The sequence below is a fragment of the Miscanthus floridulus genome, chromosome 10, assembly GCF_019320115.1.
Source record: "Miscanthus floridulus cultivar M001 chromosome 10, ASM1932011v1, whole genome shotgun sequence".
In the NCBI taxonomy this organism is placed as follows: Eukaryota; Viridiplantae; Streptophyta; class Magnoliopsida; order Poales; family Poaceae; genus Miscanthus; species Miscanthus floridulus.
The window spans coordinates 59,827,797-59,899,885 of record NC_089589.1 but is presented as its reverse complement, the minus strand read 5'-3'; the positions used below and the strand labels follow the sequence as shown (position 1 = coordinate 59,899,885).

General features: G+C 44.0%; 1 long non-coding RNA gene, 1 other non-coding gene and 2 pseudogenes across 3 annotated transcripts; 1 reads left to right on the top strand and 3 right to left on the bottom strand.

Annotated features, from left to right (window-relative positions):
* Window positions 1-29,476: 29,476 nt before the first annotated feature.
* On the bottom strand, window positions 29,477-33,563 carry LOC136484755 (uncharacterized). Of its 2 annotated transcripts, XR_010766195.1 has the most exons (5): window positions 33,264-33,563; window positions 32,978-33,110; window positions 32,856-32,906; window positions 32,239-32,319; window positions 29,477-29,689 (listed from the first exon to the last, which is right to left on the bottom strand). It is a non-coding gene; the product is annotated as an uncharacterized lncRNA (long non-coding RNA). The 2 variants fall into 2 exon arrangements; XR_010766196.1 differs by lacking the exons at window positions 32,856-32,906; window positions 32,978-33,110.
* Window positions 33,564-35,977: 2,414 nt separating this feature from the next.
* On the bottom strand, window positions 35,978-36,676 carry LOC136488725 (uncharacterized; annotated as a pseudogene).
* A 1,090-nt stretch (window positions 36,677-37,766) lies between these two features.
* LOC136488724 (protein FAR1-RELATED SEQUENCE 5-like) lies at window positions 37,767-46,591 on the bottom strand (annotated as a pseudogene).
* Window positions 46,323-46,429, top strand: LOC136490388 (small nucleolar RNA R71). Its single transcript, XR_010767680.1, has one exon. It is a non-coding gene; the product is annotated as a small nucleolar RNA R71 (small nucleolar RNA).
* Window positions 46,592-72,089: the final 25,498 nt, after the last annotated feature.

Sequence of the window (72,089 nt, the reverse complement as noted above, 5' to 3'; positions counted from 1 at the left end):
CATGGATGTCATCGACTTCGTACTGGCGTGGAGAAGTCTCCTGCGTGGCTTCCTTGCGCTTCTGAGCCGCTCTATTTAGCCTTGGCCGTCGCCGTTTGCCCCGCTCCCTGGCTCTGTTTTTCCAGTCGCCGACGCCATAGCTCCGGCGAGCTCACATCGCCTGCCTAGCGCCATTGTTGTCTCGGTAAAGGCCATCCCAGTCCTATCTCTTCCTTGCGAATCCAGCTAGCTAACCTTGGTCGCCTGAAATTGCCGAGAATCCGCTGTCCACGTCTTTCTTCCTCGCGGCCGGCAACCTCACCGCCGCGGGCGTGTCATCGTGGCCAGAGCCCTTCGGTGAGCCGTTGCCCGTGATCAGTGTACCTACGGCATCGTCTTGATGCTGTAGTACATAATCCATTGTTGCTTGGTCATTTTGCCCACTGCAGTCGCCGGTTCGCCACCGTCAACGATCTCTGCTTCGCCGTGACTACCGTGAACGTCGACCCGCCTCTTTATTGTTCCTCCGTCTTGTCCATCACCTTCAACGTGACCGCGGTGAGCTCCTGGTTCTTCCTGTGCCTTTTGTTTCACCATTTTCGGTTTCGTTTCGCCGGCGTAGCATCGCCGAGCCGCCGTGTCCGCCATGGCCGGTGTCGTGCTCATCTTGTGCCGCAATCGATGCAACTAAGGACGTTAGTTGATGCGCATAGTCGTGGGGAGCATTTTGGTGCAGTTGCCTTCGCCGTTGGTCTCACCGACAGCGAGGAATCGCCGGTCAGCGCGCGTGTCGCCGGAGTCAAAGCCTGAGGTTGAAGATGACATGTGGGATCGGGTTGTCAGTGACTGTGTAGTTCATAAATGGATTTTTCTATTTTCAGGAATGAATGAATAGTGTCTGTTTTTGTTATTTTTGTGTAGATTTATTTAGAGCTCCCAAAATTATGGAAATTTTTGTGTGACTTCTCTGTGATGTATATTATTTAAAAAAATATGAAATGTTATTTTCAGCACTTTTTGAATGTGATAAACATTGCTCAATTTATTAATAAATGGATTTCCATGCTTTTTCTAGGCTTAGTTAATTGTCCAAAAATTATGAAATTTGTTTTGCCACTTACTTATCATGTGATAAATATTTACAAAAATTTTGAGATCAATTGGAACAAGTTTATTTATTTCATAATTATTAATTAAATAATTAATTCATAAAAGCAAATGGTAACCTTTAGTGATTTAGGTTTTGTTTGAATTTTTGACTGAGTGATGTCCTTGGGTCATTAGTTGATATGATCCTTGGCAATTGAATTAGGTGTTACGAAAAGGTTTAGTTAGTTTAACTTGTAACTGTACCACGAAGGAAAGTTGTATTCTAGTTGTTAACTTTTGCATCCATCATCAAGCATCATGTTTCGTATTCCGCATCATGTTAAACATGGCATTGTTACTACGTGTAGTGAACGAAGGTGAAAACATGGTAGTTAATCAAGTTGTGGAGGAGGTTAATCCGTCTGTTGAGGTCGGATCGAATACTTATGGAACGTTGCAGGAACTAGACTTTTCCGTCAACGAAGGCAAGCCCCGGATGCATACAATCATATCTTGTGTTTTATAAATTAATTTCGCTTTTGCTTTCCTATACTGCATTAAGTGATTAGAAGTCAAGTGGAAACCTAATTGGTGCATTATCAGCCTTGCTTTTCCATATCTACCTTGATTACCTGTTTTATTCGTAAATGACTAGTTATGCTTAGTCATGCTTAGTCGGGTGATTACCTATCACCTGCGAGTTTTAAATGGATCTTTGGTTACTTATGTTATCATGAAATAAGAGCATGTGAAGTAATAAATCTAGACCGGGCGGACTCGGTGTGTGCGAGCCACAAGACATGGAGGTCTTGTGAGCGGGTTCTTTCCGCCTGTGTCGGTTAAGGTCCGTCCGTTGTTGAACTGTGTGCAGTGAGACTTTGTAGTACTAACCACATACTCCGGTAAGCCTTAACTTGGCGATTCTATTACAAGAATGGCTACTCGCGCACTAGGAGTGGAGAGATGGCGGGAATAGCATGTACCCATGTGGCAATGGGCTGGATTGGTGGAGTACTGTATTCTCAAGTGGCGCGGACCCGTTCTTGTTTAGAGGATCCGAGGGTAGGTTGGTATATGTAGGTCGGGGACCTGCATACGTCGTGTGGTCTGGAATCCCCAGCTGGGTTATAATCGGTTCGAATCGTCGTTGCTCCTCGGTTATGGAGACTCACTTCTATGTTCATCATCGTAGTTTAATAACTAAAACTTGAAGTGGTTTGAGAAAGTGTTGTGTACGAAGTTTCATGATCTCAATATGGATCGTGTCATCTTTGTATATGATTTTATGAAGTTTTAAATGTCGAATTAAAGAATTTTGTTAAAAAGCTTTTACGCAAAATAACTTTGATTATTGCTAAAGCTATACCTTGAATCCCTAAGCCTGTATTCATGAGTTTATCAGTCTTATTTCGGTTAAGTCTTGTTGAGTACTTTTGTACTCAGGGTTCGTTGACCCTTATTGCAGGTGTGCCTCATGAGCAGATATGTTTTGGATTGTGCTGCATGACTATTGTTCGATCTGACGATGAGAAGTAAATGTGTGGCCCTTGGGCAGGGCTGTTCTATTGTGTGATTTGTATAATGTTATATTGCCACTCCACTACTTTGTTTTGTATTAATTATCAAACTTAGTTTGTAAGGTTTGAAACCACTGGTTTGTAAACTAAGTTATCGTAAGACTTCCGTTGTTTTTACTCTGATGTATATATTTGAATAAATGTTGTAATACTACAATGACTCTGTAATGTGATCCTACTCGGAAATCGTGGATGATTCGAGGTTCCCCGAGGACACCCGACAGTCTTCTTAAGTTACCTAGAACATATGCATAGATGTCAAAGGTCGTTGGATAGTGACATGTGCATGTGGGCCCTATAATTTAGGAGGTTCTGCCACAAAATGGTATCAGAGCGATCGTTACAAAGTTTTTGTTGTATTGTTTTACAAAAACTTCAAAATAATTTGGGATGACTAAATTTAACTTGTTAATTTGGTCCAAATTGCTTCTGACTTATCTTATTTCTTTCTCACCATTCCTTATTTGATTAAAAAGGTTTTGTGTGTTGGAGTAGTAATCTTACTATGCCCTATATAAAAACAAATGTTGTTTATGTGCATTATAAGCTTTGATGTTTTTGTTCGTAAGAACGATTCATGCATCATGATTAATTCACTCGTTACTTCCTTCACCTCTTAGTCTGGAGTTGAGTAGTGAGTCTGGTTTGAGTAATGTAATCCATCCTAGCTGCTCTTTAGACTTTGATCAAGTGGTCTTACATGGATTAAATTGGCTTCCTACAGTATGGCTTGTACCAAGATGACGCCCCGTAAGTCCACTGGACCCAAAGGAGTTCCTCATCACCAACTTGCCCCTAGGAATGATGGTGCTAGCAGTAGCAGCTCTAGGCCTGATCCCCAGGCAGAGATACAAAGGATTTCTGTAGAGTTAGCACAAGCTACTAGAAATAGGGCTGTGGATGCTATCCAGGTAGGAGAACTACAGGATCAATTGAGACGTCTCACCACCGTGCACAGGAACTGCGAACGTATGTTAGTTCGTATGGTGGAAGGAAGGAATGAAGCCTGGCATAGGGAAAATGTAGCTAGAGCTAGAACTCATGAGCTAGAATTCTATGTAGAAGATTTAGAAGAGCATAATACTTATCTGCATGAGGAAGTTCATAGGCTTAGCAATCTACTAGATCCAAATCATGAACCCCAAGCTGATGCCATGGACCCCGGTGTCATCCTTGCCGATGATGACGAATCAGAAGAGGAAGAAGAAGAAGATCCTGAAGAATTAGTAATGATCGATGAAAGTGATAATGAAGGCGGTAATATTTCCAGAATGGATACCGAGCCTGAAGTTTGAAGTAATCAAGGAAAGGAGTAGAGTTGTATAATAGTTAGTTCTAGTTAAGTTATGTAGTCTTGTTTTGGTACTTGCGGGTTTGTGTTTATATTAGTAAACTCTATGTAATGTGTCTGGAGTAAGATTTAGTGCAATTCAATAAAGACTTGTAATAAAGTTTGGTTTGTTATGAGCAGATGCGTCGTACGCGGGGTTCGTATATTCCGGGAACTTCACAAGATGAGGATGGTATTCCAGATCCGCCACCAGTTCCAACAAATCTGGCTGATGCTATAACCGCACTTGTCAATGTGATGGCCGAAAATTCTCGTTTGCTTCATGAGATAGCTTAGAGTAATCAGAATCAGATGCACGGAAACCGTGGTCACCACCATAACAGACAGGAGGCTACATATGTTGATTTTACCGACACAAGACCACCGGTGTTCACCAAGGCAGATGAACCATTGGAGGCTGATGACTGGCTTCGAACCATGGAGCAGAAATTTGATCTTATTCCATGCACAGAGTATCAGAAACCTACATTTGCCGCTCAGCAACTTCGAGGAGCAGCAAGTGCTTGGTGGGCAAACTTAGTGGCTATGCAACCAGCTAGCATTCCAATAACTTGGGCTGAGTTCCATACTGCCTTCAGAGCCCATTATATCCCTGAAGGAGTTATGGCTATGAAGCTAGATGAATTTCTTGCTTTGAAGCAAGGAGATCAAACAGTGATGCAATATGTGGGAAGAATCAATCACCTGTCACAATATGCATCTGAACATGTCAATACTGATGCTAAGAAGAAGAGATGGTTTATGAGAGGTATGAATACCAAGCTGCAGACAATGATGACAACTTGTACTAATGTTACTTATCATGAGGTAGTAAATATTGCAATTGCTTCAGAGTCAAAGTATCGGCAGCATAAGGAGCTCAAAAAGAAAAAGAGTATGTCGTCTGGATCTTTTGGGGGAAATCAAAAGAGGCAGAGGGTGATCTATCAACCAGTAAATCATAATCGTCATCCTTATCGTCCGCCGCAGTCTCAAGCCGGGCAACAGTCAAATATTCATCCTGCTATAACCTACCTAAATTCACAGTCGACCAATGCTCCTGGTGGCAATGCTCCAACGTCCTAGGGTCACAACTATCCATGTTACAATTATGGAAGGACTGGTCATTTCTCTAGGGAATGTCCATATCCCAGGCAGGCTAATCAAAATTATCAGAAGGCCCCTGCCAATCAACAACAGGGTCAGGCACCAAACAAGAACCACAATCAGAATGCTCAGAAGGGCAAAGATGAGAGGAAGACAGGACGAGTGTTCTATATTCAAGCTAGAGAAATTCTGGAAGGGGAGCCAGTGGTGATGGGTATGTTTCCTATTGCCAATCACCCTGCAGTTATACTTTTTGATTCAGGTGCATCTCATTCATTCATCAATAGAACATTTGTGGTAAAGCATGAAATTTCAATTGGGGCAACAAAGGAAAATTTCTTTATACAGTCGCCCGAGGGACGTCTATGTACTAAGGAAATGGTATACCAGGTACTCGTAAACCTGGGTGGGCATATTTTTCCCACTACCATGATTATCCTTAAGGATCAGGATATAGATGTAATCTTGTGAATGAATTGGATGTATTGGCATAGGGCTGTTATAGATGCTTTGAATAGGACATTAAGGGTGAGTTTGCCTGATAGTAATTCTCAACTTCTCATCCAACTTCCAACCTTAAGAAGATCAGTGGGCAAGGTTTGTCCAACTGCTGTCAAAGAGATTAGAGATATCCCGGTAGTGTGTGAATTTCCGGATGTGTTTCCTGAAGATTTACCCGGTCTACCACCTGATAGGGATGTATAGTTTAACATAGAGTTGCAACCTGGAACAGCTCTGATTTCTCGGAGAGCTTATAGGATGCCACCTAAGGAGTTAGCCGAGTTGAAGACTCAGTTGCAAGAATTGATTGAGAAAGGATTTATTCAACCTAGTTCATCACCTTGGGGATGTCCAGCAATTTTTGTGAAAAAGAAAGATGAGACCCTGAGGTTATGTGTCGACTATCGTCCGTTGAATGAAGTGACCATCAAGAATAAGTATCCATTACCTCGGATAGATTTGCTTTTTGATCAATTGGCCGAAGCCAAAGTTTTCTCCAAGATAGATTTGAGGTCAGGATATCACCAAATCAAGATAAAGCCTGAAGATATTCCCATAACGGCATTTACCATAAGATATGGATTATATGAATACTTGGTAATGTCTTTTGGTTTGACAAATGCTCCAGCTCATTTCATGTATCTGATGAATTCAGTATTCATGCCTGAGCAAGACAAGTTTGTTGTGGTGTTTATTGATGACATCCTAGTATATTCCAAGAATAAGAAAGAACATGCGGAACATCTTAGAATTGTTCTGACCCGCTTGAGAGAACATCAACTATATGTCAAGTTCAGCAAGTGTGATTTTTGGCTTAAGGAAGTACAATTTCTTGGACATGTCTTGTTAGCTGAAGGAGTTGCAGTTGATCCAAGCAAAGTGAGGGATGTGCTTGATTGGAAACTGCCAACCACAGTTCATCAAGTTCGGAGTTTTTTGGGTTTGGCAGGGTATTACCGTCGGTTTATTCCAAATTTCTCTAAAGTATCAAAGTCTATAATGGAATTGTTGAAGAACCAAGTCAAGTTTGTCTAGTCATCTGATTGTGAAGAGGCTTTCCAGACCTTGAAGAGACTGTTGACCACTGCACCAGTATTAGCCCAACCTGATATCAAGAAGTCGTTTGATGTTTATTGTGATACTTCAGGTATTGGTATTGGATGTGTGTTGATGCAAGAAGGCCGAGTCATTGCCTATGCATCCAGGCAACTTAAGCAACATGAAGAACACTATCCGACTCATGATCTGGAGTTAGCAGTTGTGGTCTATGCTCTGAAGATTTGGCGGTATTACCTACTTGGTAATACGTGCCATATTTATACAGACCACAAGAGCTTAAAGTATATCTTTACTCAGTCAGAGTTGAACATGCGACAAAGAAGATGGTCAGAACTGATTAAGGATTATGACTTGGAAGTACATTATCACCCCGGTAAAGCAAATGTGGTTGCAGATGCCCTTAGTCGCAAAAGTTATTGCCATTGCCTGACAGTAAGAACAATGGGTCTGACTTTATGTCAAAAGATGGAGAAGTTGAATGTAGAAGTAATTCAACAAGGTAGTTTGACTAACATAATTGTTGAAGCCACTATTCGAGATCAAGTTATTGCTGCTCAAAGGAAAACAAGGGTATAGCCCATATCAAAGAAAGGGTCAGGAATGGAAAAGCAGAATGTTTCAGCATAGATGATGAAGGTGTGTTATGGTTCAAGGATCGCCTGGTGGTACCAAAGGTTCCTAAGTTGCGGCAGTCAATTCTAGAAGAGGCACATGCTACGAGGTTATCTATCCATCCGGGAAGCAACAAGATGTACCATGACCTGAAGCAAAGTTTTTGGTGGACTAAAATGAAAATAGAGATTGCTAGATATATAGCAAAGTGTGATACTTGTCAAAAGGTGAAAGCTATACATTTGAGGTCTGCTGGTGAATTACAACCATTACCTATTCCATCTTGGAAGTGGGAGGACATAAGTATGGACTTTATTGTTGGTCTACCCAAGACATCCAAGGGATTTGACTCAATATGGGTTATTGTAGATCGACTAACCAAGTCAGCACATTTTCTTCTAGTTCAGAATACATATCCCACTATATGGTATGCCAAGATGTATTTAGAGCGAATTGTGAGTCTCCATAGAGTACCCAAGACTATTATGTCAGATAGGGGTACACAATTTGTCTCTAGCTTTTGGAAACACTTGCATTCTTCATTGGGTACCAAGCTCCTGTATAGTACAGCTTATCATCCATAGACTGATGGACAAACTGAAAGAGTCAATCAGGTGCTTGAAGATATGTTAAGGTGTTGTGTCCTTAACTATTCCAATAAGTGGGATAAATGCTTACCTTTGGCTGAGTTCTCATACAACAACAGTTATCAGGAAAGCATTAGAATGGCTCCATTTGAAGCACTCTATGGTCGTAGGTGCAGAACATCGCTAAGTTGGTCTGAGCCTAGAGAAAGAAGGTTCTTTGGGGTTGACCTTGTGAAAGAAATAGAAGACAAGGTTAAGCAAATACAAAGTAATTTGAATATAGCTCAATCCTGACAAAAGAGTTATGCGGATAGACGACGTAGACCATTGGTGTTTAACAAAGGAGATTTTGTATATCTGAAAGTATCACCAATGAAGGGAGTTACCCATTTTGGTGTTAAAGGCAAGTTGGCACCTCGATATATTGGACCATTTCAAATTTTGGAGAGGTATGGAAAAGTGGCATATCGCTTGAAATTACCAGAACATCTTTCAGCTGTGCATGATGTATTCCATGTTTCTCAACTGAAGAAATGTCTCCGAGTGCCTGAGTAGAATGTTGAGGTTGAAGGAGTGGAACTGGAACCAGATTTGACTTATTCCGAATCTCCTATCTGAGTTTTGGATCAGAAAGATCATGTTACTCAAAGAAGGACAATCAAGTTCTACAAGATATAATGGAATCAACATTCAGAAGAAGAAGCTACTTGGGAATCAGAAGATTACTTATTAGAAAAATTTCCAAAGTTTCTTGCGTCAATATAGAATAATGTTAGTTAAGCTAGGTTGATACAAATTGTGTTTTGTAAAGGGACCTCAACTGTTTTATGGATAGATTTTGTATGTGTTCTTGTGACACATTTCCTTTTCCATTACTTACCCTATGGCTTTGAATCTCGGGGCGAGATTTCTTTTAGGGGGAAGGATTGTAACACCCCGGGTGTTTAAATATTAAAAACAGGACATGTCATCATATGCATTGCAAGGCATTGGTCATATTGCAAACTTTAATATGCATTCACTAAAACAAGTTTACATTTATGTTATGAGTGTTGAATCGAATTGTTTGAGTCAAGATAAAAATTTGGTTTGGATTTGAATTTTCGAGAAAACCCTGATTTTCAGCATTTAAATTCTACCCTAAAAACTTATTTCAAAATCTAAGCATATTTTGGGGTTGAGCCTTAAAGCAAAAGTGTAGAGCTTGTCAAGTTATACAAAGTTTGTTTTTGGAGTTTTTAAAGTTGTTATGAAAAATTTGAAGTAATTCGAAGAGGCGTAATTCGTTAAATATTCCCTATGTGAATTCAAAAGTTCATTTCAAAATGTAGACCGAATTAGGGGTTGGTTATAAAAGCAAAGTTGTAGAACTTTTGATTTTGAACAACTTTTATTTTTGGAGATTTTTGAGTTGTTATACAAATTTGGGAGTAATTTGAATTTGAAAACGAATGGCAATTCTGTATTTACTGTGAACAGTGTTCACAACCTAAGCTACATTGCCAGCGACCTTCGGTTCGCTTCCAGGCACGCACGTGGATGTCCTCGGCTTTGCGCTGGCACGGAGAAGTCTCTTGCATGGCTTCCTTGCGCTTCTGAGCTGCTCTATTTAGCCTTGGCTGTCGCCGTTTGCCCCGCTCCCTTGCTCTGTTTTTCCAGTCACCGACGCCATAGCTCCGACGAGCTCGCATCGCCACCCCAGTGCCGTTGCCATCTCGGTAAAGGCCGTCCCAGTCCTATCTCTTCCTTGCGAATCTAGCTAGCTAACCTTGGTCGCCTGAAATTGCCGAGAATCCACTGTCCACGTCTTTCTTCCTCGTGGCCGGCAACCTCACCGCCGCGGGCATGTCATTGTGGCCAGAGCCCTCCGGTGAGCCTTTGCCCGTGATCAGTGTACCTACGGCATCGTCTCGATGCTGTAGTACTTAATCCGTTGTTGCTTGGTCGTTTTGCCCACTGCAGTCGCCGGTTCGCCGCCGTCAACGATCTCTGCTTCGCCGTGACTACCGTGAACGTCGACCCGCCTCTGTTGTTCCTCCGGCTTGTCCATCACCTTCAACGTGACCGGGGTGAGCTCCTAGTTCTTTCTGTGCCTTTTGTTTCACCATTTTCGGTTTCGTTTTGCCAGCATAGCACCGCCGAGCCGCCGTGTCCGCCATGGCCGGTGTCGTGCTCATCTTGTGCCGCAATCGATGCAACTAAGGATGTTAGTTGATGCGCATAGTCGTGGGGAGCATTTTGGTGCAGTTGCCTTCGCCGTTGGTCTCACCGACGGCGAGGAATCGCCGGTCAGCGTGCGTGTCGCCGGAGTCAAAGCCTGAGGTTGAAGATGACATGTGGGGTCGGGTTGTCAGTGACTGTGTAGTTCATAAATGGATTTTTCTATTTTCAGGAATGAATGAATAGTGTCTGTTTTTGTTATTTTTGTGTAGATTTATTTAGAGCTCCAAAAATTATGAAAATTTTTGTGTGACTTCTCTGTGATGTATATTATTTAAGAAAAATATGAAATGTTATTTTTCAGCACTTTTTGAATGTGATAAAAATTTCTCAATTTATTAATAAATGGATTTCCATGCTTTTTCTAGGCTTAGTTAATTGTCCAAAAATTATGAAATTTGTTTTGCCACTTACTTATCATGTGATAAACATTTACAAAAATTTTGAGATCAATTGGAACAAGTTTATTTATTTCATAATTATTAATTAAATAATTAATTCATAAAAGCAAATGGTAACCTTTAGTGATTTAGGTTTTGTTTGAATTTTTGACTGAGTGATGTCCTTGGGTCATTAGTTGATATGATCCTTGGCAATTGAATTAGGTGTTATGAAAAGGTTTAGTTAGTTTGACTTGTAATTGTACCATGAAGCAAAGTTGTATTCCAGTTGTTAACTTTTGCATCCATCATCGAGCATCATGTTTCGTATTCCGCATCATGTTAAACATGGCATTGTTACTATGTGTAGTGAACGGAGGTGAAAACATGGTAGTTAATCAAGTTGTGGAGGAGGTTAATCCGTCTATTGAGGTCGGATCGAATACTTGTGGAACATTGCAGGAACTGGACTTTTCCGTCAACGAAGGCAAGCCCCGGATGCATACAATCCTATCTTGTGTTTTACAAATTAATTTTGCTTTTGCTTTCCTATACTACATTAAGTGATTAGAAGTCAAGTGGAAACCTAATTGGTGCATTACCAGCCTTGCTTTTCCATATCTACCTTGATTACCTGTTTTATTCGTAAATGACTAGCTATGCTTAGTCATGCTTAGTCGGGTGATTACCTGTCACCTGCGAGCTTTAAATGGATCTTTGGTTACTTATGTTATCATGAAATATGAGCATGTGAAGTAATAAATCTAGACCGGGCGGACTCGGTGTGTGCGAGCCACAAGACATGGAGGTCTTGTGAGCGGGTTCTTTCCGCCTGTGTCGGTTAAGGTCCGTCCGTTGTTGAACTGTGTGCAGTGAGACTTTGTAGTACTAACCACATACTTCGGTAAGCCTTAACTTGGCGATTCTATTACGAGAATGGCTACTCGCGTACTTGGAGTGGAGAGATGGGGGGAATAGTGTGTACCCACGTGGCAATGGGCTGGATTGGTGGAGTATTGTATTCTCGGGTGGCGCAGACCCGTTCTTGTTTAGAGGATCCGAGGGTAGGTTGGTATATGTAGGTCGGGGACCTGCATACGTCGTGTGGTCTGGAATCCCCAGCTGGGTTATAATCGGTTCGAATCGTCGTTGCTCCTCGGTTATGGAGACTCACTTCTCTGTTCATCATCGTAGTTTAATAACTGAAACTTGAAGTGGTTTGAGAAAGTGTTGTGTACGAAGTTTCATGATATCAATACGGATCATGTTATCTTTGTATATGATTTTATGAAGTTTTAAATGTCGAATTAAAGAATTTTGTTAAAAAGCTTTTACGCAAAATAACTTTGATTATTGCTAAAGCTATACCTTGAATCCCTAAGCCGGCATTCATGAGTTTATCAGTCTTATTTCGGTTAAGTCTTGTTGAGTACTTTTGTACTCAGGGTTCGTTGACCCTTGTTGCAGGTGAGCCTCATGAGCAGATCTTTTTTGGATCGTGCTGCATGACTATTGTTCGATCTGATGATGAGAAGTAAATGTGTGGCCCTTGGGCAGGGCAGTTCTATTGTGTGATTTGTATTATGTTATAATGCCACTCCACTACTATGTTTTGTATTAATTATCAAACTTAGTTTGTAAGGTTTGAAACCACTGGTTTGTAAACTAAGTTATCGTAAGACTTCCGCTGTTTTTACTCTGATGTATATATTTGAATAAATGTTGTAATACTACAATGACTCTGTAATGTGATCCTGCTCAGAAATCATGGATGATTCGGGGTTCCCTAAGGACACCCGACAGTCTTCTTAAGTTACCTAGAACATATGCATAGATGTCAAAGGTCGTTGGACAGTGACATGTGCATGTGGGCCCTATAATTTAGGAGGTTCTGCCACAATCCCTGGTGGCATCGGTAGCACCAACCTCCCCCGTGCCATGACCCCCAGTGGTCCCAGCATCCCCGGGCCCTAACGATCCAAAATGAAAAGCTAGGGATGTAGGAGGCCCGGCTACCGTATTGGCGAGGAGGCGCTGGAGGAGGTCTGGGTCCTCCCCCTCCGGAATCTCTAGGGAAGGATGGTACCCCGCTGCATCCACGGCGAGAGCCTCAGACCCCGGTGGGGAGGGGGCGATGGGGGCCATAAGCGAAGTGCCCCAACCGTCATCAACGGCGATGTAGGGACGCTTCGGGCTCAGCCCCCTCAGTGGTGACAAAGCCGCTCGCTTCTGGATAGAACTCTCCTCGGCCTCGGTGCCTGCTGGGCCATCGGTACCGCTCGATCCGACACCGCTGCTGGACCCAAGGAAGGCATCAGGGACTCTCCAAAGGGACGCCAACTCCTCATCATCTTCCTCGGAGTCATCATCATCATCGTCATCATCATCTTCCTCCTCGTCGGCATCCGATGGCGAAGCCCCGTGCTTCTGGCACTCCATTTGCTTCCTCGCCTTCTCCCGTGCTTCTGGCGCTCCATTTGCTTCCTCGCCTTCTCCTACCTAAGGCGCTTCCGCTTATCGGTGGCTGCCTTCCCTTGGGTAGTGTGTTCGGTGCCTTTGGCACAAGAGAGGTGGAAGCAGGAGCTGAACGAAGGCACAGGCTACCAAAATGGTGTTTAATCAGCCAACAACTTTCAAACGATGAAAGGAAAACGAACCAGGGCATCTTACTAGATTAGGCCGATAGGTTGCCGAAAATGCCTCCACAGTGCATTAGGAGGTGACAACGGTCATAGAGACAAATCCCCCGACCCGCTTCATGACCTTGGCGGCATCGAGCGTCTCTGAGGACTTAGGGTTAGGTCTCTGACCCCTGAATAGTGGCACAGCAGGGTCACCCAACGCTTCAGGGGCATGCCTCACCGCTCGATCATGGTCCGTAGGACCACAACGCCATCCAACCCAGCCGATACTCGGCCCACAAGGATCTCCAAGATCTCTGCCACCTTCGACAAGCGCTTCTTGATGCACCCCCAACCCCACAAGTCCAACCTCACCGGAGCAGCACCAGAGAAAGGGGGGAGGGCAGCGGCGGCTTCATCACGGATGTAGAACCAATGATTGTGCCAGCCCGAGTTTGAAGTCTTCAGCGGTAGGCATGGATAACTGCGAGAGACTCCCTAACACATCTAAAGATTCATCTCGACCATGGGAGCAAACACGCTGCCATCTGAGCCATGCGCCTTGTGGGTCTTCACCTCAAAAACCTTCTGAAATAGGTCTTTGTTGGGGGCGATCCCCCGAAAGGCCTCACACACGACAATCAAGCCCGCTGGCTACAACACCGTGTTGGGAGGAAGATGATCCAGCTGGACTCCATGCTCGCAAGGAAGCCACGGAGGAAGTCAGACGCTGGGATCCCAAACCTACGCTTGTGGAAGTCGGTGAACGACACCACTTCCCTAGGCTACGGATGAGGCACCGCCTCACCATCAGGGGCCATCCATCCAGCAACTTCCTTCGGTAGAAGAAGACCCTTCGCTACGAGGCACTATAGCTTCACTCCCATTATCGATGAAGGAATCCACAACCCCATCTCTCTTTGCAGGTAGAAGAAGGAGCGGAGACGGTGGAGCAAACAAGCAACGGCGGCGACATACGCGATCTAGAGACGAACTCGGCCCTTTCCCTTCTGTCTTTCCTTCAAATATTACAGGAACGGCAGTAGGAGGCGAGAACTAGGTAAGGGGTCGGCTCAGATAGAGGGGACTATTTATGTGGAGATGATTAGGGAAGCGAACCACACATAGGTGGAATCCTCCCTAATACGAGCTCCACAAAACCTCAGAAACCGAGCCGGTGCACCATAACGTGCAGCAATATCATTAAGAAGCAAAGGATCCAAGGAGGTCGACCGCCCCTAGGATCCGTGCATAGAACGACCATCGGTCACTGTGACCGCATAGTGCACGCATGATCACACGACGAGTGAGTGTCGGAAAAGTCATGTCCCCGGTGAAAGAGGCCCGAGAGCCCCCGAGCCCGTGCATCGGGCAGCTTGGTCGTGACCATGACCCGATGTCATAACTAGGAAATCCACCCCTAGGCTGGTCCTTAGAAGGACTCGAGGCCACAAAAGGGATAGGAGCCAGAAGGAAATTAGCCCCCGTGGCCATAATCGGTGGTATAGAGCCATGCGACCATCCCTCCCTATGTTTGAGTCATCCGCTCCGAAGTCTCCCGGGTTGACCCCCTTAGGGGGCAGGCATCTTGTCCTCTGGCCACTACAGAGGCAGTTGGGGACCGATGGGATTGACGGCCAACAATTTATGGGATGTCTCACGTGAGGCGCAGCCGAACTCCACGTCGATTGCGGAGGATATCGAGTCCCGCTCGAATTACCCATTGACCCCAATGAGGCCTCTCCCCGCGTGGGGCGAAACTAAAAACCCTATAACAAGGCACCACGACCCCTCGGGTCATAAAGAGCATCAGGGAGCAAAGAGGCGAGCGCTGGTGCCCTAAATACCTGATTTTAGTGGATTGCAATGCATCCCATGAGAGCCACAACCCTGATGGTGCCAAAATGACACGACAACCTCTGGTTAAGGGAGACGCCTTTAAAATTTTGGTGCAAAGCTCATAAAATACGAAAATAAGAGATAATCCTAGGTCAAAGCTCGGGAAATTACAACTCAACCTAGCCGAGCACCGTGGCACTTCACAAGCAAACCCCTCTCTAATCTCTCACGACATGAGAGCGGCCAGCGCCACGAGGCCTGGCAACCTTAGGCACGCCAGTAGCGACCTGCACTCTAGGAGCAATGGCGCTGAATAGGGGCTTATGGGACGCTCCCCTCCATCACGAACACGGCAGAGAGAAGCACCCCGCAAAACTCTATCCAACGCCATAGCTCCCAGAGCGCAAGACATGAGGGTGAGAGATGGCTTCATTGCCACCATCTCACAAGGATAGGGACGGCACGGTGGAACTGCCCACAGTGAGGGCCACCTCGCACATCCGAGCCAGAGCGCTCTGGAGGCCGAGGGGGTCGCAAAGCTACGGTTCTAGTGACCAAGCCACCCAGTCCTGCTAGGGTTGCAAAATCCCTCCTAGCACCAAACGATAGGTTGAAAGACGATGGCACCCGGCCAACATAAGAAACACTCAAACAAAACTCACGGCGCCTCTATGTCTTTTCCTTTCCTCTTGACTCCCTCAAAATCAAGAAAGACTAGCTCTCGAGCACAATTGCGAGTAGCTCAAGCAAAAGGAAGGCCAATATTTATAGGCCCAGAAACAAGCCATGTAGCCTATAAGCCACCACCAACAATAGATGCCTATGAAAGGTTAGGATAAACAAGACCTTCATAAGGGCAAGACCAATATAGCATTGATAAGACCGCTCAGTCCCACCTGGGTTGTGAACCCCGATGAACGGCACACTCACACAAGCGAGGCTCAGCAGTCACATACCACATCATCAGGACGTCCCAAGCAAAGTAAAGCATAACGACCATAAGCCCACGCAACACGCATATCAGAGCTTTCCCGATCACTTCATAACATTCAGGGGCTACTATCGGGGTCATAACCCCAGGGTGTCTCAAGGCACCGAATAGTTAGTAGGCCGTACGACCTGCAACATAAGAGTCAGCAAGGGCCCAAACAACTGAGGCCCAGCAAAAGCCAAGCAGAGTAGGCTAGGAGCTAAGGCCAGGGGTGCTTATGACCCCTTCCTCTAGCATAGGTCATGCGACGCTCAGATGCGTGACCTCTCCCTCGTCATGATCCCTAAAAGGGACAGGGAGAGGTCAGGCCCTGCCTGACGAACCTGCTCTGATAGGGACAAGTATGCCACACCGATCCCTCAAGGACCAAAGTGACAGCAGTCACCTCAGTCCAGTCAAGTGCCATCCCTGTGCCATGCCATACTAATGAGACTACACCGCACAGCGGTGGCAACGGGTACGAAACCCACCATTCAAATACAGACCGATAGGACACACATACGATGCCGCACACTATGGGATGGGATCCATGATAAGGGTCTTGACCTGGAGACCTTCCCAACTTACAGAGAGCCTCAACCCCAACGATGGGCATCGTGGCCCTCAGCCTCATGAAGCGACCAGGCGAACAATGACCTAGGGCGGCTACCATCTATGTGTATGATGCCTCGGGGAGCCTAGAAACAACGGCGAAGACCATGAAGGATGCCACATTACACAGGATAGCTGACAAACTATCACCATGGCTACAGAGCTGCCACGGCCAGCACAGTAACACCATGTTAGACCCTGCCGTAACATGGCCACAAGGCCATGATGACACCCTCGCCCGAACAGACACCAGAAGATGGCGTAGCTTGCAAGCCAAGTTAGCTAGGACCTCCCTCAGGCACTCGACCTTTGGTCAGGGGAACCTTCTCTTTGTAACAAGCCCTAGCCCTGAACTCTATATAAGTGCAGCCAGGGCTCCCATCTCGGAACATCTTCACATTCTTCATCCTCTACCATTCCATCCATAGCAACAGGGCTCCTAGAGCTTCTCTTCGGACTGCCCCTCATCTAGCATAGGTTCTACCACCTCTTTCACTATTCTTGCACCCCCATTGTAAGAACTTCAGAGCATTCGACTAAGTTAAAACCATGTAACTGAGTAAATAATAATTGCCGATATGCTCGTTTTGCTTACATTATATCATGAACATGCTAGATATCAACTCTCTAGTCGATAGCCTTATCATACTAGCCACTTGGTTGTATATTTGGAACTATCTAGACAAACACCGGCATGTTCCACCTTAAATTACTGATCAACTTTTCTCTCCTTGTCAATTACAGGGTCAAATTGACTGGCACACCCTCGGTCATGACCATCTAGTCCAGTGCCTTTCCTAAGTCTAGGGAGAGCTCGAGATCTACTCCGTGCGGTTTCTCTCGGCTTGCTACGTATGTCGGTGGCTATCTGTCGCTTTCTGCCATCGACATATCTTTGGCACGCCTAGTGGGACCACAATCATTTGATCAGAAGTCGACCATAGTCGTCAACATGGATAATCAGACAATTCTTAAGGTCAACCTTGAAGACTTGCCTGACAACAAGAAGGCACTCATTGACCAAGCGGCAGAGGAATTCAAAGAGAAGTGCCTGCTATCTTATAGTAGGACGCGTGATTTAGTTGTCCAAAAGACTCCCCTGCCAAGCGTTCTCCTACATGGTCAAAATGAAGATGTTAAAGCAAGGACCACTGCTCATTTGGTCCACAAAACTATCCATGAAGCCTTTACAAACCACAATAAGGTGTTGGCCAACACGATTGGCAATGTTTTGAAAGAGATCTTCTTTGGAGCGCCAGTTGATCCAGTTGGGCCAGCATACTCTAATGGCTTGAATCCTTTGACTGTGGGAAGCAGCATACCTGGTACTAGTCAGCAGCCGAATGGTGGGCAGTTCTAGCAGCAACTAGTATAGCAGCTTCCATGAGGATAGGCTCAAGATCAGACCCTATAAATAGCAAGGGGGCAAGGTCAAACTCTACCAACCACAGGGGGCAAGGTCAGGCCTTACCAACGGCAAGGGGGCAAGCTCAAATGACAGGGGGCAGCCACCAGCACAGCAATCACCAAGTGCCCCTGCCACACAGATAGTCCAGCAACTAATCTCCCCAGCTACTCAGTAGGTTGTGCAACAGCCGGCTCAGGGAAGATTCAGTACTTCCTATCAAACGCCTCAGTCGGCCTAAAGAATTGCTCCATTAGTGTAAAGGATCATCTGGAATGTTGATCCTAACTACTTCAATAGTCGATTGCAAGGATACGCAACTCACAATGCTCAGATCGACTATGCAGAGGGATACCACTTGGTTTCTAATGCCAGTACATATGAGTTTATGCCACATCCTAGGTATCAGAACCCTTACAATTATAATGCACGGCAACTCCATCAGTCTCCAACTCAGAATCAATAGGTCCAAGTACAAGGATCTCAGGCTCCGGCTCAAGGGCAGCCAAGACAAGAAGTTGCTGGCATGGATGCTGAATAGTTCGTCAACCAGATAACCACTATGATGCAAATCTAGTTTGGTCTGAAGCCTAAGGAACAAGTTGGCTCTTACCAGTGCCCATACCCTGCCTGGTATGGTATTGTGCAACTCCCACCACGCTACAGAGTCCTAGATTTCTCCAAATTCACCGGGGTAGATGAGATGACAACCATGGAACATATCAACTGCTATCTCATTCAGCTTGGAGAAGCATCTATTGGGGAGGCACACAAAGTTAGATTCTTCCCCTTGTCCCTATCTGGATCTGCCTTCAGATGATTTTAATCGTTAGAACCAAACTCAATCACTAGGTGGGCCGATCTAGAGAATAAGTTCCATGCATGTTTCTACAGTGGGATAGGTGAGAAGAAGATTACATATTTGACAAGCATGAGGCAGAAGAACAATGAGTCAGGCTCTGAGTTCATCCAAAGATTCAAAGAAGTAAGGAGTTGTTGCTATTTATTGAATTTGTTTGATGGCCAATTGGCTGAATTGGCCCTTCAAGGGATGTCTCCATTAATTAGAGAGAAATTTGATGGACAGGAGTTTGAAAGCTTGGCCCATTTAGTTCAGAGAGTGTCTGCCTTCGAGAGTCAGCACCGGACCCTGCGCAAAGAGAAGTATTTAAAGGGTACTACTGCTATGACTGGTCCCTATGATGTAGACTCTGATGGGGATGATCCAGAAGTCACAATGGCTTAATGGATGTGGGGCAAGGCTCCTGTATCTTGTCCATGAATGAAGGAGTCAGAGAACACCTACGACTTTGACGTTAATAAAGCCGATAGGATCTTTGACTTGCTGCTGGAGAAGAAGCAGTTGAGATTACCTACAAATCATGTGATCCCTTTGGCTGAAGAACTTAAAAGGAAGAAATACTACAAGTTCCACAATGTTACCAACCATAGTACCAATGAGTGTAGAATCTTTCGCTTCCACACTCAGAAGGCCATCGAGCAAGGGAGGATCAAGTTTGAGCCAGCTAAGAAACTAATAATGGACATAGATAAGCATCCTTTCCCAGGGGTGCACATGGTGGAGTTCCAGTTGGCTAAAGGAAAGATGAAGGTCTTGACATCGGCTAAGGCCAAAGAAGATGGGTCAGTCAACCTCAAGGTTCAAATATCGGCTAATGAGTATGAAGAAGCTAAGAAGCAACACGATCAGGGAAAGAGTCAATACGAACAAGGTGTGACATCCAGAGCTGGTGCTTTACATCCTCAAGTCACCTCTAGGATCTTGTTGAACAAGTGGCAATGTGAGAAGGAGGACTATCAGTGCTGGCTTAAAGAAGAAGAATATGAGTGTCAGTGTGAAGAAGAAAGGTACAAAAGAGAACAAGCCGAGCTATATTGGAGTTGTCCTTTCTTCCGGCACTGTTGGAATGAAGGATTGAAATTGCCTATAAGACGTAACTGCCTAGAGTGCAGTAATCAGTATGCAGAATTCAGGAAATCTTAGTCCAATCGTCGGTCCATCCATGATCATTTGAATTATCAACCAAACAGCATGGGCCGGCGCATAGAAAATAAAGGAGTTCATGATCGGCTAGGCAAGCGTGCCCATGATCAGAATTGGGTTGGTCATGATGAAGAGAGAGAGAGAGAGTATGTTTGGCAAGAGGGTCAATGGTGTCCACGAGGTCTGACAAGGAGCCAGAAAAGAAGAGTTTAGCGCCTGAGAAATAGAGAATTAGAAGATCAAAAGTATAGCAGACTTCAGATATGGCGTGTTAAACAAACAGCCAACAAGGGCAAGCTGTCGGCTAATATTGATATGGTCTTCATCCTACCTATAGAATTCCGAGCTCCTTCCAAGTATGAACAAGAAGAATCTGATGGGGAGGAGTATGATGGAGAAGAATTGGGAGAAGCAATAGCTCAGTTAGCCCTCCAACCCCAGCAAGCTACGTTTGATAAGCCATCTTAGCATCAGCACTTGAAGGCTTTATACATGAAGGGATTTGTTGATGGGAAGCCGATGACCAAGATGCTAGTCGATGCAGGTGCTGCTGTCAATCTCATGCCCTATACTACTTTCTGTAAGCTTGGGAAAGGCCCAGAAGATCTGCTTGAAATAGATATGATGTTGAAAGACTTCGGTGGCAATGCATCTAAGACCCGAGGGCAGTTAACGTCAAATTAATGATTGGAAGCAAGACCCTACCTACTACTTTCTTCATCATCGATGGTAAAGGAACATATAGTCTGCTCTTGGGTCGTGACTAGATCCACGCCAATTGTTGCATCCCTTCAACGATGCACCAATGCCTTATCCAGTGGCAGGGAGACAATGTCGAAGTGGTTCCGGCTAACATGTCTATGAGTGTGGTGACAGTTGACCCAGCATACTGGGAGTTTGAAGTTTGTGAATGCATCTTAGGAAGAGTCTGGGAAGGAGGTGTCATCAAGATCAACGATGAACGTTAATAGCCGATCCAAGCAATCGGCTCTAAGAGTTTATTTTAGTGACTCCTCCTATTAGTTATTATAGATCGGCTAAACATTACTCTTTGAGTTCATCAGAATATGGCCGTGCTATTTCAAGGTGTCAGGTCTAGATTTAATTGCATAGCACTTTAGAAGATCTTAATGGTTGATGATTCTTGAGTTTCCATGAAAAATTTAGTACTCAAATCATCATCGGCTATTTTGAAAGTAATTTTTCATTATAAAGTTTGGACCCTAGTAATTAAGGTTAAACATTCGAAGTATGGATCATCGCTGAGTCCGATAGCCAATACTAGCAAAGTGTCGCCTTTAGAACAAAAATAGCAAATCCTAATTTGGCCTAAGGAGGTGAAAGCCGGTGCGGTATGCATCGCCTATAGTGCGAATATAAAAGAGAAAATACAAGTCAAATGAAGAAGTTGCATCAACCGAATGTTTGTGATAAAGATGTTACAAGCTGGAGAAATAAAGAGGTTGGAGATTACAAATTCAGTGCCGCACGAACTGCATTCAGAGCATCCAAACGGACGACATCAGCTTTTGCAATCAGCAAGTTGTCTTCGTCAGCTGACCCAAGGATGGTTTTATCTTTCTAACTTTGGATCGCCATAAGTTTGTTGTATTTGGAAGTCATCTCCTTTTTCTTCTCCTCCGTCGTCTTAGGAAGTTGGGCTGAGTTGGCTTCCTCAAGTTGAATTAAAAAGTTGATCTCTTCCAGCTTCATTAGCAGTTGCTCTCATTCAATCTTCAAAGGATTGATTTTCTCTTGAGACACAGAAAGAGCATTCTTCGAGCCATTGATCAATTCCTTCAAACGGAGCATCTCCTGTTTGGTTGATTCCTCTCGGACAACCAAGGTGCTTTAAACTTCGTGGTTAGCTAATCTTTGCTTGGCTTGAATCACTTTGGGAGCTTGACCCTCAATAAAGGTGATAGGAGTTAGAACAGCGAGAAGGTATTGATTCAATTCTCCTTTGATGGCCAGAAAGACGTCCAGAAGCGGCCTCGCATTGCAGACTAGGTCGGTTATGTCTCTTTCCAAATGGGGAAGCATCAATTGTAGTCAATCTCTGGTTGTAGACGACAAGATGTGTTCTTCTTGATGGGTGTTAGGAGCAGAGCAGCCTATTTCCCCCTCTTCAATATAATCTTTGATGTCAAAGGGAAGACGTTTAGAGAAGGTGAGCTTTGTGCCTACAAAGAAATAGTCAGGTTCGAGAACAACAAAGCACCTGATCCTCAGACCATTATAAAGTAACTCATACCTCTTTCACTAGGGATGGGGGAACGGCCGATGATGTGCCCATACCTTCATTAGGCTCCTCAATCGGTTTCTTAGATCCTGCCCAGACCAAGGATTAGTTTTAATACGAGTCAGGAGATTCGGGTAGAAGAAGGATGCAGTGTGTTGATGTTCACCACCGATGGGTTGAGGATATGGAATATCTTCAGATTCCCCATCACCGACTACCCGACCAGATTCTTGATCAATCATAGCACCAGGGGTCGGCCCTGACTCAAAGTTCGCGTCTAAATAGGAGAAAGAGCTCAGATCCAAAGAATTGCAAACAAAAATGGGGAAAACAGACTCAGAAACTTACCACTGACATCTTGATGGTCATCACGAGCCCCCTCGCCTAAGGAATTAGCAGTGCTTGTATCCGCATTCCTTGCATCATCCTCCTCCTAGTCTCCAATCGGCTAATGGGGAAGTGATCAACAAGATTAATAAGAAAAGACTGAGGAATAGCCGACAATTGTTTAGTCGACGTTCCTGAAGAGCTCTGTTCATGGTCTGGACCTCTAGATAGAATCTGCGGGAAAGTTACTCATGATTATTCAAACTCAACACAAGCAAGGAGTTATTCCAAGTACCTCTGTCCCTCCTTTTGATGAAGTCTTTGGGATCTGCTCCATGGCTTCATCATCAGTGCTCAATTGGGGGTCGACCTAAAAAGAGGAATTGGTTAGTTTTGGGAGGATTAAGATTGTTAGTAACAAGAGAACTTACTCCAGTGGCGACGTTAGCAAAAGATAACAGGCGCTGCTCATTGGCTGTCATCTCAGTAGTGGCCGACGTGCCACCCATTCCCATCATCCTAGAAGCCTGGATTGGTGGAATTATGAGTTGATACTGGAAGGATGATTAGGACAGACGGGTTTGATAAGATATACTATGGATAGGCTAAGACACTCACTTTGGAAGCTGATGAAGATCCTGGGTTTCTACGTGAACACTTCCACGTCGTAACATTGGCCCAGTGGCCTTTGGAGCTTTGTGTTTCCGTGACATGGAAAGATGCGCGATCACGGAACGGCCTGAGTTTTTAGGACAGCCTTTAGAGTGGGCACTCGGCATCCCATTCTCGGGTTTGGGCACTAGTCGGCATACTCAAGCAACCGATCGCTCCTACTGTTTGTGGGGGGAGTAGAATCCAAGTCCTGCAAACAGCATGATGATAAGAATAATGTCGGACCATTTGGAAAAGTTATGGGCAGGCATTTACCTCAGTTTTAGGTTGGAAACTAGGATCCAATGATTGATAAAAGGGTGTAACTAAACTACAAAACAAATGTTGGGCCCATTCTTGCCACCAAGCGTCAAACAAAGTGGAAGAAAAGGGGCCACACTTCCATCCTTCGGCATTGATGGAAGGCAGAGCATCCTCAAACTGCCGAATTCTCTGAAATTCCCATGGTTGATTAATGGCTTCTCTTGGCCTTAGTTTGTCTACAAAGAAGAGCCTAGGAGGCAACTATCCAAAGCCAAGTTGGCGAGCAGCAATGGAAGGATTGTAGAATTCGTAGGATGTTAGTGGTTCTCCCGACCGTGCCTAAATTCGACTAGGACCAACCCTGATTTGACTATGCACTGGAAAATTGCAGTCGATGGCTCGTCCAAATAGGTAGTTTTGAATCTGAAAGAGATCGGGAGTTTGAATTCAACAATCCTTGGATAGACGAACCAAGTTAGAGCCTCATCCGAAAGCCCCTTGTAGAAACCTCTGAAGAACTAACCGGTGCTCCAATTGATTGAGATAGCCGATGTAGCCTCACCAAAAGACAGACATCGACGAAACTTATATTCTTCATCTAGAGCCTCTTCTTGAGCTTCCGAGTAACTCAGAGAGGGGAAGCTTAAAGTTCGAAGGTCATTCACTGCGACCTTCTGCATATGCAGGTTCATCCACAACTGCAAAAGCCACCATATTCCGCTGATTATACCAATTGGCTCAATCATCATCAGTTTTGAAGACACTTGGTGCATTAGGTGGTACAAGGATCCAAGCAGACACTTGCCTAAGGGGATATCAGCACCACGGGACAGTCGTTCTGCCAAATACCAGTAATTGGCATTCGGGCTGCATGAAGACCCATAGAAGAGATACTTCTCTAACCACATGTTCAAGAAGGCGGCATGTTCTTTAGGATCAGTGCTCCTATTCTGAGTCCGCTTGTGCACAACAATGTAGCCTCCCCACCCACCTGATCTGACACTCTAAACTTTATGTTTTGGAATTCCAACATGGTCATAGGGTTGAAGGGGGCCTATAATCCTAAGGCCGGTTAACACATGGATATCAGCCAAGGTGACTGTCATCGACCCATGACCAAATATGAAGGCATTGAGAGCATTGGACTAGAAGTATGAAGCTGATTTCAACATGGGTTCATTCTTCTTTATGTTAGACAGAGAAAGAGCTATGCACTGGTCCAAATCATAGCTCTTTCTTTGTCTAACATAATCTACCCATTTGGTCACTCTGAGGTACCAATCCCTCCACCCGTTTAACAGGAGTGGCCATGCCTTGAAAGTCTTATTCCATACTGAAGGGCTCATGCTAGATTGCTTGAATGGAAGCCTGCCTGTTTCTAAATTGATAAGCTCGGTCGGATCTGGATCACCCATCGGGCCCAAGAAGTAAGCATTATCAACATCAGTTGGGATCAAGATTTTGTCCTTAAGATCCTTGATCAGAAAGAGGAGATATGTAAGCCGGATGACGAATAAAAAGTGAAAAATAGCAAATAAGGTCTCTAGGTCATACCTTTAGGACGAAGTCGATGGTCGCCATCAAGCTTGAAGGAGTGGATTCGGGTCTCCAAACAAAGTGTTGGTGATGCGCTACCTAGTTGAATTGCCACCTCTAAAGATCCCATGGAAATTGCAGGGGCGCTGTGCTAAGATTGGAATCCTAGATTTGCTAGGGTTTGGTGTTTGGAAGTTGTGGCGGCCGACGAGCAAAGCAAAAGGGGAGTGATGGTGACAGGGGCAATTTTGGGAATATGATGAAAGTTCTTGCCTCGAGTCAGGGACTGAGGCAGAGGTTTCGGTGTGAATACGCAGCCCATGCAGCGGTCATAAAGGAAAATTTTGGAATAAAATCATTTTATCCCAAAATTGGGGGGCATGTGTTGACACCAAAATTTGGTTCGAAGTGAAAGGGCCCTGAGGTCAGAATCTGCCAAGGTAAAGCCAAAATAATCAACAAGATCGGCTAACCAGATTGCCAGATCAGCTAGCAAGATGACATCATCAAGGGAATGAGCCCTATCGACAGAGGCAGCAAGGCATGAAGCAAGAAGACGCGTCGGGCTCCATAGAAAGGAAAGATTGGAGTCCAAGTGTTGGGGTCATAATCCCGAGGTGTCTCAAGATACCGACACTAAGTTATCTTAAATTAGGAAGTCTTGTTTTCTTTTCCAAGTTTTCGTAACTAGTCTTGTTCGACCAGGACTCATAGTCAAGCCTCGGGTATAAATAGTGAACCCCGGTTATTGTAATAGACATCTCACATCGATCAACCAAATCAAGTACCTTTACTTTTTGGCTCCGGCCTCCCCTTAGGAGTAGGAGTAGAGTAGATTTCAACAAGTTCTTTAGGCAAGCAGGGCTGCATCGGACAACCTGACCTTCAGCTTGTTTGTGAGTATCCGTCATGACTTATATTGTTACTTGCAAGGCTGCAATAGACGACTGGTCTCTTGCGAGTCGTGGTATAAGTTAGTTATCGATCTATACTGTTATTTGTAAGGCTGCAATAGACCACTGATCTCTTATAAATCGCGGTATAGGTTAGTTATCGATTTGTATCAACTTTTATAAGGCTGCAACAGACGACTGATCTCTTGTAAACGTTGGTATTAATCAAAGTTACCGATATTGTGTTGAATAGTTTACAGTTCAATACAATATCACCCATTGCCTGGTCTAGATTGAGATTTGTTGGTCCTATCTACTTTGATCTATCGTCTGTTGATTATTATCACACTTGAATTCAATTTCTGACGTTAGATCCTGTTTTAATGACCAATCTATCTCAGTCCTGATCGTACATGGCGGGTGTTTGAAGTCATGTTCCATTAGGAGATAGATCCATTGATCGCCAGTATCCAGTATGACTCCGCTATCAATGATGCATCAGACGACTTGACCTGTTGATAGCGTGTCAGATTGAACATTGGTGGTTAGTAGATCTATCTGTTAAGAAGAGCATGGCGTCAGCCACCCGCTATGTCCCCATCGGCTATTTAGCCGATGGTCTGAGCTTTAACGCGTACGACATGCCATCATGATTCTTTTGCGATATAAGTAGATCTATCGATTACTGGCCTCTAATCTAGGGTCCTACCGTAATGCTGCATCAGACGACTCAACCTGTTGACAGTACAATAGATTGAGTGTAGTCGTTTATAGATTTACTTGTATCCAACGGATGAATGATCGTATGTCGTACGACACGGTCACTGGAATCGGTTGTTTCAGCCGATAGCCCGCTTTGTTGAGGATGTATTGGCTGTTTATATGCTTTTACTTGTTTTTTGTCTTGGTTAAAAGCTAGTATGTCTCTCACATATTCGCTTACACGTCTATCCTTACATCTTTCGCATGCTTTCATGATCATCGGCTAAGTTAAAACCATGTAACTGAGTAAATAATAATTGCCGATATGCTCGTTTTGCTTACATTATATCATGAACATGCTAGATATCAACTCTCTAGTCGATAGCCTTATCGTACTAGTCACTTGGTTGTATATTTGGAACTATCTGGACAAACACCGGTATGTTCCACCTTAAATTACTGATCAACTTTTCTCTCCTTGTCAATTGCAGGGTTAAATTGACTAGCACGCCATCGGTCACGACCATCCGGTCCGGCGCTCTTCCTAAGTCCGGGGAGAGCTCGGGATCTGCTCCGCGTGGTTTCTCTCGGCTTACTACATGTGTCGGCGGCTATCTGTCGTTTTTTGCCGTCAACACACTTTGTAGAGTCATTTTTGTTCCCCATCTTAACTAGCAAGAAAACTGCAATAAATGATAGCAATATTTCGCGTTGCTATGAGAATCACTGGTGAAATTATACTACTTATATTTACTAATATGATTGAATAAATATCATAATACATGTTAGTAGATGATTTTTAGCATTCTAATGTGGACAACTAAATATGTCGGTGCAGAAAGTGACCAACACGTAAATATTTGTAGTTTTATCATACGTTGTGATCGGAGGTGGCCTAGCACTCAATGACACAGGGTTTATACTGGTTCAGGCAACGTGCCCTACGTCCAGTTAGAGTCGGTCGGTGACTTTATTCCTGAGCCCAGGTGCTCGAAGTTTGCAGTGGAGTTACAAACGAGAAGGAGAAAGATGGGGGTACGAGAGGTCCGGTCGCACTATTGCTGGAAGGGCCGAGAGTGACGGGAGCCTTGCTATGAGCTAGGTGAACTTGACTGATCTAATGGATCTGAATCAACTAGAATGACTTGTATGAACTTGAATCAACTGGAGTGACTTGAATCTATTAACCTACCTGTTGGGAGAGAGCACATCCCCTTTTATAGATAAAGGAATGGCTTTACAAGTGAGAGAGGAGTACGTTTGCTTCTAAGCCTTGTTGCCCACGGTGGTGGGTATAGGATGACTGTAGGCGCCCACAATACTGTTGATGTCACTGTTGAATGTCAGATGCATGTGGGAGGTTTGTGTTATCTTCTTCGAGTGTGGCAGACGTCGGCGCCTGCATATACTGTTGGTGCCCGGAGGCATGTGAGGAGTTTCACCATGTTCAGTTGGTACGATAAATGTCGGCGCCCACAGCACTGTCGATGCCCAGAGGAATGTGGGGGGCCTTCTCGTATGGGAGTTTAATGGCGCCCACAATACTATAGGGAAAATGCCGACGTCTACAACACTATTCAGGCTCTATTGTGTCAGGGAGGCTGCAGAGTACTGTTTCTGCAGGTGTACAGGGTATGGTCCCTGGTATCATGGTTTGACTTGTGCGCCCTGCCTTGCTTATCCGTTCGTTCACCGGTCCTTTCCGAGCGGGCGTCCCCGGTCGGTTTGGCCCCAGTCGGTTCTAATCGCGCCGGCCGGAGGAGTGCTTCGAGTAGGGGCTCGACACATCTCCGGTTGGAGATGCGGGTCGGAGTCGGAAGCAGTGCTTTGGCCAAGCCTTCCGGTCGGAGAGGCCGTTCGGAGGTGGGCTGGAGATCGAAGCGAACGCTCCAGTCGGAGAGGCGGGCCGGAGTCGAAAGCAGACGTTGTTCCCCCTCGGCCAGGCCTTCCGGAGGGCGATTGGATCACCCTTCCGGCCTGTCGTTCTGATATTTGGGCCGGCCCATGAGTCACTCGTTTGTTCACAACGTTTGTCTGCTGGGCCGAACCTTTGTTGGGAAGCCGGTCCGCGAGAGACCCCAGGTTTATGAACCTGACAAAATATATGTTAGTAAATGATGTTGTTTGCTAATGTGAATAGCTTGAATGAAGACATAATGGCATGTGTTAGTGGATACTGATGTGGACACTTTGCATGACGAGATAGTTGAATGTGCTAGTGGGATGTTCTAGTGGATGCTAAAATGGACACTTTGCATGGCAAAATAAATTACTAATGGAGTTTATCTATATAAGAGATATAGATTGTTAGAGGATATTTTTTCACCATAACCTCTATTCAGATAGGCTTTTGGAATTGCTCTGTTCGAGCCTAATAGTACGGCTCGCCACGTGTAGGAAAGAGAGAAGCAAACAGAAGATGGCAGCGAAAATATGCAGTGAAAACCACGTACTATTTGAAAATATGGAAACTAATTCACAAAGTTGTATTTTGACCACTCCAAAATATTGAAATTTGGTATATTCCTAGTGCATACAAATACATACTCGTATGCAAAAGTTAACCAGCAAACTCAAAGTAAAATAATTCAATTTTTTTTTGTCTGAAATAAGGTTCCGCTTGTCAAAATGACAAAATAATTCAGACAAAAATGACAAAGTAAAACACAACCACAGAGTGTTCGGCTTGCAATGCGCGAAGGGATCACTAGGACTATTCCTCGGCGCGCGTGCGCTCAAGCGATAGCAGCACACGTTCCGTAATAGCGTGGTTTCCCAACGTACGGGCCTATATATAATTCCCTTTCTCATGTCTAGTTTATTTTGGACCAGCCCGTTAGCGTTTCTCCTGTCTAGATTCTTAACCAATGGGCTGATTGAGATCCTACGAGCTTTTTTTTTTCTCTTTCGAGATAGCGTTTTATGTGAGATGAAAAGGGCAGGGGATGGTTTGATATCCAAATAGATGTAGAAGTACTATTTTCAAAATTCATATATCTTATGTTCCATAATACTTTATATAGGATTAACAATTCAACTGATAGAGAAAAAAATTAAAAAATGGTTATGAAGTTTGAAAAAATAGGAAAACGAGTACATCTTATTTGTCGATATGCAAATAGCTAATATAAAGCACATGTGGCTTCCGTTCTTCAGTACCAAAATAGCTGTCACTAATACCCTGGAAAAAAAGAAGACAAGGTAATAGATTAAGAAAATGAATGAAGTTATAAACTTCATACTCGGTTCAAAACTTTGTACCGCCAGGTTCAAAACTTTGCACTATCACATTATAAACTTTGCACTGCTAGGTTCAAAACTTTACACTTAAAATGTATAAACTTTGACATTATAAACTTTATACTTCTAGGTACAAAACTTTGAACTATGAATTTTAAACTTTGTGCTATTAGGTTTAAAAAAACTTTGTACTGCTAGGTTCAAATTTTTATTTAGAATTTAAAATTTGAACTATCACATTACAAACTTTGTAATGCTAGGTTAAAAAGTTTGAACTATCACATTAAAAACTTTATAATGCTAGGTTGAGAACTTTAAACTTAGAATTTATAAACTTTGGACTACCACATTATAAACTTTATACTTCTAGGTACAAAACTTTGAACTATGACATTATAAACTTTATGCATGCAGGTTCAAAACTTTACACTCAGAATTTACAAACTTTCAAACTATGACATTACAAAACTTTGTACTGCTAGGTTCAAAACTTTACACTCAGAATTTATAAAACTTTGAACTATTACATTACAAACTTTGTACAGCTGGGTTCAAAACTTTGAACTATCACATTATAAACTTTGTACTGCTAGGTTCAAAACTGTGAACTATCATATTATAAACTTTGTACACCTAGGTTCAAAACTTTACACTAAGAATTTAAAAACTTTGAACTATCACATTACAAAGTTTATACTGTTAGATGTAATACTTTGATCTATCACATTATAAACTTTGTACTGCTAGGTTCAAAACTATCTTGGCTGATAGAAACCACAGGGGACAAAAGCAAGTAAAAAGCACCATCTATTATAAAAAAGATCAATGTTTCAAATTGTATCAAAGTATTAGGCATATGTGCTTTACAATGGCATGTTAAGCCTCAAGCTAGGTTTTATTTTTAGTTTTGAAGTAAACATTTGAATAGGGCATTAAAGCACATCATCATATCACCAAACCAAGCATGGAAACACGGCTTCCTATCTAGTAGTAGCTTCTATATTAACCTGGTAAGACGAACTAAAATAGATAGCCAGCAAATAGTGAGATAGCTAGTATTAGCTGCTATATTAACCAGTTAACTATTGGGTGCTCTGGGATCCAAGCTGAGTCTTTAGGTGGCTATTTTAAACTAGTAGACCCAAACCACACCAAGCTAATAGATAGTTAAAATATTAGTTCATCAGAGACAACCAACTACTAGCTAATTGTTAGCTACAGGAACTACTCGCCCATCCACTACAACAGGATAAACTGTCAACGCAAAGGTGCGCGCTCCTCCATCATCAGTCAAGTATATATTTTTTAATCTGTTGGGCTTTAAGCACAAAACAGCCAGCCAGCTTATGAAGTGTTGCAGAGATGCATCTCAATTCTCAAAGCAGCTAGAACATGATGACTGCTATTGACAAGTGCAACCTTGGTCCTCAAAAAGCAGTTAGAACATGATTGCTATTGACAAATGCAGGTTGTAGCACGAAGGGGCCAGAATTAGTGATACTAATGCGACTTCTTGGCACGGCAAATCAGACACAGGATGACAATTAGTGGTACTAATATGACTTCTTAGCAGGAGCAGGGCCAATCAGACACAAAAGATGACAAGGGCAGGCAAGCAAATGGAGGGAATTAACATCAGTGTCACCTGTATTCCCAAGACGCAGCAGAAAAGCTTTTATCCTTTCTATGTTGCACATAAACAAATCACTCACTGCAAAGCATCATGCCATCATCATCACATCCATGCACAACAAAACAACTGAAGGCAAATGAGTACTAGCAGTAGGTGTCAGCAACTGGGTGGTTGAATTCATTATCATCTACTACTAGCCACTAGGCTACTACTGCTACTGTACTACCACCACCTCCAAAAACACAGCGTGAAGGTGGAATACAGAAAGCAGCTGAAATGAACTCTTGGCACCCTTGCCTGTACAACCCCAAAGCACAACGTCATGCCATCATCATCACATCCATCCACAACAAAAACAACAGAAGGCAGATGAGTACTAGTAGTAGTAGGTGCTAGCAATTCCATTCCGTGCAGAAGAACAATTCAAAAGTCTTATATGGGGGCAGAAGTAATAGTTCAAAAGGTTAGGACAACGTTCATATCAAAAAAGAAGAAAAATTCTTTCAACAAACAAAAAAGCACATGTTGAAAACTTTCTATTTCTACATACATATCTATTTCTACATACATATCTTTCAACTTACATGTCGAAAACTTTATGCACTGACCTCGTCAATCAGAAAGTTTATATTCAACAACATTTGTACTTGAGATACAAAAACTTTGTACTACAACATCATAAACTTCAAACTCACAATTTTATAACTTTATATATTAAAAACTTCAGATGCTAAATTAGAAACTTTATACTAGCAATGCCAAAACTAAAGATAACTATTTCTCAAATACTAAGAAGACTACCAGAGGATCCATAATAGTAAAAAGCACACATAAGATATATTAGGACCGGACTATACCTCAGTAAAAGCCAAGAAACTGACCAATTCATTCTTATCTACAATCCCATTTTTGTTCACGTGATCTCACAGACCATCGACCTACAAAAAATTGGAGGTAAGTCAATAACTGATGAATCTTCAGCAGCGAGCACACAGGCAGCAAACTAGCAAAAAGGAAAGAAGAAAAACAAGTTCTGAGTCTGCTGCTTCTTGTTACAATTCTGGGGTATAAAAAACTAAAATCCTAGAAAAAGAGCATGCCTACAACATTTTCACGACTTGTATGTAGTGCTATGAATATGATTCAACTATCCGATATGACATTCATATGTTTCTATTTCATTGGAAGTAATAGCAAAATATACTTGGAACAAATGCATTACATGGACAACATTTGGAGGCACAAATATTCATGTTAAAATCATAGGACCTCTAATACATTACATATAAATTGGGTAAGAAAGTGCCATCAACAAGAGAAGCACATATATATTCAAACAGGGATTTGGATCGCATCAAACTTGCAGACATCGTGATAATGGATTGGCTACTTATTTAAGGTGCTCATCCCTTGGTCGATCCCATCAACAAAACAATCTACATCCCTAAAAATCAAGGGAGAGGAAATTGACTACCTAATTTTTGCTGCTCGCATAGATAAATCACACTGACTTGAACACACACGCCTGCAAACACACAAGCAGGATGTTATCCGCATCACATCAATTTGCCTCCCCATCTGAGGGTTAGGACGAACCCTAGTAAGCAGTGGACGACGAGTACAAGGAGCAGCTGATCCCCTTTCACCTAGCCCACAGATCCAGGTGAATCAGCGGAAAGACAGCACCGGCGATGGAGCAACTCTAGCGGCGATGAAGGGTCAACGGTGGCTGAGCAACGCGGCAACAGATGCGATTTAGTCAGAAGGAGGCCGATGAGAGAAGGGAGCTCCTCTTTGTTGCTCGAGACCACACAGCGAATCGGGCGAAACGGGCCGAATCGAAGAGAGCGCGGCCTCCAGGCGCAGGAGTGGAACCTCTTACCTGGAGCGGAGGAGGAGGGGAACCCCGCGAGCTTGAGGCCTCCTGCGCGAGCAGCGGCGTCGGGATTTGGCGCCAGCTACCGAAACTCCAAACCCTAACAAATCCGGCGCCGATGCGGAGCTGCAGGTGATGGGACGGACGAGCTGCATCGAGTGTCGGCGGAGCGCTCCGGCTGTGACCAGGCGAGGGGCGGCGAAGGCGGATGCTGGGATCTGGTGGCGGAGGTGCCTCGAGCGGCGGCTTGTCCCAGGGGCTCTCCTCGACGCGGTGTGTTTGTTTTTGGAAAGGCCGATGTGGGAGTTTTGCGAACCGGGGAGGAGATGCAACGACCGAGGGGGTGTTTGGTCCTAAATCTGAGTCACTGTCCCATAGAATATTTAACATTATTTATGAAACTAATTATATAATTTATGACTAATTTGCTAGAGGAATCTTTTAAACTTAATTAGGTCATGATTTAACAATATTTTGCTACAGTAAATATGAGCTAATGATAAATTAATTATGTTTAAAAAATTCATCTAGTCTAACAAATTATACAATTTATTTTTTTATTAATATTTCAACACCCCATACAATATCCTTTCTATATATCACCTATATCTTAGTCATAGGATCGAACACCCCTTAAACATAAAGTACCGGATGGAAGAAAGGGTAACAGCCTGAAAAGGAAAAGCGCGCGTCGCTATGCGGCCCGGCGCACGCACGCTGTATAAGATAAGATTTTGGTTCACTGAGACCTTTAGTTTGATTCTTTTGTTATTTCCCAAACGACACTTGAGAAGTACTCCTGTTCACTTGTACCTCCGGTTAATTATATGATCATTTTATTCTGAAAAAATGGCCATTTTGTCCATTTCTGTTCATAAAGTACGATATTGCGGTACGTGCTTGGGATTGATTCCGGCGGCATGCACTGCCCTCCGTACAAGCAGTTGTGCTTCCCAGTTTTATGTTCATGCTCTTAGGCCTTGTTTAGATTGTAAGTTTTTTCACTCTCTCTTCATCACATTAAATCTTTGGACACATACATGGAGTATTAAATATAGATAAAAAAATAATTAATTACACAGTTTGATTGTAAATTACGAGACGAATCTTTTGAGTCTAGTTAGGCCATGATTGGACAATAATTGTCAAATACAAACGAATGTGCTACAGTGTCAAATACTGATTCCTAACTCCAATCTAAACAAGGCCTTAGTTATTTTCTGGGATTTGTCCAAAGAGAAAGAATTGGTTCTCATTTTAACTTATTATAAATATAAACAAAATAATTTGCTTTGTACCCCTATTTATTTTTATCTGAAACATTTTCTAAGTAGCTCATGAAAGCAAGAAATGGCACCCCATATTATCATATTAGTATATGCCGCACGCACTATACATAAACAATTTTAGAATAATACAGAGCTAACGACCTGCCAGCTTTGTAAATCATCTATGAGCCCAATGGGCAAGGTTTGTCTTTTCTAAATCCATTTTTTAGATGCAGGTCTATCTTTGTAAATAATTCAGAACTTTTTATAATAAGTTAGATGAAACAAAACTTTATATAAGGCTGGACGCGATCAACAATTTTGTGGTTCATAGCTCTTTTATCGAGATCCCAAATATTCATTTTAAATGATTAGATTCTAAAATTCATTTTTTCGTTTTTATTAAACAGTCTTGATACTGACATGGTCTATATTTAAGTTAGGTCAATGCAATGCACAATTCTGTTACTGACAGCTTTTTTATTGAGATTGTTTGGAGACATAAATACTTGTTTTTTTTATTTCTTAGGTTTTTTAATTCAATTTTTTTATTTTTCTTGCAAACAATATTGAATGCTGACATGGTTTATATATAATAATGTTGTTGTTCTCGACACGATCTATGTACATCTTTGTAGTTGATACTTTTTTAAATTTGAGTTATTTTATAGGTCTAAATTAATATATGTTTTAAATTACTATACTTTTGAACTCGATTTTTTAGTTTTTTTAATGATCACGGATGTAGACATGCGCTCTATATCAAACTTGTATTAAACAATTAGGTATAAAGCTTGTAGTTAAAATTGATTTCATTTGGATACCCAAATATTCAATAAAGGTTTCGTAGAAGGCAATACAAAAGTACAAAATCTGCTATATAGCTACTATCACATCATATGCGTGCACAATGGAAGGCATGCTCAATGGAAGACCTTCTATAGTTGAAATTGTTGACAAGCTCAATGGAAGGCATGCTCACCGAATGGTGAACTAGTGCATAGTATGCAAGTGAAAAGACTGTTGCAGACCCATGGCGATTTGCTATAGATGGAATCATAGACAGAATAATTGTATCAGTGAACCAATTACGAGTATGTTCTTTGTGAACAGTGTGTTCCTTGTGTCATGTCACTTTTTTGGAAGCTCCTTCTTGATTTGAGTTATTGTATTTTTTTGTGTCACAAATCTGCATGCATAACCTGTTAAAAATTGTTTGTGCGTAATTGTTGTTTGTTTTTTCTCATGTTATGTGAACAACATTTTTTTGACCAAACAAGATGAGAGGGCCCTCCTGAATTTTATACATTTGAAAGAAAGAAACTATATACAGAGTACACAAGGCCTTTGTAATGATTATGTGCTCATGTACATGATTTAGGGGACTTAGATGACAACCAAATCATTAGAACTAGCTAACATATGTGTTGTGTTAGACAAGTCCTAAAGATCCTAGGGGTCCAAAGAAACAAGTGTTTGGCTTGCGTCCACAGCGCGCCGCAGCTCGCCGCTCTGCAAGTGTGGCATGACGCGTCGGCCAAACACCCACGCGGCCACGCCGCAACTCGCCGAAGGTTTGGCAGCCGCCGCACGCTCCGGTTCATCTTTGATGCCACGGCTTGCCAATTGTGTGGCATACGATTCGTCCGCCCCACTCGCGGCGCGGCCGCAGCAGCTGTGGCGACGTGCATGTGCGGCGGGAGCCAAACATGCATGTGACGCTGCTGCTTCCGCACCCTCTTGGCGGCAGCAGCAGGCTGCTGCTTGGACCTCCTCTCCCTCGCCTCGTCGGCGTCGATCTCCTGCTGCCGGCACTCCTCGCTGCAGAACGGGGTGTCGCCCCTGCATTTGTCCAAACGCGGGCACCAGCATCGGATCTCAGGAACAAGGACGGCGGCTACTCGCCAACGTTATTTGACACTAGCTAGGGTCTTACCTATACATGAAGATGTCCTTATTGCGGCCAAGCAGCCGGCCGCACCGGAAGCAGGCGTCGAGGAAGTGGTGATCGCGCTCATCAGTGGTGTTGCCATTTTCTTGGGTCGCGCTCAGGGTGAGGGTGTGAGAGGAGGCGTGGCCTGGGAGCCCTGCCTTCGGGAAGGGCTCAGTCTCCCAAAAGGCGTGGAAGCAGTGGAAATGGTAGTCCTCCATGGGTTCTCTGTTTTGTTTCTGGGCGATCGAGCAACGGGAGGAGGAGGAAGGTGGTGATGGAGTTTGGGACTTTGCAGTGGGTGAGATTGATGGACGTGGTTTATAAAGGAACGAGGATAGCGGGGGAAGCGCGCGATTTACATTTTAGTAATTTTTTAACTAGCTAGGGACCCTGTATCTCGATGCCTTTGCTACAAATCGGGAAAAAAATTGTGTCTGGGCTCATTCCGCGGAGGATGAGCCACCTCCCCAGATGCACGACGCGTGGCGGCGCTTCTAATCAGACGAGCAGCGTTCACTCGGCTCCCTCGGCTTGTAATCAGAGGTCGTCGGCTCCCTTGGCTCCCCGGTCCACTGCGGCTCCTCGGTTCCACGCATATGAGTGCGGCTCCCTCGGCTCAGATGCGGAGCAGGATGTCGCGGCGGCGGCGGCGGCGGCGGGGGCTCGCGGCCGCATCGCACAGCAGCAGGTGATCCAAATCGGCCAGGAGGAGACGCGCCCACGCCCACCTGGATGCCCGCCGCGAAGGCTGCACGCAGCTCTGCGACAGCGCCGATAGCAGCGGGTCCGCGGCTGTGCAGGACAGCTGCAGGTTGTCTAACGCAGTCAAGAGCAGGCGCGCCCACCTGGGCACCGCCGCTGCCGCATCCTCGTCCTGCTAATGAAGCTGAAGCATTTGTTTGACTTGTTGCAGGTTGCAGGGTGCAGGGTGCCGGCTGCAAGGAACATTGAAGAACAGGCACCATCCTGCATTGTATCTTGCATTGTGCGAATGGGAATGAGAACCTCCCAACAAGAGCAGCGAGGCAACCAGAAGATAGGATGGTGGACAAGATAATTTTTTCTTGTATTGGCATCTGAAGATGTCTAGCTCCAAAAGATAGGACTTGTGTCTTGTGCCTGACAGTAACTAGGATGGTTGCCAAAGATGTAAACATAGATAGTACATGGGAACTTCCTGGCAAAGTAAACTGTATAGACATGTTACAAAAATGTAGAGCTTTAGTCAATTATGTAAGGCTGAACATGTTCTTCTTAAGTCTGAACATGTTTCATTTCATAAGGTCCCATGACAGTAAAAGAGTACAGTTACATATTTTTATGATTTTCCACTCCATCAAAATGCAACTTCCTAACAGCAGTTTGCACTGCGTCTTCTTGATCAACTCCAATTAAGAGACTTGTGTATCCTCCTAGTATAAATGGAGCAGCCATTCCAGAAGGATCTGCAATTGAATTGAAGTGTGGCATGTACGGAGCTGCCGTAGTTGAAGATGGCCCAGGATTAAAATCCTGTTTCACAGCATAAGAAAGTGTTCACAAATAATGCTTGTAAGTGAATAAATTGTGAAAATAGCTATTGTCTTACAGTCATTTGTATTGGAGCAGCAGGATCATCTCTATTTTCTACATCATTGTTTAGATCTTCACCTACAATCAAATATATAATATAATAGAAGATTAAAAATAAATTGTAGACATAAGCATAACATAGTGGGCAGGCTCACTACCTTTCTTCTGAGCACCCTTCTTCTTCTTCTTCCCAGTCTTCTTTTCAACAGCATTTTTGAAACGTGTATTCTTTGGACCTTTTACTACTTGTGGAATTTTAAATGATATTACACCATTTAAAGGTTCTTGGACACTTTCATTTGGAATTGGAGTAACCTCGTTGGATTTTTCATGCATCTCGCTTAGAAAAGTATCTGCCTCCAAGTTCAAGCTATGTAAGGCTTTCTGCAATTTATCAAGAAGTTGCTTTGACGGCGAACACTTCAAAGCAAGAGATGCGGCCGGTCGAGATATAAGTGCTGCCTGTGTTTTCAAATCTTCCGTCTCAGTTTCTTTTTTGTTGATATAAAATCCACTTTTTGCATATTTTGTCCATCTAAGGCAGTATATATTGCGATGGCAAATTGTATACTCCATTTGTATTGAAGACTCTAAGAGCATCCTTACACAGCATACTTGCAAGATGTAGTTCCTAATTTAGACAACTTATATTACAGGTTACAATGTAAAAATTGAAATGTAATGTAATAGTATACGTACCTATGGATTCAAACATCCGGCAAGAGCATGTAATGGTGGAATCTTCGGTGTTAAATACTACTGTTGCTCCACGCTCAGATTGCATATACTTAACAAAAAATGTAAAGTTTGTCCCCACAGCTTCCACCAAATCACATGTCAATGTAAACTGTTTTTTAAATTCTTCCTCAAACTCTGAATACATTCTCCTTGTATATGATTCAGCTGCAGTATTCAACATAGGTAGATTTGGAATGTAGGTAACTAGGTTCTTTCGGCGTGACTTAAAATCTGCATCCAACTCATTTTCACGCAGACTAATTGCAACCTTCTCACATTTTACAAGGAGTTCTGAAAGTCCGAGTTTCCTATGAAATCTTTTATTGAACACATTATTCATACCTTCGCTCCTTTGGATCGAGTTCATGTCTGCTGTAAAAGAGTCACGGTATACAACAGCTCACTTTGCCCTCAAAGCATATAGGTTTGCCATCCATGAGTTATTCTCAAGGTTGTATTTAGCCAGCAATTCATGCCATTTCTCTATGAAGTAAGCCTCTGATCTATCTTCGTACACACATTTTTTGAAATTGGTAGGAACTTGTTATCTGACTCATGAATTACATGACTAAGATGTTTACCAGCATTTAAGCAAATGTGCCACAAACAAAGACGGTGGCTTGTATTTGGGAATACATAAGCAATTGCGCCTGCCATAGCCGCGTCTTGATCAGTGAAAATTGTGCTTGGGTGCTTTTCCTGACATTGCTGTTAGGAAGGTTTTGAAAAGCCAAACAAATGATTCAATAGTTTCATTAAATAGAAGCGCACACCCAAAAATTATTGTCTGTCTGTGATGGTTGGTGCCAAGAATTGGAGCAAAAGGCATTTCAAACTTATTAGTTTTTAAATGTCGTGTCAAATGACATAGCATCACCAAAGCATTTGTAATCCATGATAGACTGACCATCTACCCAAAAGAAATTTGCAATACGACCATCCTCCTTGTCTACCTGAATCGCATAAAAAAATATAGGATCTTGTAGCTGTTTATTTCTCAGGTATTCAGATAGTGTTTGTGCATCATTGGCTTTTAAGTACTGTCTGCGTTCGTGACCAATCTCATTATTGCAATCCATCTTAGACATAGGCATTTTGTCTTCCCCTCCATAAAACTCCATGAATTCATACACTTGGGCTGGCTTCATTCTGGCTTCCCGTATCTGCCCAATTAACTTCATGTCTGCCTCTATAACTTGTCGTTGGGACCTCAGTTTGTGTGACTTATTTGGACTAGCCAGATAATAGTTGTGCTCTTCTACGACCTTTTGCACTGTCCAAATCCCTTCCCTGCTGATGCTAAACTGAACACGAGCATCATAGCCCGTCCTTGTGACGTCCTTCTGTGACAACTCATTTTCTCTATGTCCCTGGTTAATGCAAACTATATGTTTCTGACATAGAGTATCATCTTGGCGGTGCTTTGTCTTGCTCTTTCTAATACTGAACCCAACCTTACCAGCATAGGTGTCATACATCTCATAAGCCTTTTCCTCTAATGGAAAAGTCATTCCAACTTCAGGAGTGATCAAAATTTTTCTAGCTTTATCAACCACCTCTTGTACATATCAATTGTCACTTAAAGTTGTACCATAACAAAACAAAATATCATATATCCTGTCAAGTTTGTTACTTATATTTTACCTCAGCATGTACTTCATTCTCCATTGATCTAGACCTGTTAACATTGCCATGCACACTGCCATCAATACTGTCGATGGCCTCTGCTCCCATGGTAACTGACACAGTGTTCTGTGAAAATATGTGCACTATATTCATGACCAAACAACAACATAGATGAAAAGGCGATATCATCTAAACGAATAAACAACCTGTGTTAGCTGATCTTCGTCATCTCCATGAGTACCACCGACGCCATCAATTGGTAATGCGCATGAAGCCTCCATCACAGAAGATGTTGCCATTAAGTCGACAGTTCTTATGTCTTCTTGGTCTCAAACGCCGGCCATAGAAGTTGATTGATTCATCGAAGTGCTGCTGCAGCGGCGTGCAACTACCTGCACGCAGCGGCGGCATGTGCGACTGCGTGCACGGTGGCGGCGTGTGTGTGCAACTACCTACACGTAGCGGCGGCATGTGCAACTGCGTGCACGGCAGCGGTGGCGTGCAACTGCGTGCACGGGTCAGGCGGCGGCGGCGTACAACTGCGTGCAAGATCTATTAGAGAAGTTTAGATACCGAGCCGACAGGAGCCAGCCGGCCTTGGATGCGTGTACGAGCTGTCGAGTGTGGGGGTTATACCCCCGAGTACCACAAGATGGTACATGGGCCGCACCATCCGAGGTGGCCCGGCCCGTAAGATCGAGGCGTGCACGGCAAGATTACAAGTTGTACTAGATATTGTAATAGTACCAAATAGGATACTTTACTTGTAACCCTCCTCCTCCAGAGTATACAAGGAGAGACAGGGGTCCCCCTCAGAGATGACCTCAATCAATACAGAATAATGAGACACAGGACGTAGGTATTACGCCAACACGACGGCCGAACCTGTATAAATCTTGTGTCTTGTGCCTCTGTAACCATCTGGTTCCTGATTACGCGCACCGTCTACTGACAATCTACCATCATGGGCATACCCCTAGATGGACTGCCGACCATATTTCATCGACAGTGGCGTGTCAGGTAGGGGGTGTGCGTGCTGATCCATGGTGAACCAGATGGACCTCAAGATCAATCCCATCCGTGGCAATTTAGCTTGTGGCGGCGGCGTCCTTCACCTACGATGGAGTCGTCGTCTTGAGGCTCTTGCAACGGCTTGACGTCGCTGTGCGAACTCGTCATCAAGTCAGCTATCTGCGGCGTCGTCTCCGGCGTCGTATACCTGGGAAGCAAGCCAAGATTTCAACGAGATCGGATCTGCTTCCGAGCTTCAGCAGCGTCATCGGCGTTCAGAATCTACTACCGCAGATTTGGCATCGGCCACTACTTCTACGAACCACGGCATCAGTTCATCGTGACCCTGTAGGACTAGATTGGACTTGCATGTTGGTTGTTGTTGGCTACCAGTCCACCGCATGCATCAACGTTCGGGTGCAAGCTGTCAGGCAAGAAAGAAATCAAAGGCTGTGTGATCTACAGTGCCATGCAAGCTGAAGATAGTCCAGATCTCCATCAGGCTCACATGCGCTCATGTAAGGCATACAAGCAGAGATGCCTGACAAAAGAAGGTTACGACCTGCTCGGCGAACCTTCACGCAAGCAAGGAAGATCTCCGACTGCGCCCGACCTCGGCTAGACATGCCCAAGGGCTTTTGCCACCCCATGCGATGGAACTAGGTACATGCCCTCCGACCACCGAACTGATCGAGCAGCCACGTCGACCACGGACCACGTCGACCACGTCCCGAGTGGCTCCGTTGAGCTCCGACCACGTCGACCACGGACCACGTCGACCACGTCTCGAGCGGCTCCGCCGAGCTCCGACCACATCGACCACGGACCACGTCGACCATGTCCCGAGCGGCTCTGCCGAGCTCCAACCACCTCGACCACCAGACCACGTCGCAACAATGATCGCCACAAAGAACGGCGCTATGACAACCGCGACCACCGTCACAACAGGCCGAAAAGCACGAGGACCGGACAACTTTATCGCCATCGACCAGATTTCTATCCAAAGATAAGTACACTTCTAATATTTATATTTAATATAATTTTCATTACGACGTTTCTCCACAACATTCTCGTCATGATTATTCTTCAAATAACGTTTGTCCATGTATACAATCTTAAATATAACATACAGCTACACTTAATGTAAATCCTCGACCAGTCATGTTGACGCTCGATGTCTCCAGAAATGGCCCTGTCTCCGGCTCCTCCCTACACGTGCATGAGCGTCTGCCCTCTGCGTTATGGGTGGTCGGCAGCGGCTCCTTAGCGACGCTTTTTTCTTCCTACACGTGCACGGGCTCCGCGCCCCGCGTTATGGTTAACGGGCTAGCTAGGGCTGGAGACTCAACTACATACTAACTGGTCGGGCAGTTTATATTAAGTATAAACACAAACTTCATATTAACATTGATGTTTACAAAGCACCAACTGCTTTATCACATCATGCTCATTTGCAAATGGCTGCTGAGCGTCATACGCTATTTTTTCACCGCTGATTTTTTCTCCATAATTTATTATTTTATACATCATGTACTACCATTCTACATATTTATATTGCAGGAATTTCGAGCTACGCACGTGGACTTCGTTGCTCGCTCCTCGACCTGTGCTCGGGGACTGCCTCGACCACTCTCCGACCACAGCTCGGAGCCTTCGCGTCTCGACTGCATGCGACTGGCGACTCGCATACAGTTGGGATATTTTTCTCACTTAGACCTTGCTACAAGGCTCATACCTCGCCTTCCAGCAAGCTCAGGGACTACATCGGTACGATGCACCTGCCGGTGCATCTCGTATCGCTTGTACGACGATTGGATTTTCAACTTAACTGGGAATTCTTTTTAGACCCTGGCACCACGTGCCTACATCACCTACTACCAGGCTCGGGGACTAAGTGGGCACACTTCACCTTGCGGTGAATGTGTCTATTTTATCGACCCCTACGCTCTGACTATTGGTCATAACTATTACTGTACAAGGGTCACTTACATTTCGTTTCAGAAATACAAGTGAGCACACTTGATCAGGAAAGAAATCTTTTTTCTTTTTTCTTTAGAGCACCATGCATTTTTCGGACAACCGGAATCTTCGGCTATAATCGTGGTCTACTGCTCGCTGTGCTGACCAGAATACTAGCATATTTGCTTGGTCGATGTTTCAACCAGTTGGAGATGACATGAAGACAGACTGCATTAGCCGAAGAAGATCAAATGGCGTGTCGCAACATAATACATGGTGCTTGGGGACTAGCTGTGAGGGGTATTAACCCCTATACCCTTACGGCTAGGCTTGGGCCGGCCCAGTCCAGGGGGTCCGGTCCACTAGAAGACGACGCGTGGCTTGCCCGATCTGCTCGGAGTCCCGCGCAAGGAATCAAGACAGACTTGGAGATCAAACAAGATCCTGGTCGGTTAGAATAGGAATCCTTATCCGGCCACCTATGGCAACTGTAACCGGTTAGGATTAGTTTCCAGATCTGTAACCCTGCCCCTCAGACTATATAAGGCGTGCAGGGGACCCATCTCAAAATCATCTCTCATTGACATATAGCAATACAATCAGACGCATGACGTAGGTATTACGCCTTCACGACGGCTGAACCTGGATAAAACCTCGTGTCTGTCTTGCGTCACCATCTTGTTTGTAGCTTGCGCATCTGTCTGCCGATAATCTACTACTTTGGGCATACCCCTAGGTAGACTGCCGACCATATTTCGTCGACATCAAGGGAGCCGAGTGAACGCTGCTTGTCTGATTAGAAGCGTCCCCACTCGTCGTGCACCTGGGGAGGGGGCTCATCCTCCACGGAATGAGCCCAGAGTCCACACAATTTTTTTCAACAAATCGGCAACAAGATTGTTTGGAGACATAAATACTTATTCTTTTAATTTCTTTGGTTTTTAAATTCAATTTTTTTTCAAACAATATTGAATGTTGATATGGTCTATATTAATGTTGCTGTTCTCAACACGATATATATACATCTTTGTAGTTGATACTGTTTTTTAATTTGAGTAATTTTAGAGGCCTAAATATACGTTTTAAATTATCATACTTTTGAACTCAAATTTTTAGTTCTTTTAATGATCACGGATTTAGACATGCACTCTATATCAAAGTTGTATTAAACAATTAGGTCTAAAGCTTTGTAGTTAAAATTGATTTCACTTGGGTACCCAAATATTTGATAAAAGTTTCGTAAAAGGTAATACAAAAGTACAAAATCTGCTATATAGGTACTCAGTGCCATTTTGTGTGGTACAAGGGGAGTCACAAGAGTATTTAGGTCTTGTTTGGATTTGCTCCTCTAAACTTTAGAGTTAAATGCTCTAAACAAGTAATCTAAAGTTAGCTTTAAATTTTAGCCCACTTCACATTAGAGCTTTAGGCCTCAAAACTGAGCTAAATTGCTTTAGAGTTTTTAGATATCTAAAATTTAGAGGAGAAAATCCAGACAGACCTTTACATTATGGGTTTAAAATCTTTGAAAATGCACGCGCGCCTATTCATGTGAAATGACCTGCGATACTCAACTTCAAACCATTTTACATGGACAGCCTACAAGGACCATTTGGTCGAGACGGATATAGGGCCTGATGCCACCTCTATAAATAAATGTATTTTGTACTTAGTGGTCGAGACACGATTATGTCTACAATTTTACAAATTGCAGAAATGATTGTCTACTTAGAGAATATATCAGGTAAAGATATGATGTGTAGCGTATCATGACTAGAAAATTGTTAGTTCTGTAGAGCGTAGTGGATACGATTGTCACACACGATGTCTATCGTATTGTATAGCTGGAATTTTGGTTGATTCAAGCAACCGGAAGCCATTACTGCATTGCGGAGCACATATATATACCTTGTGATGCCTGTTGCAAATCGGCTCTCATGGAAACTTTTTTTATATAAGGAAAGCTTTTACTAAATTGTCAAAGCGTTACATCAAGATGATACAAAGCCTTGAAAATGTAGTTTCGGCCTCGGTCTAATAAAGAGGCACACAGCCTTGAAAATGTACTTCTGGCTCTCGTGGAAACTAGATCACAATTTGTATTTGCTATTGCTTATCGTAAATCGTAACAATTCATACCACAGAAATGTTGGAGTACAAAACGCGGCTATACATAATACATCGCTCAGAGATCAATGCAGCACACACATGCATACATACCAGTTGCACGCGCTTGCATTGCACTGGTTGTGCCGAGAAACGGAACAAACACCTGCAGTGACGCGGAAAATTCCAAAGAAGCCCATCTCTGCGTGCTCGTCGCGCTAGTGCAGGAATTGTAGCGGCTGTTTGAGCTAATTGGGTTTCAAATATTTCATTAAGGCTTAATTGATTGGTAAAAGAAAAGGTTAAGCCTTCTAAATTTGAATTTATGTTTTCTAAAATTTTATCGTTAGAGGCAAGATTTTCAATCAAGTTTTTGTTTATTTGGGCTTGCTCTAACAAAAGATCTATCAAGGAGGGTTGATTTGCAAAATTTAAATAAGCATAGTTACCTTCCTGATATTGTGGGTACGACTGATTCCACCCTAGATCTCCTTGTGGACAGAACCTGTTGTAGTTGTTGTACCATGCATCTACATGGGTTTTGAGGTGGTCTTTCCCTGAGTGTCCGAAGTTTCCGCACATCTCGCATGGTGTATGCGAGTAGAGCGATTGGACGGTACCATATTTGTCCAAACGTTTTATTAGGAGATCCAATTTTGCAGCCAGCATATCCGTTTCATCCACGATATGCATGTCGTCTTCTTGGGTTTGGAGTCTGTCTTCACTCCAACCAGAGCCGTAGCTCTGCTGACTGTGAGTGAGAAGAAGGCTCCTCCGACAGCAGCATCTATGTAGGCTCTGGATGTGGAAGTTAGCCCATTGTAGAAGTTTTGAAGGATCAACCAGTCTTCCATCCCATGGTGTGAGCAGGCAAGGATGTATTCTTGCAGCCTCTCCCACGCTTCTAGGATGGATTCTAATGCTGTCTGCTGGAAGTTGGAAATTCTGCCACGAAGGGCGTTGGTTTTGCCCATCGGGAAGAACTTCGCGAGGAATGCCGTGGAACATTTGTTCCATGTGTTGACAGCTTCCCGGTCCTTGTAGAACCACTGTTTCGCCCTCCCTAGGAGGGAGAACGAGAACAAGCGGAGTTTCATTATCTCTGGTGCGACACCCTCCATGACGACGATGTCATACAGCTCTAGGAAGTGTTGGAGATGTACGTTGGCATCCTCGCTAGGCAATCAACAGAATGGATTTGCCTACACCATCATGATTAGGCTGGTCTTCGATTTGAAGTTCGCATCGCCCATGTTGACAGCGGGCCCAATGAGCACTTTGGCAACAGTTGGGACGAAGTACTCGTGCAGCGCCTTTGTTGGCCATGGTGTTTGGTACAGATGGTGCTAGGGTGACAGGTTCGATTGCCGGTGGAGTAGTGGAAGGAGGATCAACACGAGGTCAGGCCTTGTTTTAGGAATGACTCCGGATTTTGGGTGAAGGTCATCGGCAAGTCAAAACCGTCCTACACTATCCTGTTTTCATCCACAGCAGGAGAAAACAAGCAAAGTTATCCTGTTATAAGCAATGGCTACTACATATGCATACTATCATGAACATGTTCTAATAAATTCTTTTAAACCAGTGCCTTTCCCAGTAATGGCGCCAGAAATGCTTGTTGGCATTTCTAAACGCAATCACCAAGTATGGAGTTATAAGTCCATACCCGGCAACGACGCTAGAAATGCCGTGACAATATTTCTGAACACATGCAGAAATATTCCGCAAGCGCACGAATATATCGTTGTAGCATTTCACCTGAAAGTATTCAGGTATCATTCATTTATATTTTCTCAAAGAAAGGCATGGTGTAAAAGTCTCTAGTAGGGACATGGTCAAGATAACATGACTATATAATAGACCAGAGTTCATAACAACGGTAAATCATGATAAATGTTGGATAGTGTGACACACACACTCAAGCCAATCTCAAGGATAAAGATAAAAGAAAGAATAAAGAATAAAAGAATAAACCTATACGGGAGCAGGCTTATCTTGTATAGCTATGCTAAGATGAGCAGATCATACAAATACATGAATATCTAAGGGTAGCGATCCTAAGTTAAGATAGCTTTGGTCACTATAAACTTACTTCGGGCACCGGTGAACACTGGTCTGCCGAGTGTTGCCGGCCTACAACTCTACGCGTTATCCGAACGTGGAGGAGTGCTAGCGACGGACAGGGCTATCACCACCTACCGCCTACCCCACTTCCGTGGGATACGAGGCAAACGAAGGTAACGTGTAGCTTAGACACCATGTCTACGCTAACCACTACTACTCTAGCGTTGGCCAGGAACATCCGTCTTTATCAAGAGTCCTCTACTAGAGCATCTGCCACGGGGACGGACGACGAACCCACAAGAATATAATGACCAAAACTAATCTTAGAGTAGAACCTACTACCTCAATTTAGGTTTTGTCTAAACATGTATGCTGTATGAAAGATTAAGCATAAAGTTCCATATGCTAAATGAATAACATAAGAACTTTGCTCTAATTTTATAACATAGCTATAATGATAATATGAGAGCAAGAACATAAGAGAAATCTTTATATTATTCATACCAAGAATACTCCAAGGTTCAAGCTCTCCAATGAAGCTTCTTGCCTAACTCCAACTAAACTACTAAAAAGAGTAAAAAGAATACAAGTGTGGAGGGAGAGAGGCTCTTGTGTGGTGTGTGTTGAATGGGGGCCTCTACACCTCTACTTATACATGCTTGAGGTCGGTTTAGCGAAGGATAAATTAGGAAACCATGCTGAACCACCTCTGCATGGCATTAATGAACCGACAGAGAAGAGTGGGGCCGAGCAGAGCTAGGGGCGGTGCGGCCGCACCCTGCCTGGCTCGTCTTGCCACTGCCTTCGCCCGGTGGGTTTCTTGGTGGGCCTGGAGCGCAGCCATGGTGGCGTACGGCCCAAATTTGTCAGTTGAATGGGCGGTCTTCTCATTCCTTGGCATAGGATCTGCTTTACGCTTTGTTTGAAGGCACATTTTGACTATAATTCCATTGTATCCAAGTATGAGTGCTGCAAAATAGAAGTCTTGCAATACAAGTGGAACTATGTCAATAGTAAAGGCATATTTGTGTTAAACATGTTAGTTTTCTCCTTTTTGGATTATAATTGGTGGTTGGATTTGGTCATTAGTGACCGCCAACAGTGGCAGCCTTTTGTACTGTCGTTTTATCATCGTCGGTTCTTGGCTAGAACCGACAGTGATAGTACCAAAACACTGTCGGTTCTTGGCTAGAATCGGCGGTGATATGTAACCGTCCACTCACTGCCGGTTCTAACCACAAATCGGCAGTGATGTGGACCTTCACTGCCGGTTTTCGCCGAGCCCCAATCATTTTCTGATTTTCAAGATCAGAACCGGCAGTAAAGGTACATCACTGCAGGTTCACCAAAATCCGGCACTGATGGTGCCGGTAGTGATGTTCGATTATGTAGTAGTGTAAGATTGAAATAGAAGGGCTAAACTTGTTGTCCAGCCACTAGTTTACTTCCATTGTTTTATATTGGCTAGGATTCATGATTGAGTTCTAGAAACGAGTATTCACCCTCCCCCTCCCCCGTCGACCACCTCGATCCTTTCAGCCACATCATTGGTCAATCAACCACAAACATAGTAATTGATTCGTCTCCTTCTATGACCCATCTAATAACAATGGTGTATATAATTGAGATGTAGAAGCATACCGTGACTAACAGATTAATCATTTCGAATTAATATCAGCATAGGGCCTGTGGATCACAGACAACACAGTGTTTGGAATCAATCAAACTGACCGTGCTACAAATGAACTTCACGCGGTGAGTGCCATGTATAAGATCTTCACATATGGACAGTACCCTTTAATATATATTATTTGAAAGATGTACTACTGACAACATGTCCTATCTAAAAAAATGGTAGACATCCAACAGAAGCGGATCAGAGGAGCCATGCTTGTCAGTTTCAACAATCATAACGGTGGCGTTATTTAATTTGACAATAGTGGTCTAATTATACGATTATTCGGTCAAAACTTGAATTATATTATTATTTTCTAATTGTTCATGCTTGTGAAAAGCATGTAATATTATGTTATTGATTGACAATAAACGAAATGTTGCTAATAACATCACACTCAAACTATCATTTTTTAATAATACAATATATGTTGAAACTTAATTATCATGTCATTATTTTTCATGTTGTAAAGAACGAACATGATGCTAGTTTTTATAAAAAAAAAAGAAAAAACAGAACATGCAAAGGAATGACACGGATGCTTCTCACATCGCAGTTTGATCGTGCCCATCCCCGTGACCGATAGCGTAGTCACGAGCAAGCTATTCTCGCGGCCTGTCGCCACACCCCTGCAGCGCGCATGGCCTCCACAGGTCGGAGCTCATGCATGCGGGATTGACGCAACACTCAACAAGGAAAGATATAACAGACTACATAATGACTCTACGACATGCGTACAGATCGAAGAAGTCAACAATTTAACGAGCAATGGCGCGCGGCTGTCATGGCCACTGGGTTCCAAAAACCAGTGAGAAGACAACGCTAGCAACGACGAGAACAATCTTGCCGTACCTTTCAAGCCTTTCAAGTTCAAGCCTTCTGTTGGTACGGAGCATGTACTCAACCATGCCGTAGATATAAGGGTCGCACGCCTGGGCGCCGTCACCCACATCCTGGTAACGGTAGGTGGCCTCGAAGCTGCGGCGAATCATTTCCTTGAAGCACGCCACGTGCAAGTCAACAGCCTTGCCGTCCATTGTCTCCACATAAGTCACACGGTGGCGAATCTCGCGATGCCTTCCGGCGGAGCTCTAAGGCTCGGCCGTCGTGGACAATGCGTTCCGGCAGTGTGGCGCAGCCCGGGTGGATGTCGAGGTCTTGTTCGAAGCAGTGGTAGACGTAATCGAGCGTGGGCTCGCCACAACCGTCGCAGACCCTGCCCTGGACAGGGGACGGGGGCTCGAGGAGCAAGCGGAACTCCACCTTGCCGTAGCCATAGAGAGGATGCACAAGAGTGTCATCTGCGAGCGCGCAACACGTGTGGAGGTGGATGGAATGGCCGCCGCCGCAATCTCTCGTGTACCTGACCCCATAACCCAGCTCCTTGCAGCCGTCGCACAAGTACGGCGCGGCGCTGGTCATCCGCTTCAGCTTGTGCTCCGGTTGGGCGCGATGGGAGATCTCGGGCGGAGGATCATTGTACAGTTTGGTACGTTTCTGCTGCGTAGTCCTCGGGAGCCCCTACATACAATTAGGTCCATCAAACGAAGATAAGGTTTACATTAGTTATTAATTAATGCTTTCAGCTGTCTGAATATAATGTTAGACACAGTAAGCAGCCAACGCAATTTTTGCAGGCATATCCTGCCCCACCATATAAGGCTAATATAATCCCAGCAATATAATGCCCTAATATTGAATATGTATGTACTCCCTCCATTCTAACTCATGTTGTTTTGGTTTCTTTAACACAGTTTTTGCTATGCATCTAAATATACACTATATCTACATACATATAGCCAAGGCTATTTGTAACTAAAAAAGCCAAAACGACTTATAATTTGGAATAATATATAGTCTGTATAAAACACATCTGATATATATAACTATTAATTGTTATATTATATGCATGTGTCTAAGTGTGGGTCCGAAACGGGAACACATTTTTCTAGTCTTGGATACCGAATAATATAAGCTATATATATATATGTCCATGTTTTTACAATTTTATTCTACTCTTTTTGTAACTCTACCATGTCAGCAGAATATTAACTCTATTTGACACTCATTTAACGTGGATAAAAGATTGCACTGGGGTTAGCCTAACAAAAAGAAGACCAGAACGGTCATTGAATGGAAGATCGGGGAAAATTAATATTCCATGGCACACAGGAGTATCTGGTTAATTTGGGGATTGCTATTATATAGGTGCCTGATATTTTTGAAACGATCAGGCGACGGTGGTGCTAGCCATCTATCATGCTTCTCTTGTTCGCTACATCAACTCAACAGCAAAAAGCAGCGGACGGTACATGAATACCCATCGCCTGAGATCTCAAGCGACTAAATTCTAGCATTTGTGGGTTAATTTCTATAACATATCAAAATATATTTCAAAAAATCTATCATTTTATTATATTGTTTCCACTGTAATATATTATTTAACACTTCTCCTATATTTCAAGTGCCTGAATTTTAAGATAATTTCAGACAACACTCTTGTACTACCAATTAGTACAAGTTGTCACTTTTTGTGATTTGTTATTTGTCCTTGTGTCATAACATACAAATTTTTTGTTCTTGTCTGACTATAGAAATAATTGTGAATTGTTAAATTGTCTTTGTGCCAACACATATCAGATTTTGTGAGTTTGTGGTTTTGTCTAACAGGTTTTAATTCTCGGAACCAAAAATTGCAGATTGCATCTACAGAAATTGCAACGAACTAAAACTGCAATTTTAGTATGAAATATGTGCAATAACCGTCGCCTGAAAGAAAACTAAAATTTAGCAAATCCCATTATTTAAAAGACATGTATAATCGAAGTCTGGTCAGATATGATGTCCCAAAAGTTTTGTATTTATTGTGAGCACAGATAATTTTTCAGAAAAAAAATATTTTTTTGGAAAAATAAATTATATATATGATGGATATTTTACATACATAATTAATAATGGTACCTTTTGCATCCGCGGTTTTGAGTCAATTTCCAAACTTCCCATCTCATCCAATTGACTCACGATATCCTTTATCGTAGGCCTCTTATATCGGTCAGCCTCCATGCAGTTTCTTGCAATCTCGATACATCTTTTCACTTGTTTGCAATCTACTTCAAGTGATTCATACTTGGGTATCTCCTGTAGACACCTTTTCCAGTTCTCGTGATCCTTTAAAGTCAGAACGTAGAGCAAAAGCAGTGCAAGGCTGTTAACATCAATGAAATTTGCTAGAGAGAACGTATGGAGTTCCTTTCTTATTCCTGTATTTTACTCAATTAACCATGAAGAAATTTAACCTTGCAACATTAATTTCTGCATTGCCCTTTTGCGGTTGGTTGTTCCACTTACAATATTGCTGACCCTTTTAATCAGCCTACTGAAGTACTTGCTGATTTCAAACGGCAAATACAAGTCCTCATCTTCAAGTGCCATGATCCGATCGTGACATGGTCACTTTCATCATTATCAACTTTTTGGGCTCTGTTATGTTTTGGCAAATCGTCATGTTTTGGCAAATCGTCCGGTGTACTCCCGGACAGTCCACAAGAACACACATACAGACTTAGCAATTTTTACAGACTCTATGTCCTCGTGGAACGTTTGGTGATCACCCGGACCATCCACCAGAGCACTTCATGCACAACAGTGAGTTATCCTCACCTAGGCACTCCTGGCTCCACCTGTTAGTAAGACCTATCCCCTTTTCATGGGAAGAGTTACCGTCCGAGCATCCACACTCCCTCAATCTCTCACACTCTTCCACTCCCACTTTCTCTCTAGTTCATCTTCCCCCCCTCTCTCTAGAACTCCCCCAAGAGCACAACGAGAAGAGGGGGATTGAAGCTCATCACCATCAATAAGACCAGGGAGATCAACCCATAGAAGGCCACAATTAAGTTGCTGAGGAATGAAGAGGGGGAGCCCTCTCTCCCTAGCAAGGAGCAAGGAGGGAATTTCAAGAAGGATAAGGCCAAAGGGAAGGATAGGTGAACCAAGCTTCTCCCACTCACCAAGGAGCTCAGCAACTCCTCCTCCCACCTTTTGGTGAGTTGATTTAGAGCACAACACCTGGATGCACAATAGATCAAGAACTAGATGTTCAAACCTAGAAAATGACCCCAATGAAGATTTTGACGAATGGATGCAATGTAGCCAGCTAGATATACTCCATAGAACCCTAGGAACACCCCATAAACACAGTTTGCACATGCACAAATGCTATGGGTGGATTTCATTTTTGAAGTCTTAGAACACATAAACTGTGTTCCCTCGGACCCTCCCAAAGAACATTCATTAAGTATCAACACTTAGCCTCCACAGCCGATGTTCCCGTCATGAACCTTCCATGAGAACACCGGACCATCCGGTAAAAAAATGAATTTTCAAATTGAAGGCACCCCTTTCGTGTCTTGCACTTGCGGACTGTTTCTGACGGACCATCCCGGAACCCAACACTTAGAAACTTTTCAAGATGTTCTTGCTGACTATTCTGACGGACCGTCCGTTGTTCACCCAAACTATCTGACAGGACATCAACAACACTGATCAGTTGCACTCCACACAAGTGTTATACACTATGAAAGACCATATGTTATATATCATTAAAAAGCATCTCATGTACCCTAATTCAGATCGTTGTACTCATCTCGCGCATCATGCATTCAATTGGTGATGAAGCTCCCAAGGAGATCACTACCGAGGAAACCCCTACTCTTGACGTTGTCGATGAGCCACCAACTAAACCCTTGCAAGGCAGGCACCTAAGCATTTCTAACTTGTTTGCAATTAGCATGATGTGCCTAAAGGTTAAGTATATGCATTGCCATGTTACTATATGACTAGAACTCCAATACTACCTACATGATCTTTCATCCTTGTACTTTTTTCCAATGCCTTTAAATATTGCTTGTTTCCTTTTATTATCGTATAATGCATGCTTAGAATGCTTAGACGGTAGAAGTCGAGGTGATGATGGGTTTCTCATCTCTTGTGCGGTTAAGGCATGCTTGTCCAATAAGAAACATAAGATGGAGACATGATCTAAAATTTGACCAAGACGCTGAGAATGAATCAAGGGCTAACGAGGGGTTGGACCATGGCAAGATGGGTGAGGCCTTGAATGGTGTATCTCGTTGGACTGGTTAATGACCGTGTACCTATGGTAGTAAGACATGAACATACTTGTACAAACCAAAAATGGTCGGAAAACCTCTCAACCATTTTCTACTTTTACATTTGGGTACGAAAACAAAAGCGAAAGCGATAAAGCCGGACATGAAAATGAACGCGAATTTATGGAATATCGAGAATTTCGAAAATGAACCAAATCGAGCGGAATTATATCAAACACGGTTGGTATACGAAAAATCAATACGGAATACCGACCTGTAGGATCAAGTTGTAAGCCCTATGTTTTTCCTCATGCTAAAATTCACTAAAAATTGAAATTTTTAAAATTTAACAACAATTTAAAACTTATTTTCTGCAAAACTATTTTAAACCTTGCATTAAAAGTCACCATATGCATTTTCATGTGTTGATATGCTTTCTCGAATTTATTTGTGGCACCAAAAATATTTACCTTGAATGTCCAACCCAAATCTCTTCCTAGAATTTAAATCAAATCACTTCAAATCCTTGTCCTTGATTTTCTGGGAATTACAAAAGTTGTCACAAAAATACAAAATCTATTTTAGGCTACTTTCTCCTCCCTCCACTCCCTCAATTCACGCTTGGCCCAACAGACCACTTGCCCGATGGGCTGCTCAGCGTGGCAGGCTGGCACCAGCACGCAGTGACCTCTCCCTCTCGCACGCAAGCTGCAAGCGCCAGCAGCCAGGCGCTCCCTTCTCAATTCATTTAGTACCACCTCGCTTAGATACATGGGAGCAAGGGAGCCAATGGCCTATATAACAACATCCAACAGCACCCTCCCAGCCACGCATAGAGCTCCATGCTTAGACTTATTGGGCCAAATTTGGTTAAAACCGAATTTTGAAAACAATATATCCGATTAAAATATGGAAAACTAGAAATCGATCGGAAAATTCTTAATCGTTTTTCATTTGATTTCAAATTTGGTGTTCTGAAATACAGGATTAAATATAGAAAATGATGTGGTTTGGTTTTGGATTTTTCTGTTTCGTTTTCATCCTTGAAGCCAAGTACTTCAGTGTGGCTGGTCTACCCATGGAGTAGCTATGACAAGCTATTGTTCAAACCATTCGTGGACACCCTCGGCTAGACTGTTGAAAGGTTGAGGCAAGGTATCCCTTATGTACCCAACAGGTCATATGCGTGATACCCCTTGTCTTTGGTGGGGTTGATGTGTACCCCTTGTCTAAGCTTCTAGATACGGACTGGAGATGGAAAGGACTCGTGGAACATCAGGCTCCAAATTTTTTATTGCTTACATTTGTTTAACTATGCTATGCTTGTCTAGTTGTTAAGATCACATTTTCATTATTGTACAAAATGCCTTTATGCAAAACCAAATGCAATCCTTATTATGCAAATGCAGCAAAAACTTTGTTAGTAAAGTTCAAACAGCTTAGATCTCGTCTTAAGGCCTGGAGAAAAGGGATTTCAAACCTTAGCAAGCTCATCCAATATAGTAATTGGGTGCCATTGTTACTGGATGTCCTGGAAGATCAAAGGCATCTCCCTTAGAATCCAATTTCAGAGACCTTGTCAAGAACTATCTGTCCTCTCTCCTAGAATCCAAAAGAATCTACTAGAGGCAAAGGAATACCATAAGATGTGTACTTTTATTAAATGATGAAAATACCAGTTTCTTCAAGCAATGGCCACACACAGTAACAACAGAAATTTCATTTCCAACATAGCTATATCTGAAGACACCATTGTCACTGAACACGAGCAAAAGGCATGAATTCTATGGAATGCATACAAAAATAGGCTGGGGATCAGTGATTTTCAGGGCATATCCTATAATCTAAGCAATCTTTTGCAAGCCCAAGCCTTAAATTGTCTACATGAGGCTTTGGTACAGATGAAATCCTTTGTGCTATCAAAAGTCTCTCAAGTAACAATGCCCCTGGCCCAGATGGATTTAATGGCTTTTTCATCAAAAAATGTTGGGAGGTCATTATTAATTCCAGTAGCAGTGACAACCTGGACCTAAGCCTTATCAACTTATCTTATATTGCACTAATTCCAAAGAAAGTAAACCCTGAAAATGTAGATGATTATTATAGGCCTATATCCCTGCTCAACTACTCTCTGAAAACAATCACCAAGCTACTATCCACCAGGCTTCAGTTAGTGATTCTTCAGTTGGTCCACACCAACCAGTATGGGTTTATCAAGGGGAGAACTATCCAAGATTGCTTAGGTTGGGCTTTTCAGTTCCTACATCTCTGTCACCATTCCAAAAAAGAGATTGTCATTTTGAAACTCGATTTTGAGAAAGCTTTTGACAAAATAGGGCATCAATTCATTTTGGACACCCTACAGCACAAAGGATTCTCCCAAAAATGGATCAATTGGATCAAAAGCCTTCTACTATCAGGAACTTCTTCTGTCCTTCTCAATGGAATCCCTGGTAAACCCTTTAAATGCAAGAGAGGTGTCAGGCAGGGTGATCCCTTCTCCTCCCTTTTGTTTGTCCTTGCTGCAGACTTCCTACAGACAGTTGTTAACAATGCTTGGCAAATAGGAATTCTGAAACATCCTTTGAGTGATGATTTTGGGGGTGACTTTCCTATTTTACAATATGCTGATGACAACTTGCTTATACTTCCTGCCTATGCTAATACACTTTTCATGCTCGAAGGCCTTCTCAAGAGCTTCTCAGATTCCAGTGGGCTGCATGTTAATTTCAAGAAGTCCTTTTTGGTCCCCATTAATGTCTTAGAGGAGAAAAGCCTTCACCTGGCACACACTTTTGGCTGTGATACTGGCTCTATACCTTTCACATATCTTGGACTACCCCTTGGCACAACAAGGCCAACTATAGCTGAGTTCTCTCCTCTGATTACAAAGTTTGAGAAAAGGTTGACAGGGATCAGTAGATTCCTCTCATACCAAGGCAGGCACATTTTGGTAAATTCAGTTTTCTCAGCCCTTGCTACATTGTATATGTGCAGCTTACAGTTACCTCCAGCAGTAATCAAACAAATTGATAAATATCAAAAACACTGTCTGTGGAGTGGGGGAGACATCAATAGGAAAGGAAGCTGCCTTGCTGCTTGGGACATTGCATGCAGAGCCAAAGAAGAAGGGGGCACAGAAAGAAGGTATTCGAAAGGGTGGCCCGCGTCGCCCTCCGCACGGGCGGCTCGGGCGAAACACTCCGCCGCCGCCCCAACTCCATCCCCTCCCTTCTCCTCGCCGCTGCTAGAGGGTGCTGCCGCCGGTATGCCCGCGCGGCCCCCTAGGACGGCGGCGGCGAGGCTCTTCGCGAAGGCAGGTCGCAAGCTCTCCGTGCGGGGAATGAGCCCGGTGGCCAGGCGCTTCTCTTCTCCTCCTCCAGCAAACTCCGACGGCTAGAGCGCGGATCCGGCCTCCTCGTGCCCGGATCCGCCGTTTCCCTGACCGGATCCATGCGTGTGGTGGTCAGGTGCTCCTCTTCCCCGCGCAGCGGCCTACCGGGCTGGCCTTCACGTGTCAGCGGCGGCCGGGCTCGCGTTCGCCTGCGTTCAGGTGGAGGCTGGCGAGCCTCTGCTTGGGCGGCGGTGCGGACCCTGCGTCCCCAACATCAGCATGGCGATGACGACACCGACGGCGACGCCCTTCCTCTCCCCTTCGTATCCGGCGGTCGGCGGCCGGATCTGGCCGTCCCGGCTCGGATCCGCTGCGCCTTCCACTGGATCCGCCCCTCTCCGACCCCGCACCTCGACTGGGGGCCGGGGACCGTGGCTGTCCGTCGCGCGGTCCTGACCTGCAGCCGTGACGGTCATGGCGTCTACGATAGTGCTGCTGCGCTGGTCACGCCTCCCGCGGCATCGACGGCCAGTTTTTTGGGATGGTCATGCAGTGGAGCGTGGCGCGCAGTTTGGCCGCGGGCTTGCCGGCGGTGAGGCAGCGCGTCCTTCGCTCTCTTTTGTAGGGACAACAGCGGCGCGGTGCGCATAGTTTGGCCGCGGGCTTGCCGGCGGCGGGGCTGCGTGCCCGTGGCTGTCTTGCCGGTGCGCGCCTACCACCGTTGCGGGCGAGTCCGAGAAAGGCTCCACACGGTGTGTCGGCGGCCGGCAAAGGTTGGCCGGTGCGCGCCTCCCACTGTCGCGGGCGAGTCAGGGAACGGCTCCGCGTGGTGTGGCGGTGACCGGCAACCCCCTCTGTCTTGGCGTGATCGCTTGCCAGTGCGCGCCTCCCACTTTCGCGGGCGAGTCCGATAACGGCTCTGCGAGGTGTGGTGGCGGCTGGCAAGCACCCCGGCCCCCTCCTCCGTCCAGGTGTGGTCGCAGCCGGTGCATGCCTCCCATTGTCGCGGGCGAGTCCGGCTTTGGCTCCGTGAGGTGTGGCGGCAACCGGCCTCACCCCTCCCTCCGCGTCCATGCCGGCGTGCGTCTCACCGCCTTTTGGGCGAGTCAACGGGATTACTTGAAAGGCTCTGGGCGAAAGCCTAGCTCAGATGGATCTGAGCTAGTGACGAGATCTCCTTCCTGAAGGTGTCATTGAAGAACCTCAGCTCTTGCTGCAGTCTCCTGGTTCGACCCGCTCAGCACTGGCACATGACTCGGGTGAAAGCCCTGCCAAGCTTCTTGGGTGACGATGACTACGTTGCGGCGTTGTTCACCTCCTTGGAGGCATCGTCATAGAGTTCACGTGTCTCGGTGGTGGTAGTGCTGTGTTGTTGTATGTGGTTCTGCCACTTCTCGCCCTAATGCTGGGGCAATCCTTCGATGTTGTTTTTCCTTCCTCCTTAAAAAAACTATATCTGTAAATTATGAGGACGTTCAGAGCCTCTCCAATCAAATAAATCAGGTGGGGAACGCCTCCCCCCCCGTTGACCGTAAAAAAAAAGAAAAAAAGAAAAAAAGAAGAAGGGGGCTTGGGAATTGTTGACATCAAAAATCAAAATGTAGCACTACTAATCAAATTCCTAGATAAGTTTTATAACCATGCAGACATCCCATGGGTTCAATTGACATGGGCAAAACTTTACCAAAACAACAACACCCCACCTTCTTGGAACTGGATCTTTTTGGTGGAAGGACGTTTTGAAACTCTCTGACAAATTCTTGGCTATGAGCAGATGCATTACAAACAGAGGTGACTCAGTTCTTTTTTGGCATGATCTTTGGCTCTCCACTCATATAAAAAATGCCTTCACTCAGCTTTACTCTCTTTCCAAGGAACCGAAGTGCTCCCTAAGTTTCTTTCTTGATCATGGCCTGGACAGAAATTTCTACCTGCCTCAGTCCATGCAGGCCTCCTCTCAATTCACCGAATTAATGGACATTCTACAGAATATGACTTGGGATATAGAGGTTGAAGATATATAGCTGGCTGTATATTTGGGGCTCTACAAACTATAGCACTAAGAAAGCATACCTTTTCCTGCAAGGAACTATTCAAGCTTCCCCTCTCTTTCCTTGGCTATGGGCTGGTAAACACAAGTTTTTCTTTTGGCTTCTCATCAGGGACAAATTGAATACCAGAAACTTGCTAAGGAGAAAGAACAAACATCTGGATGATTATAGCTGTGTTTTCTGCAATGGTGGAGATGAGGAAACATTTTTTTTTTGAAGAATGAGATGAGGAAACATGTTTCCACCTCTTCTTCGAATGTCCATTTAGTTCTATTTGCTGGCAGAGAATCTCCATCAACTGGAACCTGAACCTATAGCCCCTGGATATGATTATTGATGCTAGATTGTCCTTTGGAAACTCGATTTTCAGAGAAGTCATTATTACAGCTTGCTAGACCCTCTGGACTACAAGAAAGAGAGTTGTATTTGATAATGCTTCCTTTAGTTTAAGTTCTTGGTTAGAAAATTCCAAAAGAGAACTTGCATTGGTTTGTACCAAGGCCAAGCATTGTATTAGTTCTGGAGAGATAGCCTACATTAGCTTCCTTTTTTCCTTTGGGCTTTGAAAGCCTTGTAACTTGTACAGTCTCATACATAATCAAAATATTTAAGTAGGGGGCTCCCCTGCTGACTTTTCCAAAAATGCAATCCTTGCTAATGAACCAATTGCATAATCCTTGTACTATAATGGGTACGTCCTATTGAGTACAGTTGAGTACTCACCCGGTAATTGTGTAAGCCTTGTAGCTACCTCTATCCCGACCTATGGTTTCCTCTATGCACCTGAGTCCTCTGAGGACCAGGAGTGGTAGAGGAGGTGGTGATGCTAGATGCATGGAATTGGCACACCCACACATTGTATCTTAACAATACCACTAAAAAGCTTTTCGAAAGCGTTCAGAGTTTTCAGAGGCGGGCATCATGTCCGCCTTCACCATAACATCTGTGTTAATCGTTTTTTCTTGTAGCACCCGGTTTTAAGAACAAAACCAGATACGCACCATATGTGAGCCTAGGAAGTCAAATCTCACATATAGCTACAAATAAGGGTAATATCAATAGACAATGCTCAATATATAACGTACTTAGTATAAAGAATATAACCTTAGATAGCAAATAGCGGAAAGACAACTCCGATCTTCGGGTGAAGACTCCAGTTCCACAGGGACAACTGGTTGATCACAAGCCTAATTCCTCCAAACGCTAGCAATCTGGTACTCATCCGGGATTTTTCCAAAGATTTAAAAAGTAAAGTAAGCGTAAGTACATGTCGTACTCAACAAATATAACATGGGGTTCATAAGGCTCAAAAGGTTGACACTGGTTTAACTGCGATTAGCTTTTAATGAGTCATCTTTTAGCAATTGGGTGACAACAAGTTTATTCACAGCCCATAAACACATGATCAGGTAAACATGAATAATGAATATCATAAATAGTAATCATTAATGAGCATCTTCATCATCAGTATCATCAGTGTTCATCATCTATTCCGTAAGGGTTCTAAGGCCGCTCGTGACCGTGAGCACGGCTGATATACCAGTTTTATACTCTGCAGAGGTTGTACACTTTCACTATGAGTCATGATTTACCCTTTCACCCGAGGTAGCTAATCTCTTGACCCATTTCCAAGGAAGGTCGGCAGGGTTCACTATGAAGCCTTTCAAAGGTTCGTCTAACAAGTTAGGGCCATTAGATTCACTCGGCAAACAGATGTAGGAACCCCCCCTTCCCGATGGCACAATGACACGCAGCCTATACACAAGGGGATAGAGGCTGTCCTATACCCGATTCGTCAAGCCATTCTTACGCCAATAAAGGTAACCACTAACAAGCTAGAAAAGGTCATCATACTGAGCTAAAGCCAGAGCCATGTAGCCCTCACAGCTGTACTGTAAGTCCCGGATGTTCGCTTACAGATAAGTCCTTAGGGAGAGGAATCTAGAGCAGCATAAAAACAGCCCAATGCTCTAGCCCCCTGATTCCATGTTGCTAAAAAGCATCTTTTAATGTTTGTTGCATATACCATTAGTCAAGTTACAAGATCATGGTCTTTAATTGAGCACTAGCATCATACTACCCAATGCAATACCCTATAGGTAACAAGGCACAAGGTAACAAAACACTAGGAAATCCTTAGTGGCAGTCAAGGTAGACACATGTAGTATGAATTAAATGATTAAAGGTGTATAGGACAACAAGAAAGATACCATGCTATACTTGCCTTAAACTCAAATCCTTCTTCTATTGAATTGTAACCTCCAAAGGACTTCTTCTGGATCACCAACTTCTTTACATCTATTTACACCAAAATTTGGGAGAAGAGCGCGGGAACTCGCAGGCTTCCAGAATTATGCCAATCAAGGAATCGATGGAGTAAAGGTTGATATCTACTGGATCAAATGTGACACTGGATCGATTCTTTCTGAATGACGTCAGCAGATGACGATGATGGGATATGATTGGCGTCAAAAAGATACATATCGGACTCTACAAAAGGGGAAAGATTAGAGTCCAAGTTATCTTAAGATAGGAATATTTCTTTCATACCAAAGATTGTAACAAGTCGTGCTTGAGTAGGATTCATGTGTAGACTCTGGGTATAAATATCAAACCCTGGCTATTGTAAAAAAAGAAAAGAATCAATCAAATACAAGTCAATTACTTTTTTTGGCTTCGGCCACCCCTTAGGAGTAGGAGTAGAGTAGATCTCGGCGATTTCTTCGGCAAGTACGGCTGCATCGATCCGGTCGACCTCCACTGCTTGTTGTAAGTACCATCATGGTTTATACCTCTCTTCGTATGGCTGCATCGATCCGGTCGACCCAACTGCGACTCTGGAATAGGCTAGTTATCGATTCTTGCCTAGTTCAAGTATGGCCTGTGTGATTCTGCCTCACACCCCACTGCTTGAACTAGATCAAGGTCAAGTTATCGGCTCTACCTTTGAATGGCAGTCTCTGGTAGATTCATTAAGTTACCGATATTGCTTATTGCTTTCATTGTTTATCTAATTACAGTAATATCACTCTGCCCGATTGAGATTGATCTGGATCGGCCTTATATCTCATTTAACCCATCGTTTGCCAATCTAAAACTGATCTAATCTACATCTTAAACGATGAGTTATGTTTTTATCGGCTGTTTTATATCAATCTTAATCGTGCATAGCGTGCGGTTAAGGCATGTTCGATCTTGAGTAGATCTATTGGTTAGCGAGAATCGTTCCATGGCCCGTTATCATGGCCTGTGGGATTCTACCTCTCACCCCACTGTTAGCACCGTGGAGTGGGGATCGTTAGTTGATAGATCCGTTCCTGAGAAGACATGACCTCAACTGTGCGCTATGCTTGAATCGGCCGTTTAGCCGATATCGAGCGCTTTCACGAACAGTTCACATTACGAGATCATTGAAGTAGAGATAAGTTCAAAGATATGTTAGCCCCATGATCTTATTATTGTATTACGGCCTGCATGATTCTGCCTCATGCCCCACTGATATTAGTAATGAGTTAGGGTTGTCGAGTCTATTGTTGTTTCTACGGCCTGCATGATTCTGCCTTATGCCCCACTGGTCATGGCGATAGATGAGATCTAACATGTTCATTAGATTTATCTTTATTAAATGGTTAAGTGGTGTTGAATTGTTTCTTTGTATAGAAAGGGGTTCGGTTACTTGTAATCATTGGCTCAGTTTAAACCAATCATCATTGATATCTTATTGCCATTGATTAAATTATTGCTTGAATTATATCTATCTTGGATGATAACCGATTCTTCTCACACAACCCCATGAGCTTTAACCGATTTATTCTTATGAATATGCTAGAATCGACTATTTAGTCGATCTCCTCTCATCTCGGCTCTTAGAGCCGCACACTCGGGACTGTCTGGCAACACCAGCATGTTCTGCCCTTAATTACTGATAAACTTTCTCTCCTTATCAATTACAGGGTCAAATTGACTGGCACGTCTCGGGAGAATTGCATAGGATCGACCACCCCTACACTGAAGCTAGGCGGATCTGCTCCATTGAGTGAACCCTTCTGGCTTGCTGCGTGTGTCCTAAGCATGGGACGAAATTCTGTGTCGACACACGTTTCTAGCACGCTCGGTGGGACCCCACAATCGTCATGGCGGTTCACAGCAATGACAACATCCTTATGGTACATTATGAAGACCTATCTGATGAAGATAAGGATACCATCAACAAAGCTATGGAAGAATTTCAGAAGAAGTGTTTGTTGTCCTACACCAAAACACGTGACAACACAATTATTCAGAAATTTCCACTACCAAGAGTTCTACTACATGGACAGACAGATACAGTCAAAGCTGAAGACAGGCGTTTCTTTACGGAAGCCATAGACAAATCTGTTCGTGATGCTCTATCAAGCCGCAATGAAGCTTTCGTTGACGCATTTCACAACGCCATGAAAGAGGTGATTCATGGAATTCCAGTTGGTAAGGTTGGATCGACTTGTTACAACATTCCAGATCCATCGACCCAAGGGACTAATCAAGTTGGTACCAGCCATCAAGAAGTAGCACTAGCTGGTAATGGTGACGTTCAGGCACTTCAGAGTTCATCTAAACAAACTCCAGGTACTACTACGAATCAGATACAGTACAATCCTGGACCGTCGATACATCATGTGCAACAGCCGGCAGGGCAAAGTTAGAACCAGACGATCAATTTTGGCACATCATGCCACATACCGTTGTCAGCTCAAAAAATAGCACCATCAATTCAAAGAATCCGTAGAGATATAGATCCTCACGTCTATAATCAGAGACTTCAAGCAGCAAGCCAGCAGAGGACCCAGCAGATTGAGATTCCACAAGGGTATCACTATGGCACAGATTATAACACTCTCCACATGATACCGAATCCAGGGTATCAAGGCACACGGGATTTCAATCCACAGATGGGTCAGCAAATACCGAGGAATCCAAATCCGCAAGCTGACGAGTTGTTGCTGAAGGTGACCGAGATGATGAAAAATTAGTTCTGCCTGAAGCCAAAAGGGCTGACCTTTTCGTACAAACGCCCATATCTAGAGTGGTATGATTTGGTCGCTCTTTCTACAAATTACAGGCTCCCAGAGTTCGCCAAGTTCACTGGTCAATACAGTACAAGCACAATAGAACATGTCAGTCGGTATCTTACACAATTGGGCGAAGCATCGGTTGAGGATGCCCATCGAGTTCATTTCTTCTCCTTATCCCTGTCAGGGCCAGCCTTCACTTGGTTCTCGTCACTACCAGTCAACTCCATTGCCAATTGGGCTGACCTAGAGAAGAAGTTTCATACATATTTTTTACACTGGGACTAGAGAAAAGAAGATAACCGATTTGATAACCATGAAACAGAGGACTAATGAATCGGGCACTGAGTTTCTTCAGAGATTCTAGGAGACTAGGAACTTGTGCTTCTCATTGAGCTTGGCAGATGATCAGTTAGCTGCTTTAGCCGTATAGGGAATGCTGCCAATGTGGAAAGAAAAGTTGCTAGGGCAAGAGTTTGACAACCTAGGTCAGTTGGGTTAACGAGTGACAGCACTCAATAGCCAATTCTAGAGTATGCATAGGGATACCCGATTCCAGAAAAGTACCCCAGTAGTCAAAGCTTATAATCCATATTCGATTGACGATGGCTATGAAGATGAAGAGGAAGAGGTTGCTGCAGCTAAATAGAATTGGGGCAAGAACACAGTGATGGTGCCAAATCCTTGGGGAAGAGGAGTCAAGGAGAGCTATGACTTTGATGTCACAAAATCAGACAAGCTCTTTGACTTCTTACTTGAGAAGGGCCAGATCAAATTGCCAGACAATCATGTTATGTTGCCCCCTAAACAATTGAAGAATAAGAAGTTCTACAAGTTTCACAATGCTACTTCTCATTCCACCAATGAATGCAGAATTTTCCGGCAACACATACAGAGAGCTATTCAGCAAGGGAGGCTCAAGTTCGATACGCCTCGAAAGATGAAAGTTGATGATAATCCTTTCCTAGGAGATCAAAATATGGTTGATGTCGGGCTATTCAAAGGAAAAACTAAGGTTCTAACATCGGCCAAATCAAGAGAAGCTGGAACAGTTGATCCCAAGATGCAAATATCGGCTGATGAATATAGAGAGACTAGAAAACATCGTGATCAGCAAAAGAGCCGATATGAACAGGGGGAAGCATCAAAGGATGGAGCAACAAAGCCGCGAGTTACATCTCGAATCTTGTTGAATAAGTGGCAGCGTAGAAGGAAAAGGATTATCAGCGATGGTTAGAGGATCAAGAATACCAGCATCAACTAGAAGAAGAGAGGTATGAAAGGAGGCAAGCCGAATCATACTGGAATTGTCCTTTCTTCAGATACTGCTGGAATGAAGGTTTGAAGTTGCCTACCAGACATGACTGTCCAGAATGCAACAATCAATATTGGGGGTTTAGGCAATCTCAGATCAACCGCCAGTCTATCCATGCCCAAGATGCATATCATCATAATAATATGGACCGACGCTTAAAAAATAAAAGTATTCATGATCGACGGGGAAAAAGAGCTATTGACCAAGAATGGGCTGATCATGAAGAAGGAAGCAACCAGAGGGAGCATGTCTAGCAGGAGGGCCAATGGTGCCCCGGAGGATTGACAAGAGGCTAGAAAAGAAGGGTGCAGCGCCTAAGGAATAAAGAGATGGAACCGGCTTAGGCATCCGGTAAAACTCAAGTGTGGCATACCAAGCAAATAGCCGATAGAAAGCAACCATCGGCTAATATCCAAATGGCTTTTCTGTTGCCGTCAGAATTCAGAGCTCCGACAGATCAGGAAGTTTATTCAGACTTCGATGAATTAGAGTATGAAGAGATGGTGCCAAATTAACGGTTGTACAACAAGCAATATTTGATAAGCCAGTCAAGCATCGGCACTTAAAGGCTTTATACATGAAATGTTTTGTTGATGGGAAGCCGATGAATAAGATGTTGGTGGACGGAGGTGCTTCTGTCAATCTTATGCCATACACCACTTTCCATAAGCTTGGCAAGGGACCAGGAGATTTGCTTGAAACCGACATGATGCTTAGAGACTTCAGAGGTAATACATCCAAGACCCGGGGGGCAATGAACGTCGAACTGACAATTGGGAGTAAAACTCTGCTCACCACGTTCTTTGTCATCGATGGGAAAGGATCATACAGTTTACTCCTCGGTTGTGACTGGATTCATGCAAACTGTTATGTGCCATCGACCATGCATCAGTGTTTGATTCAATGGTATGGAGATGATATCGAAGTGGTTCGTGCTGATGAGTCTATGAGTATTGCAACAGCCGATCCAATCTTTTGGGAGCTAGGAGACTTCGAATGCCTTTCTGGCAAAACATGGGAAGGAGGCTTCATCAGGATTAATAATGAAGGCCAACAACTGGTTCAAGCAATCGGCTCTGAGAGCTTGTTTTGATCAATAGTCATGGCGTTGCGTCGGTCATTGAGTTAAGGAAAAATAAGCATTGAGTCTTGGAGATGGGTTTAGACCGACGTATGTGAATGCTGAGTTAAAGCATAAGTGTGATCCAGAGTTAATGGATTTCTTAAGAGAAGTTCTATTTCGCTTAATAGGATGCTTGACTTGGGTTGATCGATCGTTTGATCTTTGGAATGAAAAATGCATGAAGAGATGTTATCCTAAGATCTAAATTTGATAGCCGATTCGTTCTCGGCTCCAATAGCCGATACCAGGAGGATATCGCCTCTAGTTCAAAAAGTAAACATCTTCAAAGACAGTAATAGCCGATACGATATGTATCGCCTATAGAGCAAGAAACATTCATAGTCATACACGAAGGCATTGTATTGAAACACAATCATAAAAGAACAGGAGTCTTCATTCATTAGTTTATCCTAAATACAAACTAATCGAAGACCTTGTTCACCACATCTTGGGCGAATGTGATGTCCACTATGGCCTTCGCTGCCATGATGAACACTTCGAGCAAGTCTTCATGTTCTTCAGGGCCATCGCCCATTGGGAAACCGGTTTCCATGGCATGGAGCTCGTGCCCGGTCTGAACTTGCGCCGCGGTCAGCGCCACCGCCGCGCCATGACGAACGCCATGGAGGGCGATCTCCTGAGCGCGGGCCGAAATGTCGTGGAGGCGAGCATCGATGAGGTAGCCACGGGCATTGACGGCATCCACAGCCTCGTTTGCCGCTAGTTGGAGAGACTCCAATTGCATCGTTAAGGCTGATGATCATAGAAACGGGGGAACTATCAAGATAAAGACTATTGAAATCAGAATAAAGATATCCCTGAAGCCCATCTTACCTGTCACCACAGCATCAAATTTGACCAGCCATGCTCAAGCAGCGCTGGCCTCCTCCTCGGCCGCATGAAGAGCGGCCTGAGAAGCCCCGAGACGAATCTCGAGCTGGTCGTTCTCTTGGGTTGCCTTGGAGTAGCGGTTCTGGGCCGTCCTCCACTCCTGGAGGAAGCACCGGGCATCGTCGCCATTATATGAATCGGAGGAATCCGACGATGAGGCTGGCGCGGAAGACACAGCATCAGAGGGTTCACCAGCCTTGGGGAGAGGATGAAGTCTGTCGTTCACAACAAACCTAGAAACAAGAGTTCATCCCTATGAACAAAAAGTCACATATTATCGCCGTGAGCAGAAGACATCAATCTCACCTCATGCGTCGGAGGCGCTGACTCACCAGCATGTTCTCCTCCAGGGTCTCCCCCACCGCACGCTTGCCGCGGTTATCCTCGCCGGCCATGGAATCGATTGGATCTATAGGAAGGGGAGGAAACTGCTACAGGGGCTTGAAGGCAGAGAAATGCAAAGGAATAGGAGCGGTTGCAAGTATAGATATGTTCGAGGACGGAGCCCTCGACCGGTATTTGAAGCCGCAAAGCAAAGAGGTGGACGCCTCGGGAAAGTGCAAAGGGTAATCGCAATTAATAGAAGGCGGAACGCCACTTCGCTAATACCAAAGAAAATGCGGCGTTGGGCGATTGTGGGCAGAAGATCAAGGGGCTCTCTTAAGCCACGTTTTTCGGTATCAATTGGGTCGCAAATCTGAAATCAGCTATTTTCATTCGGTTCTTCAGCCGAAAAGAGAAAATACACCGAGACAAGTGTGGTTATCTTACACAAGACATGTATGTTAACCTACAAATTACAAGCCCGGAATATCCTGAATGACTTTTAAAATTGCAAGCCAAATAGCATTAGCTTCTGCAACCTTGTGCTCATATTCTTCGGCTATTCTAGAAGCGTTCTCAAGGCTACCACGGATGGTTCTGCTCTCTTTTACTTTGGCCAACAGTTCCTGCTTCTTCTGTCTGATGGCATCGGGTATTTGGACCAAAATGGACTTGCGACAATCTATGGCAGCCTTCACATTGTTCAGCTCCCTCTCAAGCTCTGCACGCTTGACTTCCAGTTGGGACAACTCTGGATTGGTCCTGAGAGAAGAGTTCTTCAAAGCATTGATCGACTACGTTAGCTCTTTAACTTCTTGCCTGTTGGAGTCCCTTCTGGCCAGCAAGGCTTCACGATTGGACAAGTTCCTTTGGATCATTTTCGCCTTCAAGGCCTGATCCTTGAAAATGGGCAAATACGACAAGACCTTGGAGAGAGATGGAGATGGATCACCCTTAATGGTCAAGAAGATTTTCTGTATTGATTCAGTGTCTTGGACCAAATCGGCTATGTTCTTCTCAAATATGGGCAATATATCTTTCAGCCGATTTCTAGTCTCCTCTGACAAAGATTCAGCAGAGGAAGTGGTTGATGATCTGATTTCATCTTCATCAAAATACTCCTTGAGATTGAAAGAACAACTCTGGGCCAGAGGATCGAGTGCCTATAGATAGGGGAAATCTTGATTAAGAGATTTGAATCGGCTTATCGCAGAATGAATGGTGAAAAGGTACAGTACCTTCTCTGTAGTAGCCTCTATCAAAAGAAGGGGAGTAGTTGATGATACACCAGTAATATCTGGTTGAATCGGCTCAGAAATCTCAACGTCAGTATCTGCAACATCGGAAGGATTTTAATTTATGCTCGTTGCAGAGAAATGGACAAAGCATATAGTTTCCTCACCATCAAGTGTATGCTGAATCGGAGAATCGACAGTGTGGGTATCAACAACAGAGTTATTCCCAGCGTCAGTGAGATTGTTGTTGGTAGGTGAACTGCTAGGTTCATATTCTTGCATAGGTGTTTCCTCAGAGAGTATCTAGCATGATGAATAGTTGAATAAAGAGTGGAAAACTGAGTAAATTAGGAAGTTGAGTGTCAAGGATAGAACTCATGTTTTCTGCTGTTATGGAAGTATTAGTTGTTTCAACCGAGATCGGCTCCTTTCGCGGATCAGCCGATGGAGGTTCAGCTAGTGCTGAGTCGAATGCCTGAGACATCAGTTCCGCACCCAGGGCAGGTTGGGACGCAATGCTCGATAGCTAAGAAAGAACAAAATCAGTAATTGAATCTCATTTTTGAGAAGAAGATGAATTGCTTACCTGAGCAGCTGATGGTCTTGTTCTACGAAGTCTTTTCCTAGTGGTAGTTTTCTAGGTTGCCCCTGGAACCGCCTTGCGCTTTGGGGATTGACATGTCATGATCATGGGAGCAGCATGGGTTCTCATCAATTGCTTCAGGGAAGGTGCAGTTGATCCCATCCTTGAAACTAGGCATGGCAGCTAGTAATCTATAGAACGCCCTCTCCTATCCAGGCTTGGAGGATCAAATTCGATGTCATGAAAGGGTCATTTAGAGCAATTGGCAAGAGAATTCACCAAAATGATCTCTCAAAAAAGGGAATGATAGGTTACCTCACTGTCAGAAGCGAATTCCCCATCCAGAGCTATGCATAGAGGGTGGACTGATCCACAAAAGAGATGGGAACGCCAATCTTGCCACTAGGAATCAAAGAGACTGGAAGAAAAGCTGACCCTGACCTAGTCATGCAAGGAAAAGGAAGGAAGGTTTGATCCCAATTGAAAGACTCTAGAAGCTTCTAGCACATCACTGATATCTTCTCTCGGCTTCAGAATGTTCTTAAAGAACAGGCGAGGAGGAAGTTGACCGAGACCAAACTGGCAAGCCACAAAAGAAGGGTTGTAAAACTCATAAGTTGGAGGATTGCCTAGGATGGAGGAACCTTTAATCATCTTGCCACGACCATGACGAAATTCGGCTAGAAGAACATAGGGCTTGATGAAGGAATTGAAGATCACAGCGGCTGTCTCGTCTGAATAGCTGGATCCAAATCAGAATATGAATGGAAAAGTCAATTCATCATCCTCATTATAAGGTAGCCAAGTTAGGACGGCCGCATCAAACCCTCTGTAAAACTTTTTGAAGAGGTGGCCAACATCGAAGTCAATGGTTATGGCCGATGCAGCCTCACCATAGCTCGTACACTATCGAGTTCTTCCTCCTTCGCCTCTATATTCTTCATCAAAAGTAGAGGAAGGAAAGCTCAAGTCTCTGAGATCAGGCCTTACAATCTTGTGCATGTACAAATTGAGCCATAACTGTATCAGCCACCAAGGGCCGCTGATAGCCTGCATTGGTTCATTCTTCAGTAATTGGGTAGCCACCTGGTACATCAGATGATAGGCAGCTCCTAGCAGATATTTTCCAAGAGGGATACCCTTGCCTAATGCCAGGTGCTCCACCATAAGTTTGTGATTGTAAGTCAGACCACAAGACGACCCACAAAAGATGAATCTCTCCAACCACATATTCAGAAAGGCCACATATTCACGATCACTGACAGATGATTCGTCTTCAACATGATTCAGAATATAACTTGCCCATTTGGCGCAGTCTGCTATCTTGGCCAATCTTTTGGAGCCGGCACCCAAGTACTCATAAGGTTGTACTGGTCCAGTGATTCTAAGGCCAGTCAACATATACACATCGGCCAGAGTAATGGTCATTGGGTCATGGCCAAAAACAAAAGCATTCAGAGCATTAGACCAGAAATAAGAAGCAGAGATCAAGAGTGAATCATTCCTCTCCATCTCAGACAACGAAAGTGTTAAGCACTGGTTCAGATCATAAAGCTCCCAGTCTCCGCCCTTTTTCGCGGATACCCTACAAAACCAATTTCTCCATCCCTTAGGCGCTCTGGGCCAGTTTCTGAAGGGAGTTTTGTTCCAGGAAGATGAATCTACTGCTGACTGTTTAAAGGGGATCTGGTTGGTTTCTTGGCGGATAAAATTGAATGGATCAGGATCACCCATGGGCCTGAGAAAATAAGCATTAGGAACAACAGCTGATGAAATCAAGATCTCGTTCCTCATTTCCTAGAAATCGAATAAAGTAAGTTCAAGAGGAGAAGGAATATAGGGTAACGGCCGGCACTTGGAGAGTG